The sequence below is a fragment of the Condylura cristata genome, unplaced genomic scaffold (genome assembly GCF_000260355.1).
Source record: "Condylura cristata isolate star-nosed mole 26May11 unplaced genomic scaffold, ConCri1.0 scaffold00003, whole genome shotgun sequence".
Lineage (NCBI taxonomy): Eukaryota > Metazoa > Chordata > Mammalia > Eulipotyphla > Talpidae > Condylura > Condylura cristata.
The window spans coordinates 22,974,512-23,035,228 of NW_004567104.1; the positions used below are offsets into that span (position 1 = coordinate 22,974,512).

General features: G+C 44.8%; 1 protein-coding gene across 3 annotated transcripts; it reads right to left on the bottom strand.

The window, feature by feature from the left end:
• Positions 1–8,593: 8,593 nt before the first annotated feature.
• BCL6 (B-cell CLL/lymphoma 6) lies at positions 8,594–31,911 on the bottom strand. Of its 3 annotated transcripts, none has more exons than XM_012732823.1 (10): positions 31,829–31,911; positions 21,553–21,591; positions 20,583–20,754; positions 18,355–18,576; positions 15,749–16,720; positions 14,975–15,159; positions 13,403–13,570; positions 12,324–12,454; positions 12,084–12,221; positions 8,594–9,498 (listed from the first exon to the last, which is right to left on the bottom strand). In XM_012732823.1, exons 3-10 carry the CDS (start codon positions 20,741–20,743, stop codon positions 9,355–9,357), a joined length of 2,121 nt encoding a protein of 706 aa, XP_012588277.1. In that variant the 5' UTR covers positions 20,744–20,754; positions 21,553–21,591; positions 31,829–31,911; the 3' UTR covers positions 8,594–9,354. The 3 variants fall into 3 exon arrangements, with proteins under 3 accessions (XP_012588277.1, XP_012588285.1, XP_004675142.1); XM_012732831.1 differs by lacking the exon at positions 31,829–31,911 and adding an exon at positions 24,318–24,388; XM_004675085.2 differs by lacking the exon at positions 31,829–31,911 and adding an exon at positions 22,739–23,795.
• Between the last annotated feature and the right edge of the window lie 28,806 nt (positions 31,912–60,717).

Consider the following 60,717-nt stretch of genomic DNA (forward strand, 5'->3'; position numbering starts at 1 on the left):
TCTGACCTTGAAGGGCTCTACGGAGAGGGGAGAATGAAAGTAAACATGCTAAACAGAAGGCATATATATAAACACCACACACAGCTTGGTACCTTTGGAAACGATGAGCTTCTCCAAGTGACTGAAAGAAAGGAATCAGCAGGAAGCAATGGCGGGAGGTGAGTCACATACTATGTGTGAAACTCCAAACTAAACTGGCAAAAAGAAGGATGGACTGACCCGTTGGGGCATGTAGCGCAGGTAAAGGGCATAGAACATGCTCAGCCTACATAGAACGGCCTCAGGATTGCTTGACCATGAGCTTCTCTTTCTCTGAGATTCCTAGACCTGCGCACCTCACCTCAGTATCAGTTTCTGCATGAATTCTTTCTTTCTTTCTTTCTTTTTTGTGAAGATTTATTTATATATATGGTACAGGCCAGAGGTACAGGGTCGGTGACAAGATTCACCAGAGACAGAGTAGGGAGCAGAACAGGCTGACTGACGAAGTACACTGCTGAGGGGAGCAGCGGGCCAGTCTGGAGAGGTCTGCTGTGCCATGTGGGGCACCTCTGGGGTGGGGAGCCAACTGGCACTGAAGTGGTTGCGGCCAGCTTGCAGTGCTGCGTCCTAACCAGTTGCGCCACCACGGAGGGCCCTGCAGTAATTCTAAGAGCTCTATAGACCTGTGTTCACTGTAGCATTGTTCACAATAGTTAAGACTGTAAATAACCTCAGTGCTTATGAATAGATAAGATGTCTTACATGTACATCCTGGAATTCTACTCAGATATAAGGTGAATTCTTATACGGAGGGTAGTACATTAAGTGATATAAGTCAGCCAGAAAACGACAAATATGATTTGTCGTTCTACTATGATTGTTTTAACTTTTACTTGCATTCATTTGATGCTGAATTTGTTCCTGAGTCATGAGCTTTGTTTCACCAATTTCTCCTGATATCTTTTTCTTCCATGCAGCCTCCTCTTCTGGTTTAGCACAGTCTGCTATCTCCGTCAGGATCATCGCCATGTGCCGGGGGAACCCACGTAGGGGTCAGTCAACCAGGAGCTCTGTACTTGCACTACACTTGGGGATTTATTCACCTGCATGAGCTCAAAGGCCAGAAATTTACAGCTAAGCCCTTAAGTTCATCACGACTGCATTTTGAAGCAGGTGCAGTAAAAATCCTGTACTATTTTGGGGCTGCCTGTCCTGCTTCCAGCCCCACATTGTGGCTCTGCATGCCTGCCCACTCCACATGGAGTTGGACTGGCACCCGTTGCTTCTCTGAAGCAACATCCTTCAGAGTTGGTGGCTTCTCACATACATGTACACTTGGTGGTCTAGGCAGTTTCATGAGTGTTTCATAGTGAACATGGAGGGCCTCCCTGGTGGTGCAAGGGTTAAAGTCTCACTGTTATCAAGCTATCACCAGCCACTACAGCTCCACTTCAGTCCCCAGTCAGGGAGCTGACCCACAGGGCTCAGCAGACCTCCCTTGTCTCACCCGCTGCTCCCCTCAGCAGTGTATTTCAGTCCATCTGCCTGTTCTGCTCCTCACTCTGTCTCTGGTGAATCTTCTCACCCCCTCCCCACACCTCTGGCCTACACCCCAGTTCTTGTATGCATAAATAAACCAAATAAATCTTAAGACAAACAAAAAAGCCAAAGTGAACCTGAAGAGGAACTGCCTGATTTGTATGGATTTGTTGGATTTTTCCGGGTCAGGTAAAAAGTGAACCATTTTCAAATGTCATCTAAGGTTATTTACAGGAAAAGCAAAGCCAATATGATTTTACTTATAGATAAAAGAAACAAAACTAATGAACAAACAAATCAAATAAAATAAACTCTGTAAGAACAAAATAGTAGTTACCAGAGGAAGGGGAAAGAGGCATGGCAAAGTCAAGAAAAGAGGTCAATGGTGATGGTGATAGAAACTAGACTTTTGGTGGTGGACATAATGGTGCCTATACTGATATTAATTTATAATGCTGTATACTTAAAATCCATATAATGTTACATCACAGTTGCCTCAATGAAAATAAAATTTTAAATCAGTTCCTAAATGGGAGCAGGCCATAGCATATCTCAAGCTTGAAAAGACCTAAGGTGATTTAGCCCAACCTACCCCCAATTCACAGCATGGCCAACTCCTCACATATCTTGTACTGCAGCCCCAAAGAGCACATGGGAGCAAAGTATTCAGTGAATACCCGGACTTCAGTTACACAGAAGGGGGAGAAAACTAGATTCAGGTTGATTTCGGTGAAATCATCAAGAACTTGTATATCACTCCATTATAGGTTTGTTAAAAAGCCTTCTTCTGTACTGCAGGAGGTGAGCACAGATGCCCTCCCAACCCACTCTGTGCTCAGGCATCTCCTAAGCATCAATTATTCTATCCAGCTGAGCTCTGTCCTTTCATAATTCCTACCTATTGGTGCAAATTTTCTCCCTACTGTTACACCAAAGAAGTGGTTTGCCAGATGAAGAATGCAATCCTTTAGGGCCTCTACTCGGTTCTCCAGAAATGGGAAATCATGGCAGTGGCAGGCTGTCCCCTTAGCAGAAAGAAACACTCGCTTAAATATTTAGAGAGGCCCTCCCTGATGGCGCAGCGGGTTAAAGCACAGCACTGAGAAACTAAAGCCACTTCCGCATGAGTTAGATTCCCGCCTGCCACGGAGGTGACCACATGGTGCGGCAGACCTCTCCTGACACGCCCGCTGCTCCCCTCAGCAGTGTACTTCGTCAATCTGCCTGTTCTGTTCCCCACTCTGTCTCTGGTGAAGCCTCTCACCACCCCTGAGCCTCTGGCCTGTACCCAGTTCTGTTATTAATAAATAAATAAATAAATAAATAAATATTTAGAGAATAGCTTCTTAGTCCTTGCAGAATGTCTTCACTTATTACCTCTTGGCTTCCTTTTATGTATGATGAAGAGTTTGGATTGGATTAGAGTCACCTCTGGCCACATCTCGGTGGAGCAGACAACTTATAGTGGGGAGCTGTGCAGATCCTCCACAACTTTTCAAAAGATGATTAACTATATCATAATAATAGTCTAACTATAATGTTATAGATCGACAATAATAGACTAACTATAATCATTGATTATAACACAATAATAATTATCTAGAATATAATAATAAAGTCTCCAGTTCTCGAAAAGAAGGCTTTTCAACAAACCTATAATGGAGTGATATACAAGTTCCTATGATTTCACTGAAATCAACTTGAATCTAGATTTTTCTCCCTTCTGTGTAACTGAAGTCCTGGTATTCACTGAACATGAATTTTGCCCCCATGTGCTCTTTGGGGGGAGGCCACCAGTAGTCAGAAGACACAACTTATCTGAGGAGAAAGACACATTGGTCTCCTTGTATCTTGTTCTCATTTGCAAGAGGTCAGCAAACCCCCTCACTGGGACATGGTGAAAGTAACTGAGACCATAGATGTAAGGCACAGGGCCTAGCAACAAGAAAACTCCAAACAGCAATTCCTTTGGCAGCAAGAAGAAGGTGAAAATGGCTAGTTTCTGTAAGCATGTCACCCTTTCTAGAAACAATGTCTGTTTGGGTTGAATCGTGTCTGTTCAAAATTCATGTGTTGAAAGCCTAGATCCCAGCACTTTAGGCTGTGACCTTACTTGGAAATCAGGCCCATATAGACATATTAGTAAGGACAAGGTCCTTGCGGTGGGTCCCACGGCTATGTGATTGGCATCTGCATAAAGTTAGGAGCAATGTGGGCGCAGACACACCCACACTGAAGAACACCCCGTGAGGGAGAGGATGGAGAATAAGCAGATACTTGTGTAAATGGAGATGCGCCAAAGCGAGGCAGCAAACCAGAGAGCCGGGAGAGGCTTGGAATAGGATGCTTTTTCTCAGCCTTCTGAAGAAACCCACCCTGCTGATGCTTGATCTCAGACTTCAGAACTGTGAGATAATACATTCCTGTTGTTTACATCACTGGCTTGTTCCGGTGCCAGCAGCAACCTTGGCCACTTCAGAAAGGGCTCCCGTCCATGGCCTCAAGAAGGACCATTCTGTCCGGACAGAAGGAGGCGCCGCAGTTCCACAGAAAGTAGTCCCGACAAGTCCTCGACGTTGCTTCCCCAGGGCCACCAGTTCAGCAGTTGGCCTGTGGGCTTTGGGCTGTTGATTTGTCAGCAAACCTGTGTTCAAAGCTGCGGAATCCCTAGGAATGACATTTATTAGCTATAACACGATACACGCTTTCATGTTTCTTTGTGATTTCACTTCCATATTTGCCCCGCCCTCCCATTATGAATACTTTATTCAAAGGCTGAACAGGTAGTCAAGAGGCCTTTCTGATAAAAATCCTATATGCGAGCTTAGGCCTGTTGCCCTCCCCTCTGGGCTTCCTTCTTCACCTGTACAATAGGATAGTGATCGCTGGAGCCCCTCTGATCATGCCTGATATTTAACCTTTCCACCTGCCTGGAGTGCAAAAGAGAGGGAGAGACCCAGCAAGCTCATCTTTTAAGTGTGCTGAGAAGTCAGTCATTCAGGCTGCAGTGAGTCAGATGCATTTAACAAGATGGCAAGTCCCAAAGGTTGGGGGTGGGGCAATAATTTAGTCTAGGAGGCTCCAAGTCCCCCCTGGTCCCCTTCCTACACGCCAAGGTCTTCCTATTTCAGTACCTGACTTTTTAAAAGTTCAAGTTCCTAGTGGTTGCTGAAAAGTTGTACCCCTTTAGTGCAAGGGCATAGCCCAGGAACCTGGATTGTGTGTTCAGACACCAAGGCCAGGGCAGGCCTGGCTGCTGTGTGCCATTTGGAAGCTTCCAGGGGCTGATTTCGGGATTGGAGGAGCAATGTCTTTCCAAGTGGTTACAGTGTTTTAGGTATACCAAGCCAGGTATCCTCCTTCTTTGGAGTGGTCACATGTCACAGCTCCCCTCTAAGATACCTGGACCCAATCAAAGAGTATTTAAGGGTCTTCCTAATGCCAGAAATCCCAGAGACCCAGGCAGCTGTGTGCATTTTGCTCTTTTAGTTCCAGGATACAGAATTTCACACAGATTGGTCCAAGTAATGGTGAGTGGTTGAAGAAACAGAGGCAGGAACTTTACTATGAGATGGTTATAATAGGAATAGAATCTTCTAGAAATCTAAGACCAGAACTCCCCAGTGACAAGCGGAAGGTCATTCCAGTTCTAACTTTCCTCCTGGGACCTCATTCTGGTGCTGTGGTATTTATGCAACCAAAATACTCTCAAAGGGTCTGAATCTTTCTGCTTCTCTTTCCCATTCCATTCTCTTAATGTCTTCTGAAGAATGCCTTTGCTAGAACAAACTACAATTTCTAGAAGGCATATGAGTGAATATTTTTATTTTGAATGATCGAGTGTTTATTTCATTTGTATTTAGGGCAACTATCTCAAAAGTTTATTGATTTAAAGAAAAATAGTACATAGGTTTTCTAGCTATGTTGCTATCATAAAATCCTGATAAAAAATGGTGGAGAGTGAGAAACACCGCACTGGCTGGGTTTCTCCATATTTCACTACAAATTCCCAGGACTCTTAGTAGCCCAACTCATAAACACCCTCTATTTAGGGTGCACTTTACCTGCAGGTTATAGGCCTGCCTGATTGACCTTGGACCCAGCATCCTTCCTAAACAAGTCAGAGATCAGAGAGGTAGATCACATGCCATGGAATAGGCCAAATTCCGATCTTTCAGCAGCAGGCTGGGAGGACAAAATAGTTCCTTCTGGAAAATTCTAGTCAGGTGCAGTTTGTTGTGCTATTCTGGGCCCCTGGTTCAACTGCAATCTTGGGGTTCCCAGAGATTCTGAGGTTAGTGTGTGGTTTCCATTTCTCTGTAGCCTCTACCCTGAGATTGGTTGTGTGATCTGAGTGTGCTCCCTGATATAAGAAATACCCTCTTGTATCAGCTGTTAAAAGAGGGCTTTGATAGTCATAAGCACACACACCCCCCTCCGCCTACCGTAGGCAAGATACTGTTACTGCTATTAATACAATTATAACTGAGTGACAGAGAATGGGAACTTGGATTCCAAAGGGAAAAGCTCATCTTTCCCAATAAAAAGAAAATGCTTAAAATTCTACCAGTGGGGACCCTCCCTGATGGCACAATGGGTTAAGGCACCACATTATGAAGCTCTCTAAAGCCACTGCAGCATGAGTTCAATCCCCAGCCAGAGAGCTGGCCCACATGGCACAGCAGACCTCCCCTGACCACGCCCACTGCTCCCCTCAGCAGTGTACTTCATTGATGTGCCCGTTCTGCTCCTGACTCTGTCTCTGGAGAATCTTCTCACCCACCACATCTCTGGCCTGTACGCCCGTTCTGTAAGCCCAAATAAATAAATTAAAAAAAAATAAATTCTACCAGTGGCCAGTTGTATGTATTCAGACAAGTCAGCCACTTCTTAGCTAAGTGAACTTGGACAAGTCCCTGCTTCAGTTTCCTTCTGAAATGGAAATGTTGTTGTTTGTTCTCCCTTCCCTCTAGGTTGGCATAAGGAGAAGTCATCTCTCCCTCTCCCTTCTCCGCCCTTACCCCCCCCCACACGTACACACACAGAGCGACAGTAAGCAAGCTTCATTTTGTCTTCTGCCTCTGCCCCTTTATAGGCCAAGGGCAAATTTAAGCTAGATGATTTTTACCAGCCCTTACCTCTTCTAGGTCCTAATTAGATCTATTTGATTCTAACCACCTCCTTCCTCCAGCTCCACCCCCAACTTTCACTCTGGTCCTCAGAAGGCTTTCCTCTAAAGTTCCCACCACAGAGAACATCGTACATGTTTTATGTTATTTATTGGTGAAAAGTTGAATTCACATTACATTTTTGGAATAAAATTCCATATTCCCTTTGCCCTAGCTTATCTGTTCAAAGCTGCCTGCTTTTACTTTATTGATCGCCAATTGGCTGGCAGTCACTCTTTGATCTTCCCTTTTGTTTGAACTTGGACGCCACCCACACTGTCTGCTCTGGGTCCCTAGTCTCTCTATTAAACAGTAATGATACATAAACAAACTCGGAGGCCCTCGGGGAGCAAAGGGGCCCTGGGCCCAGCTTTCTCGGACCTGTGAATTGTCATTCCTGAAGCCTTCTGTTCTTTAAGTTCTTCTGCCAAGTTTCTATGGGAGCAGAGGGATCATTTTCTCCCTTTTCAAAGAGCAGGGTGAGCTGAGGCCTCGAGCTGGCAAGTCCTTTAAAGTCATTTTCAAAGGAAACCTAAGCTGAAAGGCCATGTGGCTGGCAGAGGGTAGTGTCACTTTCTGAGGCTCTCTCTGGGACTTAGGGGGTCGGCTCCCTTACACTCTCCAGCACGTGCTCAGGGCCTGCCGCAAGGCCCTGCCTGTGGCCACCACTGTCCACCCGTGGCCTAAGGGCCTGGGAAATAGCTCTGCTTCATGTCTCCACCCCGCTGCCACCCAAGAACGGAGTGCTCGGACTTCCTCCTCTGGGCCAGTGGCCAGGACTGTGCTTGTCCTCACTGTTCTTAGGTCCTGTCAATCAAACTTGATCCTTGGGGTTCTTTGAGGTAAAATAAAACTGGGTGCCAAAGTCAGCTCGGGTGAATTATGTCTGAATCATGCAACCATAAACAATCTAGTTAACCCACTCTCTTCTTGGGTAGACTGGGAAGAAGAGTTGGGAATAAATGGCTGTCCCAAGTAATACAGGAAGAGGTGACTGACTTCTACCAGAGTCTTTGGGCAAAAAGCACTTCTACAAGGATAGGGGTTTGCTTGGCTAGCTGCTATCCATACAGCAACTGTCAGTCACCCAGCAGACAGCAGTCCAAAGGCAGAAAAGCTGACAAATGGATGGTGGGTCAGATGCTTTCACACTGCCTCCTGGCCCAGCAGGTGCTGATAAAGCTAAGAGGTGGGGTGAGCCTTCTCACTTCACAGAATGCCTCAGTTCTCCAAGGTCCAGAGGAAGAAAGGACTCACAACGGTATGTTTCAAAAGGGCTAGAACTAAAGTCATTCAAAGTTCAGACTACAGCTCTGAGTGACAAAACAGACAGAGGCGGGACCCAGCCAGAAATAGAAGTGAGAGGCTCATCCTGAACTCCTCATGACCAGGGCCTACAAGTCTATGATCCCTCTCCGGAGCAAACATGGGAGCAAATATGGGACAAGGCCAACTATCAGGAATTAGGCCTGGCTCTTCTCTCCAGGACTCCACCCACCAGAGCTCTTGCCTCTGTGAGCTTTTCTGACTGGGTTAAAGGTTGAGGAAACAGCCCCACTCAAGGGCCTGTTTTGTGCGAGGAAAGACCCCCAGAACGTGTCAACTTGACTTTTCAACATTTTATTGTTGTATTTGTACAGCTATATTTTACAATGCAGTAATGCAGTTTAGACACAGCCAAACCCTGTCTCCGGAGTAGTTATAACACAAGCATGACGCAGAATGTGATGAGACAAACATGGCCAAAGAGAGCTTAGTTAGTGACAACTTCAAGTCCCTGTGTCTGCCCACACTTCAAAAAGGGATGGCACACTTGTCCATCATTGAAAACTTGCATGAAAAAAGGCACCGTAGAACACGTTGTACAGGTATATACAAACCGAAAACTAGAACAAAACTACACATTTTTTCCTTCGGCTGCTTTTTTTGTTCTTTTTTTTTTAATACACACTTTGTAAATTGTAAACCTTCACTTGCAAAAAAATACAAATACACTGAGGCATTTTAGACAAAATATTTTCTTACTTATACAGATGCAATACTTAAAATATTCTCTTAAGTGCTCTTTCTCAATAAAGATTCTCAGATCCGTGTCTGCCTGCAGATACAAAATCGAGCCTTTAACGCGGTTTTATATTTTTAATATATCTTTTTTAGGTTTATATATATTTATTTTATATATATATATTTATATATTTACAACTCTGCCATATATTCCTTCACCTTTGGTTAAAAAAATTAAAGCCCTCTCTTTGATAACATACTGAAGTCTTTTCTTTAAAAGAATGCACATTTACATACAAAAGAAACATCTGTTCCCACAAAACATATACATTCCTCATTTTGCAGACTAAGTCAAGTCAGAACTTTTGCAAACTCCCCCACTTTGATGCTATAAAATGATTTTGCCTTTTGCTGACATGGTTTGCCTTACACATAGGAGAAGAAGCAATATTATTTTCTTAATGTTTTATGGCAGTGGGGGAAGGGAGCAGTCTTGGCTCCCAGTCCCCATGCCCCTCCCCCCACCCCCAGCCCAGCTATGATTTGCACTAGTGGATGAAAGAGGCACTACATCATGGGATGAACATCGTAAAGTGTTACAGTATCCTTTGGGTAGATTCTGAGAAGGGGCTCGAATGGAAAGCATCAACCACTCCATGCTTCAGCAGGCTTTGGGAAGCTCCGGCGGCAGGTCAGTGGCCGACACGCGGTACTGCACCTTGGTGTTGGTGATGGCGCCGTGCTTCTGGCGCAAGTGAAGACGCAGCTGGCTTTTGTGACGGAAATGCAGGTTACACTTCTCGCACTGAAAGGGAAAGAGAGGCACACAGTTAGGTGTCCTCAGCCCAACGCAACCTACAACCTACGTGCCACTGCTTGCTTAGAAACCTACAGAAAGAAGCCCTGTGGAGGCTGGGCAGCTCTTTCAGAGCTCCCTTGAAGAACGCACAGGAAGGCGGGTTTTTGCCATGGCACAAGTCAGCTTTGTGCAAATGCTCTTTCCCTTCTTTCCATAGGGTTTTGAGGCAAACTGCCCTGCTTTAACTTCACAAATTTAAATCTTATCCCAAAATGCATGCATTTGCAAACTCCCCTAATTATTAAGGGTTTCCTGAATCTCTCTAGGATGGACCCTCTGTAGGATTTCCAGCCTTGCCACATAGTTCTCCTGTGCAATAGCAGCCTTATCTGCTGGGGAATGCATGGAGGCCATGACCTCTTCTTACTAAATTTTATAATCTTCCTAGTACCTAGCAAAATATACCTCTAGGTATATTATGCAATAAACTGATTATGCAAAAAATCTGAACATGTTTGGACAGATGTTCTAGATCACATTGAATTCATGAAAACTCTGGAGCCTAGAATATGCTTTAAGAAGTGCAGTAATATTTTCTTCTTAGTGCATGCAGCTTGGATATGATAATAATGTATGAACAAGAACACCTGTTTCTTGCTATGATTCAATGAAAATACTTTTAGTGGAAAAGTAACTTAAAAGTAAAATGGATGACTAATATAATGGGGTAAACTGGGTAAGACACCAGAACAGAAAAAGGTCATTTTGGGTAAAAGAACATAAGAAAACCCAAAAACAAACTTTATAATAAAGTTTCAGTAGTTATAACCTATGCATATCACAATATAAGATGTCACTAAGGCAAGTTGGGTACCTGCCAAACTCTTTTACTATCTTTGCAATTTTTCTATAAAAATAAAACTATTCTCAAGTAAAACATATAATAATAACAAGTGATCATATAGAAACTATGCTTTAAAGTAAAAAATGGAAATATGCTTGGAAAAATAAAAAATAAAGTGTGCAGAACAATAAGTGGGAAGAACCCTGGTCTTGGAAGACTGAGGGTGCATCTTATTTTTGCTACCTGCTGCTGTGTGTCACAAACACGTCCCTTCTCTCTGGGCCTTGGCTTGCCCTGCTAGAGAGGACTGAGACAATACACCACATCACTCTTCCTTCTGACATCCAGTACATGCAAACTTCCAGCAAATAGCAAATACTCCTTTTATTCTTATGATGTGCCAAATCCTTACTAAATTCATCATGAATTTAGTGAAGTCATTTAGTTAATGTAAGAACTGTATGAGATCAGTTCTATTATCAGGTGCATTTTGTAGCTGAGAAATGAAAATACTGAGTGGATATCTAATGGGCCCCAAGTCAAAAGGTAATAAGTAATCACTCTGTGACTGATGGACAAGTAGGTGAAAACAACCACATTTTTCAGGTTAACATCTGTGCTATGGGTTAACCATTCCTTGATGAGTTCTACCACCACTAAAGCAATGCTGTAAATTCATCGGCATCAACATCATCTGTGATATGTGTTTATACACTGGTAGGGATGGGACTCTTTTACAAATGAAATGGAAACTCGAAAGGTAGAAGATGCTGAAGTGCCAACCCTGCCTGCAGGGTTGCAGATCTCAAGGATGGGCAGAACACAGTTTGAAATGTGTTCTACTGCACCCCCATCATTTTATAGAGAACACCATCACCCAGCAAAAGGCCCAGGGCTTGACCAACGCCTTAAAAAGGGTAAGAACGGAAGCCAGAATCAAAACCCAGCTGCCTGGCCAACATCTTTCCCCTTTCCAACAGTGATTAGCAAACTATTGTGATAAAGCATCAGTGAGGAGTTTAGGCTTCGTGGACACAGTGTCTGACATAATCACTCAGCTCTGCCACTGTTGTGTGAAAGCAGCCACAGGCAACATGTAAACAAGTGAGTATGGCTGGGTCCCACCAAACTTCACTGATGGACATGAAAATGTATATGATGTATGTCATAATATAGTATTCTTTTGGTTTTTGGTAACCATTTAAAAATCTTAAAACCATTCTTAGCTCAGAATGTTCAAAAATGTCTACACAAGCTGCCTCTGATCAAGACCCTGGACTGGAACACTATGAATCCAGGGGTCTGTTCATGCCTGGTATGACCCAACAGGCCACCAGTACCTTCCTGAAGTGAACTTTTCTCTCTGAATCATAATCATGTTCCTTCTCAAATACCTTAGCTCCTTGTAAGTAGAGAGCTAGCACAGTAGGTGAGCGCATGGTTAGTGCTCAGTAAGTATTTGTGGAATGAGGGAATGACTCCAAAACCTATGTATCCATAGGTCAGTCCTCTTTCCTAAGGCTCATAGCATCTAGCCCAATAGACCCACTTAACGATGAGCAAAATGAGACACAGACTGGTCCGGCAGGGATCCTTGATAGTGACACCCAACTCTAGCTCCTACAACCATGAGCTTGGTGGTCATCTCACTGAGTGCTTGCAATCAGAGCAGAGAGTTCAGCCTCCCCAGCCTCCACGTCCTCTTGTCCCTCCCAGACCAGCCCGTGGCCACAAGAGGTACACATACATGGTAAGGTTTCTCTCCCGTGTGGATTCGCAGGTGGCTCTTTAGAGTCTGAAGGTGCCGGAAACGGGTGCCACAGATTTCACAGGGATAGGGCTTCTCGCCAGTGTGGATGAGCACATGGGCGCGGAGATGAGCCACCTAAAGGGAAGAGTGAGTGTGAGAGGCTCTGTAAGGGTGGCCTGCTGCCCCCACGCAGCATGCAGAAGTTGAGGGGTCCTTTCCTCACCCCTCTCTGCTCACCTGTACAAATCTGGCTCCGCAGGTTTCGCATTTGTAGGGCTTCTCTCCAGAGTGAATTCGAGTATGGGTTTTCAGGTTAGCTGGCCGGTTGAACTGGGCGCCACAGATGTTGCAACGATAGGGTTTCTCACCTGTTACCAAGAGAAAGGGACTATATTCAATGGAAAAGGTCTTCAGAGTCCCAGTCACTGGATTTCCTAGAAAACTGCCCTTCCCGGGTGCCACTTCAGTTTCCTTTCCCTTGGAAGGCATCAGGGATTCCATAAGCGTCTCTGTCACACACAAGAGAAAGACTTGGCGGAGTGGCCAGGAGGGCAGGACAACACAGGGACAGGACAGGAGGGAGAGAGATATCAGGAACGCCCGGGCCCAGCTTGATCACAGGATCATCTGAGGGCCGTGGCCAAGTCGCTGTCCTTCTCCGGGACTCAGTTTCTCTTTCTGAGTAGCAAATTTAGATGACCTGGAAAGGCTTTTCTAGGTCTTGATTTTGATAAGACTGTTCAATAATCAACTCACTCACTCAGGAGACTCTAGTTTCTCTTTTTTTAGAGAAACATGTTTTTCCCATGTGGAAAAGAGATTCCATTTGCAGGAGGGGTGGGGCCTGCGTTTTAGTAGATGCATAATCAGAGCAAATCAGTGAAAGGGCTGAGACCGCCTTCACGGAAAGTCTCTGGGGTAACAGACCCATTTAAAGTACCAAGACAACAATCAGGTTATTAAAAGTTACCTTATAAAGGAATGAGCTGATAAGGAACAAGCCCTTAGAGGAAATCAAAAGACCTTTAATTTTTTCTGGCTTTACAAAAATCCAATCTACTTTGTCTCTGTCAGCCTTAGTTTCTTACCCTGTACAGTGGAACATTTCTGGCCCTAGCAAAGAAAAAAAGCAGGCCAAAGTGTCTCAGAAGCTAAGAATATAGGGGGTGACTAGTTGCTACGCAAAGACAGGACAGGGTCCCTGCTCTGGCCAAGATGCAGCCTATTCCCTGCCTTACCCCTGGGTAGCACGGTCCCACACTGTCCTGCCCCCAGTCACAGTTAAGAGCTCCTGGCAGGGTGGGGCAGGGCCATACCCGTATGGACGGTCTTGTGGCTGGCGAGGTTGCCCTTGTAGCGGAAGGAGGCCTGGCAGCGGTCACACTTGTAGGGTTTGTCACTGTGGGTCTGCAGCGTGTGCCTCTTGAGTGAGGCCTCCTCAGAGAAGCGGCAGTCACACTCATTGCAGAAGAAGGCCCCATTCTCTGTTGGAGGGTGGGAGGGGAACACCATCATCAGCATGAGGAAGGGAGAAGGGTTTGCGAGGGCTGCCCCTCTGTGGTAATTCCCAGCACCAAACTGAATCCCAGCCCTGCCCACCCAATAGCCATGGGTGCCCAGAGCAAAGGCCCCGTGGGGACTTGATGTTTCTGAACACTTAGGTTCAGTCCCCGAGGAGAAAGGAGACATATTTGAATGTTAAGGTACAAAAGGAAAGCGCAAGCCAGCTGCTACCCGTACGGCCTGCATCAGCTTGAGAAATGCTCCGTAGGCTCTTTCTTCTCTTGAGCTTTGAGAAGGGACTTTCCTTATCAGGTTAAGAGTTTTATTTACATGGATGCACAAAAGAAGTCCTCCGGCAAGACCCTTCACCTCTCTGAGCCTCTCTCTTCTCTCAATCTCCAAAATCAGGATAAAAAAATCCCTGCCCTGCCTACCTACAGGAGCATGTTGTATAACACAAAGCATTGTAGGAATGTAAGATACAAATCAAGCTCCATACTCTGAGGTCACTGAAGGAGGAATTGATGATAGACACGGTCACCGTGGGCACCGATTGGGATTTCATTCTACCAAATCATTCTGAGACAAGGAGATCAAAGATGACGCAAGAAATAGAAACAGAGGCCCAGCGAGAATGAAATGGAGTGCAGAGCAAAGGCAAATGGCCAGGGGGACAAGGGGGCAGTCCCTGTTCTCCAACTGTAGGTCCACAACCCTGTGCCTAACCTCTCAGGATGTGAAACTGATTTTTCCTTCTGTTGTAACCAGGGGAAAAGGACACGTGTCGTGGTGGCTTAACTCTGATTAGGCACAATGAGGCTATGTTTCTGCAGCTGGAGCTGGGGCAAGGGGTAGGCTTTTTTACCTGGTAAAAACGGGGGTTGCCACGCACAGACTACCCAGAAACCTCAATTAATAATTCAGTACGACTAACCTAGTGCAGGTAACATTAACAGAGCACCTACTGCATGCAAAGGACTCACTAGGACCTATGGGAGGCTCCGGAGTGGATGAGGTCGGAGTGGATGAGCCGTGCAGGCGTGGCAAACACGGGTCAGTGTTTGCAGCTTGGGTCCAGGGGGCTGAGAAAGTTTTGGGAAGTAGGTCCACAAGCGACCGTTGCTGGAACAAAGCCGAAGGCTGTTCGTTGCCCTGCTCCAGATTAACTCTGCACCCCACACCCTGCCTTAAGGTTCATACCCTGCCATACTCGGCCCAAAGAGGCCATGACGGGGACAACAGCTGGTGATTTTGAGTGTCAGTGGACTGCCAACAGGGGTTTCCCTCCAATCGGAGACAGGGCAGAAATGAAAAGGAAACACAAAACCCAGGGCCAGAGGCCGGGAACCCCCGTCTTCCTGGAGGGGAGTTGGAAAGGGACTCACCACAGCTAGAATCCGAGTACTCAGACTGGGTCTCCCCCATCTCCTCGGGGAAGGTGGGGCCCGCGGTGTGGAGACACATCTCCGCGTGCTGCGGGGACTGGGAGCCGCAGGATGTGCACTTGGGAGGGTGCAGGTAGAGAGGCGAGTGGCTCTCGCTGCTGCTTCGGGGGGAGCCTGTCAGGGACCTGTGGGCAAAAGCAAAGAGCCTCAGAAGCTGGAGCAGAGTGGAGCATCCTGCCTCGCCTCAGGGTCCTCCCCTCTTCCCTCTGCTCAGGCTAGTCAAGGCCAGAACTGGCTGTCTTAGCATGCTCCCCTCCCCCCTCTGCTCAGGCCAGCCAAGGCCAGAACTGGCTGTCCCACTCTGGACCTGGGGTTACAGGGTCACCCCAAACAGCACACACACACAAAGATACTGAGGGGTTCAGAACTCCACTCCTGGGCCCAGTTTCTTGCCCTCAGTACCACAGTCCACTGCCTTCTCAGTTTAGGCATGAGTGAGGACTAGCACACCACATGAGACCACGGGGGTGCCTTGGGGATTCAGAAAATGTTCGGCTACCATCTAGGGGAGATACTTCTCTTGCTATGAAAAAATACAGGCAAGCCTGATATCCCTCCTTACTTAGATTCATTCAACTAATGGACCCTTCGTTCACTCCTTACTATGCTGTGCACTGCTGGAAAGGAAAGAACACAGCCACTCGAACTCTTAGAAGAAGACCCAGAATGCTGCCCAGGTACCCTGACTCCAGGTCAGACAGTCCCTGAAATCACCTGTTGACAATGTTATTGAGCCTGCTGGCCTGTGGGATGGTAGAGTCCTCCCCGCTGACGCTGAGCTTGGTTGGGGACTGGAGGTCAAGGTTTTCGGGCTCCATGGGCGGCTGGCAGGCTGGTGGGGCAGTGTAGGCGCGAGGGGAAAGGCGGCCGAGCTCGGCCTGCTCAGGTCCCTCGGGTTTGGCATTCTGGTTGAGGCTGTTGAGCACGATGAACTTATATTTCTTCCAGTTGCAGGCTTTGGGGTCAGTGGGGCTCTTGGCCGGAGGGGAGCCCGAGGTCTGCAGGATGCAGGCGTTCTTGCTGCTGCAGGACTCCGTAGGTGAATTGGGCTGGCAGTCGGACTTCTGGGGGCTCTGTGGACTAACCAGACCCTTCCGGTTCAGGGGTGCATTGGGAGGCTCGAAATGCAGGGCAATCTCATCCTCTGAGGAGGGCCTCTCCTCCTCCTTGCCGGTCTTATCACAAGGGAAGTAAGGGACATTCCGGACTGAGGGGGCGGCAGGCTTGGGGCCCTCAGCCACGCTGTAGTGCATGTCACTCCGTGCCTCCTCTGGGGCCACCTCCTTGGGCGAGTAGATGGTGCTGTGGCACACGCTGGGGGATATCTCCATGGCTGGCCGGCTGTACTCACCAGGGACAGACCTGGCGCTATCACAGGGGAGGGCCCGCTCCTTGGGAAAGGGGTTGGCCACAGGCATCCGGGCATCCCGAAGCTCCTCATCAGAAAAGAGGAAGCTACTGACAGGGAGGTGGCTGTACACGGGATAAGAGGCTGGTGGTGTGGACAGGCTGCTGTAGAGGCCAGGGGCAAAGGCTCTGCTCTCACACCCTGGGGCATTCCTGGGTGGCAGGTTGTTCTCCACCATCTCACGACCCCGATAGGCCATGATGTCCTGGGGCATCAGCATCCGACTGTTCAGGAATTCTTCACGGGGAGGTTTGATGGCAGGAACCATCTCTGCTTCACTGCAGAGAAAAGGAGAGAGGAGACATCGGCCTCCAAATCAGAACTGACACCAAGATGACCTAACACATGACACTGACATATGTAGCCACATTTGTGCCTGGTTCAGCCCACACAGGGAATGTGGCTTGGGAGTAAGGGAATACTTATAGATATGAGGATTTCATGCGCGAAGCCTGTTGATGTAGCCCACAGTTGGGGAAAGTAGGCCCAGAGAAGGAAAGTGAGTTATCCACACATGTGTGCCTGCTTAGAAATGATCTTGCATGTTAAGTAACACATGTGAGTGAACCTGTCATTCTTTCGATTATAGAGCCTGTCAAAGTTTATACAAAGTTTTCAGAGCCCTTCTCTCCTCTTCCTCATGCCAACTCCCACAAAGACGAAAAAAGCAGGTATTACTGTCCATCTGACATAGAGAAAGAGGCTCAGGGGTGAAAAATGTCTGCAGTGCTGGTGCCACAGTTCCAGAAGGTCATAGGCTGACCAGTGCCCAGTCACAGGGAAGTTTACCTTGCAAAACGATCAGCAGACCACAGGGTAAAAAGCCCCAACTAGGGAGCAGCTAGACCTGATTTCCAATCCCAGCAGTGCTACTTGGCAGTTATGGGACCTGAAGCAAGTTATTTAACTGTTCTAAGTACAAGGCCTGATCCACACAAAGTACTCGTAAATGATGGCAATGATGAGCTTGCTACCACTATCACCCACTGGAGACGAAAAGCTGCATATATCTGAAGGGACATTAGGTGGGCAAAAAACAGGCCAGCTCGACATCCTCACAGTTAACAGAGCTAGAGCCGATGAGAAGGTTAAGGGGAGGCAGATTTCAACTTGTCATAAAGAGGAGCTTCCTGATTGTCCCAGGGAAGCTGCACAGCTGTGGAACACTGAGTTCCTGGCTTCTGGCGGTGTTCAGGGGTTCGATGCAACCATCCTAGAGCAGCTGAAGCAAATGGTACTAAAGAAGGAAAGCCCTGAGTCTCTGTTCCTTTGCCAAGCTCTTCGCTTTGATTCTCAGGTTGCTTACTTTTAAATGATGGGTGTGTCTTTACTAGCCTTCAGGTAGGATTAGCCACAGCTAAGTGAACTTAACTAACTCAAAAAATGCCTCTCTGATAAGAGTAATGTAAGAGTGACATAAAAGGTCTGGTGACATACCAGCCTGCAGTCTGGCAGGGCTACTAAGACACACGTGTAAATATTTATGATAGAAGTCCAAAGGAAAACTAAAGCATACATTCAAATAGTTAAACTGGAAGGACAGTGTGGAGGTTAGAAAGAGGCCTTGGAACACAGAGGAAAAGCTGAGGGAGGAGAATGAGAAGCCTAAGAATGTCCATGAAGGAGCTGGCATCCACACTTGGCCTTTAAGGATGAGTGGAAGGAAGGGCAGATCAAGTGGATGGAAGGCAGCAAAGGGTGGGAATGCACAGGACTGGTTTGAAGAGCAGCAAAGTGTCCAATCTGCCTGGAGCGTAACAGCCAAGAAGGGCCAAAGTGTACAAAATTCGTGGAAATGTAGCACTTCCACTAGTCCCTCTGGCCTATACCAGAAGAGTTGTTCAGCACACATGAGTTATCAAGGCTTTCTGATCCCCTGAAATGCCAAGGTTTCCTTCCAGATGTCACTCACCTGGCTTTGATAAACTTCCGGCAAGTGTCCACAACATGCTCCATCTGCAGGTACATGGCTGTGGCCATCACAGCCATGATGTTGCCCTCTCGCAGGTTGAGCCGGGATGTATACATGAAGTCCAGAAGGATGCAGAACCCCTCCGGGTTGATCTCGGGATCGAGATTGATCACGCTGAGGTTGCATTTCAACTGGTCTGTGAAGATGCTGTAGAAGAGGCCACTATAAAAAAAAAAAAAATCCCTCACTATAACAGACATGTAGAGTCTGGATCAATTACTGTTAAGGCGGGACAGAGCTCAGCCCCTCTCCCGTGGGCCAAACTCCAGAGCTTGGCAATTAACAACTCTCACTAAATACCAGGGAGTCATGTACATACATCCTGTTTCCTCACAAACTACACGGTAGATAGTATCATCCTCCCTCTTTACAAAGAGGAGGAAGATCAGAGAGGTGAAGTGATTTTCTCAAAAGTCACAAGACCTTGTTTTCCCATTAGTGCTAATTGTGTGGATCACCAGAGTTAAATTTAGCACTCATTTGCAGTAACCATTTTCAGTCTCTAGCTTTGAATTAAGCATTCCCCTCCTAGTTCTATACATTATCCTATTTTTTAAATGCAGTTGTATTTTTTTTAAAGATTTATTTATTTATTCATACAGAACTGGGGTACAGGCCAGAGATGTGGAGGGTGAGAGGATTCACCAGGGACAGAGTGGGGAGCAGATCGATGAAGTACACTGCTGAGGGGAGCAGCGGGTGGGTCAGGAGAGGTCTGCCACGCCATGTGGTCACCTCCAGGGCAGGTGGGGATCGAACTCATGCGGAAGTGGCTTTAGCTTCTTAGTGCTGTGCTTTAGCCTTCTGCGCCACCAGGGAGGGCCGCAGTTGTATTTTTTTTATTTTTATTTTATTTTTTAAAGATATATTTATTGATGCATACAGAACTGGGGTACAGTCCAGAGGTGTGGGCGGTGAGAGGATTCACCAGACACAGAGTGGGGAGCAGAACAGGCAGATGGACGAAGTACACTGCTGAGGGGAGCAGCGGGCGGGTCAGGAGAGGTCTGCCACGCCATGTGGTCACCTCCGGGGCAGGCGGGAATCAAACTCATGCGGAAGCGGCTTTAGCTTCTCAGTGCAGTGCTTTAACCCGCTGCGCCACCAGGGAGGGCCCCGCAGTTGTATTTTTTTTAAGAAGTCAATTAGATATTGATGACAAATCGGTAAAATGATGCCTACATCTATAGTCAACTGATTTTCTAAGTCAGTAGACGATAGGTCAATATTCTAGATGATTCAAGTGAAATTGCTGGTCATGCCTCCCCGACCCAGGTGCCTACAGAAGCATGTATCCTGTTACAAGCCAGGAATCTGGGTGTCATGTCAGTGCTACTCTGAGAGAATTGCCAGCTATGAGCCAGACTTCAGGCAGTAAAGAGTTACACAACCTTAGGGAATATACTTAACTCTCTATGTGCAAAGCAGGATGAACTGTGCCTATCTCATTGGATTGAGGCAAGAATGAAAACACAGAAGGTATAGACTGATACCGAGCACTCAATTAGCATTCACTATTATTTTCACAATCCTATAAGCCTTTCTCACTTCAACTGAAATGCAGGTGCTTGTTGTAGATGTTGAGTGAGGTCTCACAAGCCACAGAGATCCCTAACTTTGCATCATTTTTGCTGTCTACATCTCCATCTCGAAAATAGAGGTAACCATGTCACCCATAACAGAGGGGGCTACTGTGCAGACCCAGGCGGTATGATATAAAATTGTCCTAAACATGTGAAGTTCTTGATACATATGAAGAATCAGCTGGCTCACACTCACCAACTTACATGTGCTCTGAAAACATGTATGAAAATAGTTCTAACACAAAATACATATGGAAAATAAAAGAGCAATACATTTCAAAATAACTTGCCTAAAATGTTTCAGGACTCTCTGCATGCTTCACTTTTAGATTGGCTAATGAAGTTATTCTCTATCTCTGTCCCCAAACACACCCCTTCTTGAGATAGTATATGATTTCTTCTCTTTTGATTCCCACAAAACACAAACTCTTTAATAAAAGTAGGTGTGCTCTTCCTGGGACCGATGCTGATAAGCCACACACCGAGATCTGGAGATCAGTGAGACGCAACCCCAACAGCAAAAGGCCTACAGATTTCCCTCCTACGTCCTTTTAGTCATCTACTTTTCCCTTCCGGACCCCTCACCTGCAGGCCATGAGGACTGTCTTATGGGCTCTAAACTGCTCTCGGCTCACGACTATGACAACATCCGTCAAGATGTCACGGCTCCGGAGGCGATTAAGGTTGAGGAGTACATCACTGGCATGGCGGGTGAACTGAATACAGCTGTCCGCCGGTGATGCCATTTTGTCTTTATCTAAAAAGAAAAAAAAAAAAAAGATGAAAACTCTGTTAATCCTCCAAGCCTGCTTCCGCTTGTCTGAAAACAGGTGATTCAGCCTGCTAACACGTCAGATGCAAACTGAGGTCCCCTGTGATAAGCTTTGAACAATTCAAGGTCCATTATTCTTTACATCTATAAGAATAGAAATCTATGGGAATAGAAAGTCCTTCAGGGAGGAGACTGAGTATTTTGTTGAGTGTTTTCTCATGCACCAAATACCCTGCCAGCTTTGAGAGGGAGTATGTGCATCACAGGGGGAGAACCACACTTCCACACTTTGAAGGTGGGCAAGCTAACTTTACCTTTTGTTAGCTGAGTAACCTGGGGCAACCTGCTTCTGAGCTTTGCTTTCCCAAAATGGGAGTAGTAATACCTATGAGGATGTAAAAATTAAAACTGTGTGCCAGGTCCATAGTAGGTCAGGTATTCTCACGTCATCCTTAACAGCTCATGCCATGGCCCCATTCACCATTTGTCAGTATCCTCTACTGGGCTTTAGAGTGGTTTCAATGTACCTGACATGTTATTTGTGTATCGTAGGTGACTAAATTAACTGGAACTAAGAAATGAGTAAACAACAAATGGTCACACACATGTTAAGAGAATCTAATGCACGGGTGAATGGGTGAGGCCTGGGAGAGACAGAGCGGGAATCAGCTTTTATCTCATTTAATGAAAAGTGGCCAAGTTCACAGAAACTCATGCACTGGCAAATTCAAAAGAAAAACGTTTGCCTGCAACATTTGAAAGCATATAATTCGATCTGCTTACCCAATGCCTTGATTCAGAGTCCCAAATTTTGCTTAAAATCTGCAGGGAAGAGAAGAAAGCAAACAGAAATTGATTTAATGAATGTAAGATTGTCCACTGTCATCTTATTTTAGGATACATGTACTTATCGTTACTTTGATAGCTGCAGTCTACCAGCTGGTGTGGTTTTACCCACAAGCTAGCAAACATTTTCCCAGATCTGCTTTTACAGAAACAACAGCTACCCGAAGCTCTGCGATAATGTTTTTACCCTGAGTACTGGGACTACAACTGTATACATTGACAACATATAAATATACACATATATTTCCTTTCTCAAAGCAAAATGTTAGAACATACAAAGGGCACTTGAGTCTTTGTGAAAGAAAAAATAAGAAAAGTGGTTCTTTCAGTATTAATGAGGATGGTCATCCAGGGGCCCTAGTTGTTTTTCAGAACCTACTAAACAGTATCTTTCAAGTCTTAGAATGATTCTGCAAGGCTGACAGGGTCAATGTCTTTATCCCTCGTTCACAAGTGACAAGACTGACTGAGAGTTGGGGGCTTCAAGGGGTTTGTTCAGGAACAACAGCCAGGTAGGGTTTCCTGACTATCCAAAGCACATGAGACTGAGTATGGGTTCTGCAGAATACAGCCTGAGATGGCAAAGCCATGCTTTTCTTGAGAATCCTTGTCTTCTTCAAAGTTTCCTCTCCCTTCCCTTCTTGGTCTAAGACCACATACAGTGCTACCAACTTCCAAGTTTGTATTTCTCCCGCCTGGTGAAAGATTTAACTGTGTGGTGAGCTGAGAACTGGCCAGAGAGCACACACAAAAATGTACCCTCTCCAGGGGATTTCTCCAAAACTAAATAATGTAAAGCACAGGTGTAAGGCTCTTATTTAGGTCCATATGTGAGCTGCAAAACAAAATATTTGAACCCTTCCCCTCTCTCCTTTTTAAAGAGTCTAGTCTTTTAGAACTGTTTTCTGAGTAAAGGGGCCTGAGGCCAAGGAGGTCATATTAGGCCACATGGATGGAGGGTGGCCTGGCCCCTAGTCTTCTGGCTCAAATTCCTGTCCCCTTTCCAAATCAGCCTACGTGCTGTACAACATGCAGGACAGCACCCTGATGTGGGTGAATCTCATTTTTAAGTTCCTTCCCCCACACAAACACTTTGCCCCCATTCCAGGCTGCTGAGTCTTACCAAATGAGCACTCTAAAATGGGAGGTTTCCTTGAGTCTGTAACCAAACACTCTGACATTTCTCTGTGGTCCCAAGTGCCAGTCACTCAATCTCATCGGCTTCAAGGTTAGTGTGTGCATGTGAGTGAGTCGGGACGGGGGAAGAAGATGGGGGAAGGGAGAGGACAGAAAAAGACAAAAGAACCTATTTCCTCCTCTCCCCATTCTACCTTAGGATGGGTGAAGAGAGCCACTAAATTGGTCCTCATCAAACTATTCGATGATTGTCTCCTTTGAAAAATAATGCTGAAGACACAGGTGAGGTTTCTAAACCTCTCCTTTCCCCTCATGGAGAATCCCTGAACACTTCTGGAATACCTACTGCTGCCCTTTAACCAGTTTCAACCACTAGCTTGCTTGTGGATTTCCAGTCACAGACTTTCGGAACCACAGGAAGCCCAGATTTGCCATTTCACCTTGACAAGTGGCAATGACTCACTCCAGATCGAATTGAAACAAACAAACAATTCCCCTGAGTCCACTGTCAGCCAGCCCCTGGGCTGGGCGCTTTTCCCCCTACACCTCTGTCTCACCAAAGACAAGGGTATGGACATTGAGATTCAAATCCTCTGGAAGTCCACTCCTTCCTAAACTAACTCTGCAGCAACTAGTGAGTGTGTGGGTTTGGGTGGGCAAGGATACCTCCCTTTTAGATGCTGCAGGTGTGGAAATACCACGAACTCTCGAGAGTTTTTCTTTCTTTCTTTCTTTTTTTTAATAGACCACCTAGCTCTTCCCATTACTGCATCAGAGCTCTTCATATTCCAGAATCCTAATGTTCTAGGGATAGCCTTGCTCCAGATCTCAAAGCTCGTTCCCAGCAAAGTCATGGAAAAACCCTGTCAGCTAGCTCTACTCATCCCACGAAGGCTACACAGAGGACTCGGTGCACAAACACCAGAGCCCGGAGAGCAGGGCAGTTAGGGAGAAACTGAGAAGCGACGGCTCCAACCCTGGACTTCCCCCAGCCTGCCCCAGCCACAGCAGCAACCACTAAGTGAGAGTTTAAGGATGCCTGCCCCACCGTCCCCCCCCCCCCCCCCCGCTGCCCTTCTCTCCCTTGGAGTTTCAATTAGACACCTGAAGGAGAGAGAGTAGGTCCTTTAGAGAAGTTAGAGAGAGAGAGAAAAAAAAAGGCACCTCCCTTACCCTCTTTAAAATAAAAAATGGCAAACAGAAGGGGGGGAAAAAGAAAAGCTTTCTGGCGAGGGAGACAAAACAGAAGAGCGAAGGGCGAGTGGAGGTTACGAGCAAGAGCGAGAGCCAATCCGAAAGACCCCTCCTTGCCCGGCCTTTCCCACGAGGTAGCCTCAAAGTCTCGCTCACTGCCGGGCACACACCTGAGCCCCGCGCCAGCGCGAGCCCGCGCTCCCGCGCCCCCGCGCCGCACCGTACCTGTCCGCAGGCGCCGCCCCCCGCGGGCGTTGTGCGGGCGTCCCGGCCCGGCCACCTCCACACCCCCCGCAGGCGCGGCGCCGGTCCCGCGATAGGACCGAGGCGGCCCTTAATTTGGTTACATTCAAATAAAAGTTTTCGCGCACCTCGGGAGCGAACATTGTGTGTGCCTTTTTTTTCCTGTTACGCCGCCAGGACTGGGGGCAGTGAGGGGAATGGTACAGCCCTCTCATTCCCGGAACGCCGTCGATCTCAGCTCAGCGGATTTCACAGAACACTCTCTGCCTATCATCGGCTCCAACGAGAAGTAACTTTCCAGGAAGCTGCCGGCCCCAGACGGCCGCCAGGATCGCTGCCTGCCCCGTGCGGGACGCTGGGGATTCACCCGGGACGGAGGAGGAGCAGGCTCGCGGAGAACGGGGCACACTGTCCCCGAAATACCTCGTCTGCGCCTCATCCCCGACGCTTCCAGTTTCCCTCGCCCAGCCCTTCTCTCGCGCCCTCTATCCCCCCACCCCACCTCGGGCGGCCCCTATTCTGTTTTTAAAGGGGTGTCTCTAGGAAGCTTCGAGGTGGGAAAGATGGACTCCCTAGGCCCGGAGGTCTCCATCTCGGGTGCCCCAGCAAAGTTAGAGGAAAACTAAACCGAAAGTTCCTTCCGCCTACGTTGGCAAGAAGGGAAACCCAACTCAGCTCGGTTTCCGCCCCACGTCTTCAGAATAGGAGCCGCCAGGCCCAGGCGGGCCAGCTTTCCGGATTTTCCAATCCGATTTCTCCGAACCCACATAGACTCGGTTAGGCTTAGGCAGAGGCGCGCACGGGTGCGCTCAGCGGTTGCCTCGCCTCCGCGTGACTTTCCCGGGAGTCCTCACCCCCCAGGCGCCTTCGCTTAATACGTTTCAGTACAGGAGTGAGAGAGGCGCTCTGGGGACCTGGGGGGTGGGGTGGGGGTCTCGAACGACGCAACTTCTAAGGCCACAGTCAGGTCCTAAAACTGGCCGTGGCGTCACTCCGCGCCGCGCAACTAAGTGGCGAGGCGGAATCCGGGTCCGTCTTTATAAAGACCAGGCTTCTTAGGACTCATAAAATCCTACTTTGAGGCTTTCTCATCCTTTCGCTGATGGGATAAAGGTGACAACGAGGCTTGAAATCTAGTAGGGAGTGGGTTGCGAATCTAGAAAGGGAGGTTAAAATGAAATAAATGCACTTATTGGAAATTAGGAATCCGTGGTTTCTGAAACTCAAACTCAAACCTTCTCTCTCTTTATCGCTGCTGACCACTAGAGGGAGCCCCACACCAATGCTTGAAACAGACACCCGCCCAGTCGCCCCGCCTCTCCTTCCCATTGACCTAGTTTAGACAGTTTCCAGATTTGGAAAACGCCCTGCGCCCTTCGTTCCGCCCCCTTTTCTATCCCGGTCGGTTTTCGGATTATTGGTAATCTAATAACGCCAATAATTCGCTGAAAAAAATCCAGAGCTGAGTCAGGAGGTGCAAAGCATGGTGTAGACCAGGTCCGAAGCATTTTAGTAAGGCTGGAGCTGCTGCAGTGCAACCTGCCTCAAGGCTCTGGTCGTAGCCCTCTCTCCGAAACCACTCAAGCTCGAGAGCTGCCGGGGTCTAGCCACAGTGGTGTGGCGGCAGGGGGTGGGGTCAGCCACCGAGTTGTTTTTGCTCTAGGAGGTAACACTTCGCGCTCTTGACTTGGGGGGGTGGTAAGGTGGGGAGACCACAGTAGATGAAAGCGAATTTGATAATGTGGTGGCCTCGGTAGTCGCTTGGGGTGACCGAGGTGTTTGGGGACAATATGTCCTAACTTTCATTTCTATCGCGTTTCCTGCCAACAGCGGTCTTGCAAGCCTGCAAGCTTCTAGGAAATGCAATAAAATAAAGGGATGTGTTTTATCATCAAGATCTGAAGGGGAGATGCAGACTGCAAAAGGGACGCTCTCCATGCTCCCGGCTCGCGACAGCCTTCCAGAAGGAGCCGGCAGACAATGCTAGCAAACCAAGTATCCAGCACAGATATCTCAGTCATCCTGACAGGACCCGGCTCAGCCTTTTGCAAAAAAAAAAAAAAAGTGGCGAGGGAGGAGGGAGGAGAGCGGAATGATCTCCCCAAACTAACAATGGCTTTAAAAATACAATCTGGACAAAAGTCAGCCAAGGTCTTTATTCACGTTAATGAAGATGGAAGGCACTAACTGTCCTTGGAAAGCGATGAGTCAAACTTCACCGCTCTTCAAACACGTTTCCAAGCCAGATACGTTTCCAGCACGAACAGAGGCGCGTTTCTCCGACGCCGCCTCCAACAGCTTCCGCAGTAGGAAAAGCTGAATTCGATCCCGCCGGACTAGAGCGGCTGAGACCTCGGAGTCTACCGCGCGTGAGCACCGCTGCCGCCGCTAGGGGCCGCCAACACGCGTGTGCGCAATTACCATTTAAGTCTGGAGCTCAAGAAAGAGAACTTTGCTAAGAAGCTGTTGTGGCACAAATTCTACGAGAATTACACTCTGCCGTCCATATGACACCCCCCACCCCCCAACACACACATACACACAAATGATTTCTTGCCAAGCCACTAAGCAAAGTTTGGAAGGGAGGGGAACTGAGTGATTTCAGAATTCAAATGTGAGTGTCTGGCACAGCAAGTCACATATCTGCAAGTCTAGAGACTGGGTCTTAACACCCCTAACACACGGACCAGACCCCCAGCCCCAAGATCGGAGACCCCCAGTCGTCAGCAATACAGTAGGCTTTTTCTGTTACTGAAAATTTTAGGGTGTACTTCCTAAACTCCTCCAAGACAACTGAAGAACAGTTTCCAACTATGGAAACCTAAGAGGTTAAGATAAGGATCAGACAGCTGCTCCTTTCTCTTACATGCCTCAAAGGGGCCGAGATAAATTCACCTTTGACTTTAAGTCACTGACCTGGAATCCAGAAGCTTAAAATCTGGTCCTGGTTAGGTCACTAATTCACTACTAAAAGGCCCCTCACCAACTGTGTTTCTCACTCTTAAAGAGCCTCATAACATGCCTTACAATTGACATCCCCTGAAGAGGCCACAGCGACAGAGACATGGAGAGTTTGTGTTCGCTGCGGGTTATTTCATGGGTCTTAGTGAAAACAGAAGCTTTCTGCTGAGCGACCATGAAAAATGCGGTCATCAGGGGGCTTCTAATTTTCGTGCACCCTACCAGAACTCTGGATGGAAGTCAGATAACATCCTCTCTGGAAGGTGCCGCCCCGCACCCCCAACAGTTCTAGCACCAATTCAGGATAATGTGGCACCCTAAGGTGACACCGTCAGCCCATTGCCCAAAGCGGGGAGCTTGACCAGGACCTACCACTAGGTGGCAGACTCTGCCCGTCCAAAAACAATCACCTCTAGGCCACAGTTTACATACCCGACTGCCCCCACCTTTTTTTTTTTTTTTTTATCTTCTAGGGGAAGGGGGGGTTCACCTCCAGAGCCAACGCATAAAAACACTTAATTCACTGAGTATGACTCCGTTCTTCCTGACGCTTATGCCTCTAACGACCATAGCTGCGTTCAGGTGTTTTATGTCGCCCTTTTTTTTTTCTTGTCCGAAAGGCTGATGAATGCATTGGGAAGAAGAAGGGGTACACTTGTCTTCAAAAAGTGGAATGTCACTAGATGCTATCGGCACAGATTCCAGCAAAGAAAAGTCCGGAATAAACTCTGTTGACCAACGGAGAAAAAAAGGGCCCTGGAGGCCAAGGGCAGGATCCCACCCAGGCTCACAGCTTTCGGCAAAGCCGGATTGGGGTGGAGAGATGGGTCTAGTCTCTAGGTGGGGCTGCTGGTCTCCGACTGGGAGGTGGGTAAGGTTGGGAGGAGCCGTTCCCGGCTTTCTTTGGGGGCGAACAGCAAGGGGTTAGCTTTGGCACAACACGGCACCCTCGCTCTGATCACTGAGGCAACATTCCCACTTGTTGCGCAGTGCAGGAAATCGGCACACGCCACGCTGCCTGAACTCCCAGGGGATCCAGACCCAACTAAAGATCACCTTACCATGGCCCGACACCGCCCACAAACTTCCCTCCCCAGACCACCCCCACAAACGAGACCATCACTACCAGTAAAACTGCAGTCACTGGTGTTCTATATCAAAGCATTCCTCCATATCTCAACGTCAGACAAGGGAGCACAATTCAGATGCCCTAGGAAGTCAAATCCTAAGGGGGACCTTCTCCACAAAAGCTCGTCACTTAAAACCAGCTAGGTAACCCTCCCCACTCCTGCCTCCGTCCCTTCTCCGCGTGCCCGCGCTCAGAAACACACACAAACGCGCGCGCACACGAACACACAACTACTTTGCCTATGACAACAGCCTAACTGAAAAAGTTTTTCCTCCCTATTTGAAAGATCAGCTGCAAAGTATTTTTAAGTTACTTTTATCTTTTTCCTAAAGAAAAAAAAAACAACTAAGTCTCATAATGTCATTTCACAGTATTTTTCAAATATTTGACTTTTACAAATAGTTTCACCCACCGAGGGGTGGCGCTGCCGCACTGCGTCCTAGGAATCTTTAAGTTTTTCACAACAAAGTGGGTTGTGAGTGTAGCTACTTGGCAGGGGAGAGAGGGAAGGAAGGATTTTGACATCTTGTCATGGCTACCATTTACTCAACCAATAACTGGAACTCTTCAAGGTTCAGCAAACGACAGCTTAAGTAAGAGTTTGGAGTTCCCTCCCTGTCCACCAAACCCAGAATAAATTGGACAGTCTTTTCAAGAAAGCACGGGATAAAATCCTTCAAAACTGAGCACAGAGAAAAAGGTCAACTGGAGAATTCTTGCTTCTGGCATCTTTCTCTTTTTGGGGAAGCCCAAAAGTGGGTTGCCCACTTTCTACAAACAGCTTCTAGCTGTATTATCAATATCAATAGATCCTTAAATTCAGCCAATTCTTGGGCCTACACTATTGGAAAATCTTCCAAGTAGCATATTGGAAACTTCTATTTATAAGTTGAAGTTGGGGGAGGGAGGAATATTTCCCATCTACAGGTTTCTATTTTGGCCTGAAGACTCAACAACAGTCTTTTTAGCAAGGGAATGCCCATCTCCTGGCATTCACTTTTCCACTTCCTCCTCCAGAGACAAATATCTTTCTTCCAAAAAAAAAAAAAGTATATATTTTAAAGCGAGAATATGATTTCACCTCGTTCCTTTGCGCTCATGTTTGCTACCTCCAGGAATAGCGTGTGGACTAGGGCCAGATGAACTTCAACTTGGGCTGCAGATTTACGAGGTTCTGTTCCAGAGCCAAAGGCTCTTGGTAGTAAATAGTGAGCAAAACAGATACCTGTCTCCTGACGGATCTTGCTGGGCCCCCTTTGATTTTTTTAAGTTATTTATTAAAACCACACACACCTTGCAATGAAAAAGGGAAACTGGCAGTCTCTGTAGAGGAAGCCAGTGGCATCGCTCAGCCACAAACTGTATTTCTAAACAGCCCTTTCCCTGGTTCCCTCTCTCCTGCCCCACTTTCTCTCCCCCCACCTCCAAGTAAAAAAATACTTCTATTGATAACTCATTTTACTTAAAAAAGAGAGAGTAGTGCATAACAAGATTTTCCTCCTCGCAACTATAAGCTGATTGAAAAATCCATAAAAAAAATTAAGTCTGTTTTCTGGGGAGATGACCAGCTTTCTGAGGTGGTCAGGGACCCAGGAACAGGACTTTTCAGCACCCCATTTGGGCTCGTCCACATCTCCTTCAGCTGTCAGGGCTCCCACTACCAATTCTTAATAACTGCGAGAAGGTGCACAACATAGAAGGGGTCTTTTTCTTTTCTTTTTTAATCTGTTGGGCTGTGTTTGTTTTCCATGGGGAGAAACTCATTGCAACACTAGTTCCATTTTCCACCAGAGTTCCAATAACATGGCATCATAAAGGCAATGCAATCCACAGTTTTCAAGACATTTACTCTGGTCACTACATCAGGCAGCAGGGTGGCCCTTCGCTCCCGCTGCCCCCAGCACTGCCGATTTCCGAGCCTCCAACTCCCTACCCGCTCCCGCTCCCGCCCCGGGCCGCCGCCGCCGCTGCCGCCTTCCCCCATTCCTACTCCCTCGAGGAGCCACAGGTTGCAAATCCAACCAACCTCGCCATCCGTTTTTGCAAAATCACTCACAAAGATCTCCCTTTCCCGCCCGCGTGCCCTCCTCGAGCCCGGCCCCCCATAACCAGACCCACAAAGTGCCCTTTCCTCCTCCCGGGTCTAGCACGCAGGAACCCGGGCTGGGCTGTTTGTTTTTCGCCTTGCCCTGTGCAAGGACCTCAAGAATCCGAAGCCTGACGTTAGCTACTCTCAGGCTCGCAGCTCTCTTTTTACAAAGCTTGCGCCACCGGTGGGGGTGGGGGGGGTAAAAATTAGGAAAAGAGGGGAACAGCCATTGGGAGTTAACAAGGAGTCACGCAGCGCCCTAAATCCAAACACCGCGACCGCCAGAAATCCCGCCACCTTCCCGCTTGTCTGGGCGGTCCTGTGAGGTTCCCTAAGCCCCTGCGAGCTCAACCGCACCGCAGGTGCAAACGCGCACCCCTTTCCCACCTCACCCCCACCAAAAAAAAATCTCTGTCCCGCCATCAGCTTCACTCCTTCGGATGCGGAGAAGGAGCGCGCGGGCTCCCGACTCCCTCGACTGTAACCAAGAAAGAATAATTTTCAAAGTATTCAACATCCCCGCCCCCAGGCAAGCTAAAGCTCCCCAAAACACAGGGAAAGGAGACACCAAAACACTCGGCTCTCGTTAGGAAGATCACGACTCTGAAAGGAAATAGTAGAAACGACACTTCATCTAGGTTTATGGGGGGGGGGGGGAACCCGAGGAGTCCGGGTTGCATTTTTCTTCCCAAATCTCGGCAGGGAATCTGGAGGACCGAGGCCGGTGGAAGGGAGCCAGCGAGGCGAGCGAGCGGGCAGCCTCCCTCCTCGCCTCCCGGAGTTACCAAGAAGGACGGGAGAGGGGTAGAGAGGAGAGGCGAGGCAGAGGTGGAGGGAGAAGGGACGGGGTGGCTGGAGTGAAGGAGCAAAGAAGGCAGTTTGCAAGCGAGAAAGAGGGAAAAAACACAGCCGCACGAATCCAGCGAGATCACAAGCCGAACGCAAGCAGCAGCAGAAAGAGCGAGAGCGCGAGCGCGCGTCCTCTCCGCTGTCTGCGGCCAGACAGCCCCCAGACTTGCCCGAATCACCCCCCAAACACTGTCTCGTCCTTTCTGCTCCGGCCGCCCCTAACTCCCCTCCTTCCTCTCTTCCACCTCCTTTTCAAAAACCAAAACAACACCAGGGAGGGTGGCAAAAGCCTCCCCAAACCGGCCGATTCACTCAAAGACAACAAGAATAAAATAATAAATATATAAAAATCTATATCCTAAAGTGGGAGAGACGTGGGACTAATCTTCGGTATTTATTTTAACACCTGACAGCTAGAATAAATAAATATATACATTTATATCAATAGATACACATAGGAAACTTGGAGCCAAAGCATTTGGCAAGAGCGGAAAAAAAAAGAATTAAAAGGTAAAATAATGATCATGAGCAGCGGCGGCGGCAGCGGCACCAGCGGCAACAGCGGCGGCGGCGGCAGCAGCAGCAGCGGCGGCAGCAACAGCAATAATCACCTGGTGTCCGGCCTTTCCTAGAAACTTCTTGCATCACCACTTCTAAGAACCCCAGTTCTAAGAATCAACAGAGCTCAATTCTCGGAATTTGAGCTGCGGACTTTACCACTGCTACGTGGAAGGGGAGGACTCGTTGTCAGCTCCGCGGGACTTTTGCCTCCTCTGACGCCTAAAAAGCCATCACACTCTCAATATTTTCCCACTTTCCGGCATATTTCGGGGCGCTGACGGGCCGGGTGTCTCGGATTTGGAGGTTCTCGGTTCTAGGCTCGAGGGGTCAGGCGGCGTCCCTCCCTCCTTGTGCCCGGGGCGATGGTACGGCCTGCTCCGCCACAGTCACGTGGGCTGGCCTGTGTGACGTCGGCGCCTTCGCTGTAGCAAACTCGGCCTCTGGAATTCTGAGAACTAATTTGCTATTCGGTGACATAAGAGGGGGAGTGCGCTTTGCTTTCCCGGGGTCTGGGGCTAATTCCTCCTCTCTTACCCATAAACGCAGCTCCTTGAGCTAAGTACACAAAAGGGAGTGAGAGGCTCGAACCGTTGGAAAAAGTCTGTTATATATTGTAGGTTTAGAGGCGAGTAAGAGAAAAAACAGTAAACACCAACAGCTCTTTCCAGCCAGAATCTTAGGCACCACGAGAAAAATATTTGTCAAGCAGTTGTCGGTGGGTTCATTATTTTTATTTGGGACAGGTTTTTTGGTAGTTTTTTTTTTTTTTTTTTTTTTTTTTTTATTTATGCTTCTGAATATAGCCTTTTGCCAGTTTGGGGGCTTACGGAAATCGTAGGATCCCGCATCGGTTGGATTTTGTTTTGTGGTGTGTGGTGTTTTTGTTTTTCCCTATCTAATCTTTCAAGAGCTTTAAAGAAGATGTGTTATTTTAATACTGATACTGATGAAAGAAGCTTAATTTTTGGTCATGTGTAACAATCCCAGCCCCCACTTAACTCCTTTCTTCTTCTTCTTCTTCTTTTTTTTTGATTCACTTTTCTCTCCCCCCTTGGATTTTTACCGAGAGGAAGCTCTCCTGCACTGAGAGACATGGTCAAAGGATTTGTTTTGTTTTGGTTTGTTTCTTTCCAGGACAGCAATTGGTGGGTTTATTCTTTCTGTTGCTGTTGACTCTTAGGAAATTTCCTGCTGCTAGCAACGTGTGTGTGTTCGGGTATGTGTATGCGTGTGTTCTACAAAATTCTGTAAACCAAATACATGTTTGTGTTTTGCTTTTTCTTAAGGTCTCCATTCTCCCTCCTCCCCCGTCAAGGTCGTTGTAAAAATCTCTTCTGTGTGTTTAAGAGATCAGCCGGAGGGAATTGTAAAGGCCTGCCGTGCCAGTATCACAGATACTGCGTGTATTTAGAACAGACTGTGCTACAACTACACCTCGCTGCACGCGGCACAGTCCTCTCCGCTTTCGGGCTGAGTTGAGAGCCGGAGAAGGGGGAAATCTTTCTTTTTCTTCCTTTCTTTTAAAGGCAAATGCAGTGCAGAATCATTTCGCTGTGGGCCTGGGTTTGTTTATTCAGAACTGCCAGTTTCCCTATTTAAATGTTGGTTGGGGTTTTTTCCCCTCCTACTCATCCCTGAATGAGGGAGACTCTTGTTTCTTTTATGTCTCTCTCTTAAAAGAAGGGTGTGAGGGGAAAATAATATTTCAGATTCCTCAAGAATTAACCCAAACTGTTTGGACCAGAAGCCGCTTTCAAAGGTCAGGCTGTTCTGAGCCTTGGCTCTGTGAGTCCTTCAGGCAACTCATTAAATCACAGATGAGTTCTTAAAGGTTCCACAAAATTTCTACACATGTTAATTTCCGATAAAGATATCTCCCCAAATAATCTACCTCTCCCAACCCCAAATTTGATTTTATAGTGGAGCAGACCTATGGAAGATTGTTTGCGAGGCATTTGGAGAGTCTTACACTAGAAGTTCAGATCTGTTACTGAAACTGTTGTTGTTCATACAGGCCCTTTTTAAAAGCCTGTGTTGGTGAATTTACAGCCACAAGGGGTCCAAAGGAGTTGATTAGTTTCCACAAGGTTTGGAGTTTAGGAAATATGCATAAGTATCTGTCCCTGTGAAATTTGAATATTTTAATACTTATTGACAGATGGATTACTGCAGCCTCTGCAGAAAAGCCTGTCTTGTGAAGGATTTTTGAAAAATATACATAGGCCTAATCCTGTCACTGTTATTGAAATGAACATTTTACCCCCAAAGACACATGATATTGTCAAGTGCAGATTTATTCTGACAGAAGGCAGGCTATCTTTTTTTTTTTTTTTTTTTTGGTCTCCTCTGCTGTTTTCAGAGTTTTAACTGAATGCCACTGGATTAAAAATGACACCCTAATTTTACTTAAGTAGTTTTCTTTGCATATTTGTGTGTGTGTGATTAGGGGGGCCTTTTACCATCTGTAAGAACTTTTAAGTTTTCTCAGATGTATCTATAAGGCTTAGAATGTGATTGTATGGATATGGACTATTGTTGGTTCTATAATGAAGTGACTTGTGATTTTTGGTCACTTTTCTTGTCAAATTTGTCACCTTGCTTTTTTGTAGCCCTCCACACCCCCACTTTAAAGATAACAGCTTGACCCTCCTAAATTCTTTGCCACTCCAATTTTAGCCCCATGGGGGCGCTGCAGAGCAAAGGGAAATCGGTTCCCTCTGGCAGTAGAATTTACCAGAGTGGGGGCTGGAAAGGAATTCTTAAGTACTTCAACCCTCTTTAATTGTCTGTTGGGAGCTCTTGGAGAGAGAACCCACCTGGCTTTGTTTACAAATAAGTAACCCCGCCACCAGGGACTTATACCCTCACACAGTATTTCTGGAACCAAGTGCTGGTGTCCCACATTTATTTCTACTACTCATGGATTTTGTTTTTGCCAATCAAAGTATTTACATTGAAAGAATTGATCAGAACAGAGGAGACCATTAGAGGAAAAGAAAAGCACTTTTTTTAAGTTAGTGGAAGATTTGCTGCCACTTCCCAACCTCTTTTTCAGTTCCTCGGAAATTAACTTCATCAAATGTTCTATGGTTGAATTCTTCAGAGTGGCCTTCTGTCTGTGATCCCTGAAATCCTCCATGAGCGGCCATTTGGGGTGTCCCTGCTTGGGTCTTCCCCAGGCTAAAGTGGCCATCTTCCAATTCTTTTAAATCCTTTTATGAAGCTCTAATGAGAGATTCCATGCCTACCTAGGGTCTTGTGAGTGATTCCTGTGGACTTGGAGGGACTAACTATCAAGCAGTCCTATAGTTTAATGGTTGCTGTTACTATTATTACTCAGAAGAAAGGACCAGGCTGGCCCCTTTGCATGGTGGACTGGGCGTGCTAATAGGTTCCTAATCACAGCTGCTGGGTAAATATAAGCTTTGCTACAAAACAAAACAACCTGGTCCAAATACTACATCTATTTAAGGAAAGAAATAGATTTCGCATCCAGCTCCCCTTACAAACCCTTCCCGGAAAATTCAGTCACAGTGGGGGAATAAAAAAACCTACCCTTTGAATAAGCACCATCTTCTCTTTTTTTCTAAGGGGACTCCAAACGCAATTGGTTTCACCTCCCAGGAACTTCTGGTACCTGTTTGGTCTTTCAGTTATCACATCACAGAATGATAGATTTTAGAACTAAAAGGAAACTTGCAGACCAATCACTCAGCTTCTCCAGACTTCCTGCTTAAAAGACAACAGACTGGCCCAGACCAGCAGTATATGAACCCCAGGAACATAACTGCATGGTTTGTGTACCTTGATGGTCCTGTGTCATTTTAGACAATGAGGTGACTACCTGGGTTTGGAAGTGGGTGTCTTGTTTTCTGGCAGGACTTCAAGGCTGCTTTGCGTTCTGTATAAGCTGTAAACTGGTTCTAGGAACAACTCCAGGTCTCCCTGAGTGCTGAGTTTTGATGGTCACTTACGCTGGTTATGCTTGTCACCTGTAGTCAGTGCTCACTCTACTTTCCATCGGTCTGGGAGATGTTATCTACCTGACATGTAGAATTATACCTATTCATTTTACTGCACATCCTTCACTTTGTGCTATTGTAAACAAGCGGCTTGGAAAAAGAAAGGAAGTCTCTTGGTACGTTTTAGAGAAATTGAGCAGAAAATTTTGAGATGTTAAAAAAATGGAAGATGATTTCCTACCACTACCTTCTGAAAAAGAAGTGTCAACGTTTAATTTTGATCCATATGCTGCCTGCTTTCAGCCTGCATTATTCTGAGACTTTTTTCCTTTAGAATTCTTTTCAGACTTGCTCAGAGATTCCCCCCCCCAACACACACTGATTTTCCACACTTTTCTCACTTATTTAAAAGGGAAATAAATATCAGGAGCTTAAAATAGAGAAGTGATGGGGGGGGCGGCGAGTAATCATTTGTTTATTGCATTCGATCACTGTTTTGAATAGTAGGGTTCTCACTTCCTATGAAACCTTAGCATGAGGGAAAGCAGCAGCTGGACTATGAGGAAGACAAGGAGAAAAGCCCGTGAGTGTTCGTAAAGGCAGCGGTGGTGACTGGCCCACCCTCCACCAGGCTGCGGCACTTAGTTGTCTTTACTACCTCAGGCTGGAAGTGGAAAAACTTGATTTGCGTGTTGTGCCTGCGTGTTTTGTTTTTTTTTTTCTTTCTTTCTTCTCCACACCCCCCTCTGCACACCTGACCATGCACAAGCCTATCTGAAGCCGGCTGGATGGCAGGGAGAGCTGGGGAGCGGAAGAATGTGTGGAGGGAGGGAGTGCTCGGTACTTTTCCATTCACATCTCCACAGTGGCTTTTCTTGTTTATTTCAACCTCCACCCGCAGAATCCTTTCAGCTGCCTGAAATGGGAGTCATTCCACTGCTCCCTCAGGTCAGACTACAGATGAATGTTGCATGTTTCCTACATGTTGGTGTCTCTGTGACATGTACACATACACACACACAGAGTTACGTGTAACTCTACAGGGTGAGAGGTAGGAAAAAAAAAAAAATCTTATGTTACCCAGAAAAACCTTGATTTCTAATTACCATTCTGCCTGAACTTCTTTCTGGAAGCTGGCACAAAAATTGGTAATAAGACTCAGTTTCCTCAAATGTGTGAAGGAAAACCCCAGGTGATTTGCATGCTGTCAGCGCTATATCTTTTTATGTACACATTTACATAACTAAGGTAGGGGTCAGATTGCAAGGAACTGTGTATATGTGTACCTCGGGTGGCAGAAGGGGTTAAAATTTAAACTTTTAAGTAAAGAAGGCAGTCCCAGAATCCTCACCTCTATCAATTTTTAACCAATTGTAGACCAAAGTCTGGGATTATACTGCATGGGTTCAAAAGCCATTGAAGATTTTCAATGTTCAGAACTGGAGGAGGCAGTTTCTAAGACCTTGTACCTTTGATCTGTAATATTCATGATCAGATGTGACAGTCTCCAAGTGTCTTTGCTTCACTGTATTTCCTTTTACTTGTTTGTTTTTGGAAACTGTCCCAGTCACTGGTAGGAAGGACATGACACTTGGAAATTGGGCATCTCTAAGCCACCAGGGCCCCATGTGGATGTGAGAAATATGTCATGACACACACACACATGCGAGAAAGGAAAAGGAGAAAAAACAAAAACCTAGAGAGAGATTCCTGGTAAGAAAATTAAAGGTAACTCAGCCATAACTGTACTAAAGGTAATTATTTGAAGTTAGAGGAAATAACACAAGGAGATTACCCTACCAAAAGAAAAACCAAAAAAAAAGGTCTGGCCCTCCCTGGTGGTGCAGGGGGTTGAAGCACAGCACTAAGAAGCTAAAGCCACTTCAGCATGAGTTCGATTCCCGCCTGCTCCGGAGGTGACCACATGGTGTGGCAGACCTCTCCTGACCCGCCCGCTGCTCCCCTCAGCAGTGTACTTCATCAATATGCCTGTTCTGTTCCCCACTCTGTCTCTGGTGAAGTCTCTCACCGCCCCTGAGCCTCTGGCCTGTACCCCAGTTCTGTATGAACAAATAAATAGATCTTTAAAACAAAAAAAAAGTCTTTTACAGACCTTGACACCCTCAGGAAATAAAAAAGTAGCTCTTCTTTATTAGATGATTGTCCCATCTCTCTAGTCATCTGCTGGCTTAAACTTTTTGAAATATTGACGCTCAGGTACAGGGAGAGGTGAGGCCAGTTACAAAAGCTCATATGACATTATTGAGAGCTATAATATACTAGAACTGAGGGTCCTTAGCAGTTATCCAGCCCAACACCATAAAAGTGGAAGCTGATACCCAGACAGAATGCAATGATTTATTCACTTTGCACACTGAATCAGTGATGGAACAGGCATGCCTGCTTCTAAGCCCCCTGGCTTTTTTTTCGTGGCTAATCATAGATGGAGAATATGGGTGGGCAGTGCTGCCAGAGAGCCCTTTATTGTGACCTCGCCTTTAATGAAGGCCTCAAATTTGGACTTTTGACTTAGTCTTACTGAGATTCCACATTGGTCCTAAACCAGTATCCTAACAGGGGTAAAAAAAGAGAAGGCCACTGAGCACAAGTTTCGCGGAGTCCCATGTAGGAAATGGTGTAGGAAACCCCTTAGGTTCCTTTGGTACTGTGATTTAAAATCCTTAGTGAAATTATCACTTATTTGGAATAAGTGCCCAGTTTATCTGAGTGAAACTGAGTCCTATCATACCATAGTGTCAGTTAACATGACTTCCAGGGATCTCTTTGGTTGCATGCTTCAAAAATCATAAATGTTATTGTGTCCTTTGACCCAGCAATTCTACTTCTAGGAATCTATCTTCAAGGGCAATTCAACATACTGGGAAAGAATCTTTGAATGACATTCTCAGTATCAAAGAATTCTATCCAATAACAGAAACATTAGGGATTTGCCTATTCCATTATGACTAGGGTAGTGAAGGGTGTTGGATAGAGAATGCTCAAGTAACTTATAATGCTATCAGTTTCTAAAAATTAGACTTGAAAATGCTTATTGAAACATAAAATGAAAAGAATTAGGACACACACAAATATATCCTTTGTCTTATATAGTATATGTATTATGTATATTTATACTTAAACGTACTCTTCATATAAAATAGAGTAGATATAAAAACAAACATTTCTAATGGCTCTCTTAGTGTAGTAGGATTATGAAAAATGCTTTCTTGCTTCTTTAGTTTTTTTCTTTATCTTCTAAATTCTGTTGTGTTTATATGTTGTCTCCTCCTCTTTCTTTTCCTTCTCTCTCTCCCTTTCTCTGTCTCTTTGTGTCTCTCTCTGTCCATTATCTAGCTAATCTATCTGGTAAGCAAACATCCAAGATACTGAAAAGCCCTAGGTGATACCTTTTAAATGCAAATAATAACTCCCCTAATTCACAGTTTTCAAAGTTTGACCTAAAGCTGAAGCCACCCACATGCTTAGGGCTGACTGCAAATGTGAGAACTGCCCACTCACTCTTAGAGAAGACCTGTCACTCTGGGAGACACACCACACCAACAAAACATCACCCTTCCTGGGTACATTGGCCATAATGAGATTAGGTCGATCATGTAAATCTTTGATCTGTCTCCACCTCCTTAGTGTTCTTATCTGTTTGTTGGTGTTTGACAGCATTTGCAAATGTCAGAGGGTTTCCTGGTTACTTTACTGTCTTTGTGAGGCTACCAAAGAACTTTCTAGGTAGCTAGACCTTTTGGGAACCTTTGGGTCTATAGGAGATGTGTTATTAAATCTTATTACACTCCTGGCTAATGAATGCTAAGGGGAAAAAAACCTGTAAATTAACTATGTATTTTTTTTCATCAGAGAAAACTGTTGGGCGATTTACCATTAGATTTTAATCCTTGGTCCTCAGAAAAAGTCATGGTGGAATCCTCAGAATCAAAAAGTATATAAGGACTGTGGTTCTTATAAGCCTCTCTTCTCTTAAACTACTGTTATAATTCCTCATGCTCAGCTCTTTTTTTTTTTTTTTCACTCATTCAAATGACTCATTCATCAGCAGTCTTTTGTGGGGCAGACAGTGTGCTAGATGCTGGGGAAACAAATATTAATATAACATGAGACCCCGACTATGAAACAAAGGCCCAGAATGTGTTAAAATGTTTTTTAGGTCATGCATGAATTACTCTGAGCCAGAACTGGGTCCCAAACATACTGAATCTCAGCCCAGTAAAACTATGGTATCTTTTCAACTGCTGTGTCCACCCCCAAATCCACATCAGTATAAAGCACTGACTCCCTTCCTGGAGAGGCTCAATCTCTGAGTTTTAGATGAAAAGTTAGTATTGAGTAGAACAGAATAAAAAGCAGCCACCTCACTCTTCCATCCAGTAGTGCCCAAAACCCTAAGTGGAAAGTCCATAAGAACTTGAAGTTTTAGCATTCTTTACCACCATCATCACCTGATTGACTCATTCTGTAAGCCAGACTTGCTGCTACAAACACCTACCTGCCCCTCACTGCCACCACCTGCCATGAGACTGGAACACTTTCATGGAGTCTACGCTAAGGTCTCTGCTTAACTCTTGCTCTGTCTCTTCAGAGATCCTGAACTCTAATGTTTATGTCTTCTGGTATCTAGGTGACTTCAACCATGAACTCACAGATGGTCCAGCATCATGTCACTCATTCCAATGTACACAGCCTTAAGTCCTATCCAAGGCCCGCACGCCAAAACAGTGACATCTCCTCCAGGAACTGGACACCTAATAGATCCTGATGCCTTTTCAATCCAAGTTCACCCAACCCTTTGGGCATTTCACACCTTTGGGTAATGAACTACCCACTGGTGATATCTCCAGATGCCAGCCTTATATCCAGACCAGTTTCCACAACTGCCAAGTCGCCAAGGTCCAGCCTGCCCCAGGGTTGGGCATATCTGCCAGGCAATGTAACCATTTCTGCAGCCACATGCAATGAATTGGACACAATGGCACATGCACAAACACAGCTCTACCAGTAAGGTTTCAGCCATCTCATAGTTACTTGGAAGTTCTGTAAGCTTTTAGTGTCTAAACATCAGGTGGCTAAGAATAACTTTACCCTTTGCAATTGCTGGCACTAAAATGCCAGCAAAAGGCTCAAAGAAAACAGGGCAGATAAAGATTCATAATGGCATTAGTAAAGGCAATAATTGGGGGAAGCATATTGAGTAGCCTTGCTGATGGTGATAGGGAATCAATGAATTAAGCCCGTGGGTCCTCAAACTTCTTTCCAGCCTCCTCTCCTACCAGTCTTCTGTACGAGCCTTCTCAGCCTTCTTCCAGGACCCAAACACTTACATCCACACCACACCCACGCCTGATCTTTGCCTTTCATTGATAAGCTGGAAGCTTCTTAAAGATCAGAGTACTTTATTTTTGTTTTCTTAGAGTTGTACCCAATACATGCTGCTCACTCATAAAAATGTTAATTAAATTAAACTAGGTAGAACTGAAAGCAGATTTTATATGAAATCTGATCACCTGGGTTCCAGTTAAAGTTCCACAACTGACTAACTTCTGTGGGTCTCAGTTTCTTGTTCTCTAAATGGCAATTTCTGTTAAGAGACTACATCATAGGCTTCTCATGAGAATCAAGTACAATGAGGGGAAAGTTCTGTGAAAATTATAAGGCACAGTTCAAAGTGGTTGTTCAGTATGGAATGAATGAATGGACAAACTAATGAGTGAACTATCATAGTTAAATAAAACCATCTGGTTATTGGGTAACAGGTTCTGTGACTCAGACTACATCTGAGGAACAGTGTATTTGAAGTGCCCTGTCTTGACTTTGTAGCCACCCTTAAATATGGTTATTTCACCCAAAATATTTTAACTCTTTAAATACAGAAAGTCATAAATTATTGCTAAGGATTTTACTGACCCAAAGAATAAAAAAGATCATCAGAAAGTCTTTTTTTGTACTTGAAATACAGAATTGGAAATGAACCATTTCCCAGTAGTGGGAACCGAAATCCAGAGCTAGATCCTCCTTTTTGGTACCTTCTTCCTCTTTCTTCCTCCTCTTTCTACCTTAGCCTCTCCCCACCCCTTCCTTATACCCCAATGGGGAAAAAAATCATTTGTTCTGAGCAAACCAATCTTACAGTAAAGTATAAACAAGGTCCAAATTTAGAAGGACTGATTTCTAGAGTCATATATTTTTAAGCAGTTGATTTGTTGGATGAGTTACTAAAACAAGGAGTCAGGTTAACTTTCTTTCAATGGGCTGAAGATAGGGTCATCACTAACAGTCACGGACTCTGTCCCTCCCTGTCTGCAACAGATGCAGGATGGATCCCACAAGTGGTGAGGCGAACATAAAAAGAGATTAAGAGAAAACTGGTCTTGACAGAGTGGAGGACAGGAAAGATGAGCATGAATGCTGGAGAGAAGTAAGGACTTCACTGTGGCAGTGGAGTAAGGCAACCATTCATCGATGAAGCAGCAGATCTTTGCTTAACTTGAAAAGAGAGCTAGACCAATGTCCAGACCCAGCTTGCTGCAATCTATAACTACAGGTATCTAAATGGAACGAAACACCTAGGGCAGCAGCAGAAGGAGGACATAACAATTCCCCACTGGGCCAGGGACAGTAGGTGGAACCCACAATTATGGAAGCTTGTCTGGCCATACTTGCCAATTTTGCCAGCGCCAAGCCCGTGTTTAACAATTCATTTGGTTTTGGATTCTAGAGGTGAGAAGAAGCGAATACTAGGTATACAAGACTTTAAAAAATCCTCCCAGGCCCTCCCTGGTGGCGCAGCGGGTTAAAGCACAGCACTGAGAAGCTAAAGCCACTTCTGCATGAGTTTGATTCCCGCCTGCCCTGGAGGTGATCTACATGGCACAGCAGACCTCTCCTGACCCGCCCGCTGCTCCCCTCAGCAGTGTACTTCATGGATCTGCCTGTTCTGCTCCCCACTCTGTCTCTGGTAAAGCCTCTCACTGCCCCTGTACCTCTGGCCTGTACCCCAGCTCTGTATGCACAGATGAGTAAATCTTTAAAAATAAAATCCTCCCAAATGGGTGAACAGGGAACACATCCAAGCTGCTAAAAGGCAGTTCCCATCCCACCACACTATTTCCTCCTATTCCCAGCACCTTTCATCCAGCCATACTTAGGGAATCCACATTCCAGGGGAAGCAAAGCAAAACAACATAATACCAAGACAATTTCCTTCTCAACTCTGAAAACTGAGAAGTTCCCACAAGAAAATGAAGGAGTGCTGTCATGTGCAGGTATTGGGAACTGAAATAGGACATGTTCAACTATATGTCCTAATGTTGTTGCCCATTTGCTTAGGTTTTCCAGCATGAATAAATACATGTCATTTTTACATCTGACCAATATGTAGTTAAAGGTTATGAACCAATCCCTACTATGTGAATGTGAAGGCTTGAAAGTCAGAGGTTACTTTCCTTCTCCACAGTATCTTAATCCCACTCTGACACTGAAGATTAAGTAACTTGCCCATCTATCATGTATTTTGAATGAGGGAGCCAATGAACTCAAAACTTTCACTGAACTTTATGCACCTTTAATTATCTTTCCAAGTCAATGCATTTAGTGAGTCCTTACTGTGTGTCAGGTGTGGGGCTAAAATGGCAGTCGTGTCCAGCATTTAAAATACAGTAATCAGGGCCCTCCCTGGTGGCGCAATGGGTTAAAGCACAGCACAAAGAAGCTTAAGCCACTTTTTCATGAGTTCGATCTCTGCCTGCCCGGGAGGTGACCACATGGCGCAGCAGACCTCTCCTGACCCGCCCGCTGCTCCCCTCAACAGTGTACTTCGTCAATCTGCCTGTTCTGCTCCCCACTCTGTCTCTGGTGAATCCTCTCACCCTCCGCATCTCTGGCTTGTACTCCAGTTCTGTATGAATAAATAAATAAATCTATATAAAAAAAATACAGTAATCAGACCCTCCCCGGTGGCGAGCGGGTTAAAGCACAGCACTAAGAAGCTTAAGCCACTTCCCCATGAGTTCAATCCCTGCCTGCCCGGGAGGTGACCACATGGCGCGGCAGACCTCTCCTGACCCGCCCGCTGCTACCCTCAGCAGTGTACTTCGTGGATCTGCCTGTTCTGCTCCCCACTCTTTCTCTGGTGAATCCTATCACCCTCTGCATCTCTTGTTCTGTACCCCAGTTGTATATGAATAAATAAATAAATCTTAAAAAATATAAAATACAGTAACCAGGTAGAGGTTGTTATTAGCTATTGTCCAATATATTTAGATTTATTCACATATATACATTTTCATAGCTTCCATCCAACTAAACAAATATTTAACGTGCATTGGCTAGTGTACAGAAGTAAAAAGGGAAGACTTTGTCACTCAGTACTCTAAGACCAGTGCAGGAGAGAAATAACAAACACAAAAGCAGCGAGGAAATCTATTATTGAGCTACAACCAATATACTGTGATTGACTATGAGAACCTGATACTTCAGGTTCTAGAAAAGAGTTCTAGAAAAGATCTCAGACAAATGGCGTTAGAGCAAAATAATGAATTAATGTAAAATAATGAGTGTATTCTTGAACTAAACCTATCAAAATAATAAGCATAACCTTGAACTAACAAGAGCTCACATTTATATGGTATTTAGTAGGTACTGTGCACCTATAACTTACATCATCCTAATAAAATGGATGATATGTTTATCCTCATTTTACAGACAGGGAGATAAGTAACTTACCTAAGTAGGGTCAAATAGCTAATGAACAACAGAGAGGGGTTTGAACTGTAGTGACTTAAGTCTTTGCTCTTTGCCATTCAGCTATACTATTTTCCAAATAAAGGACAAAACTTCAAAGTTAATGAGAAGGGCTGTGGGGAAAGAGGGTATGTTGCACGAAGAGCCAAAACAATGGCACAGATGGGGCATATACTTAATCTTGCTTAATTTTGTCTAGAAAGTTGTCAAGTTTGCAAAGAACGTTCTCAGCCCTACTTTAATTTGCTTCTCATCATGACCCTGTGAAGTATGCTGTGATTTTTTATTCCAATTAGAAAGATGAGGAAATTGTTACCCAGAAAGGGGAAGGGAGCTAGTTAGGTACAGTGTGAAGTTCAAAACCCTGACATTGAACTTCAACTTACTGCTTTTACGCATGTTGTAGTATTAACAACTACATACAATCCTGGTTCAGGAGCAAGGCCCTGTGGTAGGCTTCTCATATGTTCTAATTTCATCTCCACTGTAGCTCTGAGAAGTAGTGCTGTTGCATTTCAAAAGAGGAAACAATTCAATTCAATCTCCAGTTAACTGTTTTACCTAGTTTTTTTTTTTTTTTTTTTTTTTTTTTAATAACAGTGATTCCCTATCAGCCCTATCAGGTACGTTTGTTTTCAGTTTCATGCTTTGTCCACTCTTTGGTTGCTGGAACCTCCGAGGACAGAGTATTACCTGTACAAGTGAGTTTCTCTGAGGATGGAAAATCCCAGTTCCTATCTTTGCCAAATTTTCCCAGTCCCTCCTGCATTTGGCCAAACTTTCCTGTGTGGTGAAAGTCAATGTTTAAATGTGAAACCCAGCTTCAGTTTCCAAAAATTTAATTGCATTATTAGGAATTAGTTGAAACTGGGCTTGGTGTATCGGTGTGGGGAAGGCTGGGGATCAGGCTGACCAAACACTCAAGACGGATCAGCAATTCTGGGCAATCACGAAACACTTGATGGTTCTGGCCCTGCCCTGCCTGGCAACATGGTCTCCAGCTCAGGGACTACCCACTGTGTGGGGCAGAGTTCTCGGTCTTCTGAGGACAATATAAATCAGACGCTAGAAGGAGAGACTGGCCCGACATGGATCCAGTGACAAGTGTGTCAAATGCCAAAAAGACAACTGGGCAGAGCCAGGAAATATTCCCAGCCAGCCCACAGCCTTGAGCAGCAGGGCCGGATTCTCAAGCATCAGCTTTGTTTGTGCTTGTTCGTCCAGGGAACCAGGTAGGGAAGGCTCTGTGTTCAGTCCTGCTGTTTTCCAGATTTGATTAAGGTTCTTGGGAGAGTTGTGACCTCAACTGGGAACAGCAACATTTAAAGGAGACAGCAAGAAAAGAGAGATAAGATGACTAAAGCATTTAGTGCAAGAGAGGGGAGAATGGATGGTATGAAAGGGGGATGCTTCCACTTGCTTTTCAAGGTCAGGGGTTTAAGGAAGGGCCTCATTTTTTAATGCTGTTGCCAGTGCTTTCTAAAGAGCCTTCCCTGTGTGTGGATACCCCATGAGAGGCTTAAGGTGATTTCTCTCTATGCTTCTTGCCTTAGTTTGCTCATTCTTAGAAGGGAAAAGCATCTGCTACCTCACAATTATTCTTCTGAAGATTAAGTGCAGCAAAATGCAGTAAATAGCTTGTTACCATAAATGTAGAGCAAGTCAACTGTTTGATATACCGTGCAGCTCTCCCAGGATTAGACATTCAGGCTCATTTTATAGCACCCCAGAGATCAGCTGTTCCATTGCCTGACTGTGCTAGATGAACAGAAGGAAGAAGGAAGGAGCAGTTCCCAGACAGCCCAAGGGTCAGCGTCCCAGGAAATATTTGCAGATGTGGGGGAGTGAGTTTCTGAGGAGCACCATGAGACAGTGCCAAGACCTTCAAGACTTAATCTTATTTCATTCCAGCAGCAGACAGACGCAGGTGTGTTCATTTCATAAGCGCAAGAGCTAGAGGTTCCAAATGGAAATAGCCTCACAGGGATCAAAGAGCTAGGAGAAGATGAGGAGGATTCAAGCCCTGGTGGACTTACATCCCAAACTGGTGCTCTTGATCTTACGCCATCTCTCCAAGTTTTCTGCTACCTTGAGAGACCCATTTTTTACACCTGCAGAAAAATGCAAGGACTGTGGAGGGGGTTGTTTTATTATTTTCGTAACTTTAACAAAAAAAAAAACTCAATGAATCACTGTAATCTTCTCTTCTACAATTCAGCAGTACTATCTAAGACAACTAAGTGCTCCACAGACTCAGGCCCTAGTCTCTCTGTGATTGGTGGTTAACATCAAAGGGAAAATGGTTCCCCTTTACCTCTGAATCCAACTGGCTCTAGCCTATAAGAAGTGCTTATTTACAATCTTCTGTATACGTTTCTAGTAGTTATCTAAGGCTAATACAAAGAGCTACTGTCCTTTCCACGCTGGACACTTTATTTCTTTCTGTTGGCTCTCATAGGTGTTCAAAAATGGTCTCTCTCATAAGCATTTAATGCAAGTATTCTGTCAGCATCCTTTATATTGTCAGAGGCATTTTTTGTCTCTGCATTTTTCCAAACTCGGAGCCCATTATCCATCAATCTCTACATCCACCACCCATTTGGGTAACCTTGGACTTATAAGTGCCAAAACCCATACCCTTTACCATTCTTCTTACTATACACACACATAAAAATACCTGAATATATTCCATGAATATTGATTGAATCCCTGTGCTTAGCAGTAGCAAGCCAGTTGCTACAAAATGTCACCAGTTAAAATCTTGACTGAGATTGTTAATCTCCCAAAAAGTCATGTCATTTCTTATATCACTGCATTAAAAACAAAATTCTAATATTTTGAAAGACCAGTGGGCTTTGCTCCCAGCAATGTTATTCTTATGTTGTTACTGAAAATGGAGCTAACAATCCTGGTTTCTTTTAAACTATTACCATGTGTTGCTGAGAAAAACCATTCATAACATAAGGTTATAGACCAGAGGTTTAAATTCACAGGTAGTGGACCGACCTTCCTTTTCAGTTTTAGAATGACTCAGAACATTTTAATTACTCAGAGTCTGGTATCTGCCTGGGTTTCTGATGTTAGCATCTTGCATTATCCATTTACCCAAATTCAGGTGACTGAGGTAGCCATGTCAATGCTGAATTATTTGCATCAGGGTTTCTGAAGGGACAGTCTGTGAGAAGAACATCAACATCTTCTGACACACAAAATACTTGTGTGACCCTGAGCAAATTACTTAACCTCTCTGACTCTTGGTTTTCCTATTTGTAAAGAATGGTATAATAATACCTAACTCACAAACATATTGAAGGAAGAAAGGAGAAGTAATCTCCAGAGCCTGGTGCATAGGGAATAAACAGCACTTTATTTGAACAACAGCCACGTCCTTAGGAAGGTGCGATCCTTGTGCCCTTTCTTCCATGCCCCTCCTGTCTTTGAAAACCCAAACGAAGGATTTCTGAATTAGCTGTCGATTTTGAACCCCCTCTGTTTTCCTTGCTACTGCCGTAGATAAACTACATGTGAGTCTGAGTAATTATTTTAGCAACACACTCATGCATTCACTAATCCCCACTATAAATGTCCCACTTTTCAGAGTTTGAAGCTCTTTCCCATCCGTTACCTCTTCTGATCTACACAACAGCCCCATGAAAACACAAGCTGGGGGTTATTATCCTTTTTTTGACAGATGAACAAGCAAAGGGTTAGAGAGGCTAAGTGGCTAGTCTGGGTCACACTTCTAGATTCAGGTCTGTGACTCTGAATTCCATCCATGAATTTTCTAGTATGCTAAGCAGCTTCAGGATTATTGCTACACACTAAAAGATAGGCAGAAGGTTTTCTGGGGGAAAAAAAAATGAAACCGGGGGGTAAAGGCCAATGGAGAATAGGCCAGCTAGTATGGGACTTCACATTCTTACTGGCCCCAGATAGTATCAAGTCTCTGAACTTGCCAGGGTCCCTGTCTCCCAAGCACTCCTCTCTCAGCCTCTCGTCCCTTGGCCCCACCCCATGGTTCAGCACATCAGGATCTGGTGCAAAGCATCATGGTTCACAGCACCCTAGGCTTCTGCACAGATTTTGATCAGCCACCCCATCCATTTCTTCAACTAATATTTACTGAATGCCAGGCACAGTGTCCCACTGACTTCGAGAGTCTCCTTCAAGCGAGAGAAACAATGAAACAGACAGTAAGTGTGTGCAGTATCTTTGTGGTGATAAATGCTAAAATGGCGTGAAAACAGGGAAAGAGAACCAGGGCAGGTGTGAAGGAGAAGGGTGCAACATGATGTGGGGTGCTAGGGAAACTGGCTCTGAGCCACCCACACTACAGACTGAGCAGAGGTGACTGAGCAGAGGTGAGGAGAGAACCATTTGGGTTTGGGGGATGAGCACCAGGCAGGCAGATCTGCAAGCACGGAGGTGCTGAGCCAGCAGGAACTGGAGAGTTAGAGGAACAGCAGGGAAGCTGGTGTAGCTAGAACAGAGTGAGGGAGGGTAGGCAGTGAAAAGGAGACAATGAATTGGGGTGCACAGGGCACTGGAATAACTTTCTGTTACTCTGGATGAGATGAAACGCCATTAAACATTTGGACAGATCTGACATTTTCTTTTCACAGAATCCCTCTGGCTGCTTTGTTGAGGTGGGCAAGGTGGGACATAGAGGCCTCTGAGGAAGTTATTACAGTAATCCTGGAGCGAAACAGCAGTAGTTTGGATTAGAACATGGGGAGGAGTGTTTGAACTCTGTAGATACATTTAAGGCAGAACCAATCGCATTACTGATAGTTCAGATACGGGTTACAGAGAAACCAGCATCAAACACAGTTCCAAGTTCTCTGACCTGAGCAACTGTAAAAAATGGAATTGCTCTTTACCAAAAGAGGGAAGGCTGCAGGTGCAGCATACTGGAGAGAGTTTGGGGGCACGTCAGGAATTCTAATTTGGATGTGTTCAGTGAGAGAAGCCAAATAGTCAAAGGCTGATGGCTGAGCCGGCCGCTGGATTTCTGAGTCTGGAGTTCAGACAGAAATCTAAGCTAGAGACTGAAGTGTTACTTTGTCAGTGTGTAAGTTTTATTAACTATGTGAAACTGAGTAAGGTTCCCAGGGAAGTGGATACTAAACAAGAAGATGCCCACTGGCTGGACCTTGGGACACTCCCTGGCTAGAAATTTGGGAGATGAGGATACCTCAGGAAAGGTGGAAGAAGAGTAGGTAGTGGGGGGGGGGGGAGGAGATAACCTTGGCTATCCCTAGGGTCGGGAATGGAGGTGTAACACTTAGAGGCTTTCCAACAATGAAGGAAAATAATTCCTTGAAAATAATGGAAAAATAATGCCAGAGAATACAGTTGGGAAATCACAAAACCAGATGATTTTTTGGGTCCTTATACTTGTTCTTTGGTGGTTCAGCTGTAAGACAGGTTGAGCTTCATCCGAAGGCCTCTAGATGTTTTCCATCTAGAGAGGACAGCACTGTTGGAGAGTGGAGGTGAGAAGATGCTCACACTAAAGGCCTGGCCAGCCTCCATCAAGGAACGTCAAACTGAACACAGAAGGTGCCAGGGAAGACCAGTTAGGATTTTGCAGGTGCCGTACTCTCTAGCTGGACGGCATCTAGAAGCCCTCAGGGTGAAGCTCAACTTGTCTTACAGCTGAATCACAGAAAAACAAGTATAGGGACCCAGAAAATCATCTGGTTTTGTGATTTCCCAACTGTATTCTTTGGCGTAAGTCAAGGAATTATTTTCCTTCATTATTGGGAAACCTATAAAATTGTTACTCCTTCATCCCTCACATGGCTTCACGTAAACCACAGCATCCTAGCAGTCAAAGGCCTCACCCTTCCTTCTAAGAAATATTTGTGATTTTCATCAGACCTCAGACATTTCAGCGAGCTCCAAGTACTAGTCAAGAACGTCCGCAGGGTATGGGGTCACGGGAGGAACACTCTGCTCTCAGAAGTTTGGCTTCAATTCTGACTGGCTTTGAGAAGGGAAGGCATCATCTGCATTTTTCTTCCTCTAAGGAAGGAATCAGAGGCCCAGAATCTCAGACAAGATCAGAGAGATCATCTAGTCCAACCTTCTTAGAAAGATAAGGAACTTGGGCAGAGAAAGTTTCTAGTATCTTGTTCAGCATCATATACCAAATGTGTTTGATCCAGGGCCAAAAACCAGATTTCAATCTGAAACTTTCTCCTCAGATTCAGATTCAAATAATCTCTGTTAGTATTTACTACGTGCCTGGAAACATGTCATGTAGTTTCCAATGTTATCACTCGTAATCACCACAACCACTAAGATTAATAGTATTACTTTTCTTTTACAGATGACAGCACTGATACTCAGACTGGAAAGTGATGTACCCACATGGCTGCCATGTTGAAAGAGTAAGCCATGTCTGTTTGACTCTATGTTCTGGGAGCATCCTTCATAGCTGCTGCCTTCTTGAGCAGCACCATCTCATCGATTTCTGCAGCGCAAGCCACTGTCTTCCTTCCTTTCCATCGAGATGTGTGGGTGAGTGACTTAACTCTGAGTCCTGTGTGTGGCCTCCAGAACCAAACTGCCTGGCTTTCAGCCATGGTTCTGCCCTTTCTTAGTATTGCACTGGGGGCTAAAGAACTTCCCAAAGCTTCCGTTTCTTCACCATAAAATGAATCAATGATCTACCTGTCCCCCATAGAGTTAGGAATTAGCAGTATCAAGTACAAAGTCACTTAGCAAAATGTCTGGTATGTATAGTAGATGCTTAATAAATGTTAAATGTAATAGGCAATGGCGGAACTATTTGGGAAAATACTATCAATGCTTCAAAATTCTTTTCTGGGCCATGTGCAGGTAGAAAAACCAGTGCTAAGTCCTAGACATGATACTCAGAAGTTTCAGCAATATGCTCTGTGACAATCAGGAATCAATTAGGAAAGAGAACCACCATGGGTAATAAGAAAATAAGGGATTTATTATGGGAATGAGATCTTACACAGCAATAGAAGATCAAAGGTACACAGTGATGACTAAGTCCTAAAACCCCCTTTGAAATCCCAATGAGAAAGTGTTAATAGTAAATATACACATAATGGTAGACAAAGACACTGAAAGGAAACTCACTCAAATGTTCACATTTGATTTTTCTGAGTGATAGGATAATGAGAAGTTTTATTTTTACTTCTCATTTACTGGATTTCTAATTATGTATAATGAACAGGTATTCAAAGCAGAAGTTATTTGTTAACAGTACTTATTCATTTGTTTTTTTTATTTACCCTACACCTAATTTTAACCCTAATGCTTTTTTTTTTATCATTAGAAAACACTTAATATATTGGAAGTACTTAAAATTACAAAGCTAATTATGGGGAAGAGACCTGGTGGAAGAAGGGGATGGAATGGGCATAGAACAGGAAAACAAGGAAAATGATTACTTTATATAAGTTAATCAATTTAATTCTCTGGATTCTGAGGGGCATGGCCAGGAGATATTATCTTGCCTGAGTGTTTAAAAAGGAAGACCGAGTATGGCCATGCCATGTGGCACACTCCACAGGGGTGCAAGGATGTCAGAGCCCAGGCCCATCTCTGGAACAGTCTGGGTCTTTCCTTCTCTATGTGTCTGAGCCCTTCACAGAGGGGCCCCTCCTGCATCTTTTTATTTTATGTGCCAGAGCCTAAAGTCATTGACAGAGGAGAGGACTGTGTTGAGGAGTGAGCTGGGTGAACACAGCAAGACCCTGAACTATCAAGAGTAAAAAGTATCACTACTCTTCTCACCCACTGTCATCCTGGCAACAGTGGCGAGAGAGAAGCAAACCAAAGATAAGAAGCTTGGGGATTTTTTGGTTTTCCTGGGTAAACATGTTTAGATCAGAGTTTGATATTATAGACAGAATCTGAGAACATGTGTCAAAGGTGTAAAAGACCTTGAAAGTCAAACTGCTCACTTGATACGTGAAACCCAGAAAGTTCAGTCACTGGCCTGAGACTATATAGAGTCTGCAGCCAAGCAGGTAGTTGGCCCTCCTAGCTGCTGCTCTCCATGCTATCTCCACCTACCCCAGCCATGGTTGATTTTCTCATGTTGACATTGATCCACACTGAGGAAGGAAAGGGGGGGAAGCTCAGGCCCTTTGATAGCTTGTTGTGGTAAGAACAGGACAGTTTCTCCCACAGATCAACACACTAAATTTGCTAGTTTTCTTCAAGATCCCGGACAGCCCACATCAGAGACCAACTTCCGGTCAGCAGTCCTCATTTCTCTTCTCATTGGCCCAGAAGGGACCCAGCTGGTGACTCAACAGTCTACACAAGACCAGACAAAAGCCCCCAAGCAATGACAAAGAGCTTAATGTATACTCTCTATCCCGACTCTCTCCTGATAACAGATATAGAATGGATACGTGTCCCTAGGTCTCCCCAGAAACCTCATCACGAGTCTGTTCCCAGAAAACCTTCCAACCAGTTAAATTGCACCTAGCTGGCCACTCAGCTAAGACCAATAATGTGACCAACAAAACCAAGAAGTGTGTGGTTTTGATAGAAAGGATTTTATTACTAACATTAGTCAAGAAATTGTGGGCCAGCAAATTTTAAAAGCAGGTTTAAAAAATAATCCTTTTCCTTGATACTGAGATACTGTGCAGAAAAAGAAGGGTAAGAATATAACCTTTTAAAAGCTCAATTTTCCTTAGTTCTTTTAGTAACTCCATGCACCCAACCCTAGAGTTTAAAGACTTCATCTTAAAAGATTATTGTGTGGGAAGAGGCAGCAAGGTATAGAAAAAACATGCTGAGCCTCAAGTCAGAAAAGTGACCGCTTTAATGCTTGATGCTTTTGTTGGGTGTTTGGCACTGGATGAGGTATTTCACTCATGACCCTGGTTTCTTTCATAAAAAAGTGGCATAATATTCTTACTTTTCATTTCAAGCCCTGCTTTTGGTTTAGAGGATCAACAAGAGCAGGTGTGAAAACATTTGGCTATTATTGCTTTCATTAATTATAGTATTAGTGTAAGTTCTCAATCACATTAGTGCTCTCCCACAAAATGCAACTGGGACTCCAGGTATCAATGCTTGCATTTCTGAATGAATGGGGGTGGGGGCGGGAAAACAAACAAAACAAAACAGGTCATTCTTTTTCCTGGAAAGCTCTGTTGTTTAATCCTCTTCTTGGAGCAAAAGATCCCAGCCACACCATAGAGAACAGAATATTAGCTTCTCTTTGGTGTCCCCAGTCTCCCAGAGCCCTTCTCCAGTTCCCCTTTTCACCAACAGATTCAGAATCCTGATGGGGGGCTTCTTTGGTGAATGAGTTAAACGTTTAACCTCCCTCCTGCTTGAACATGTACCATAAGGAAGACAGAGACCAGGGAAGAGGAGAGACGCAGAGGAGAGGCAAATGTGTTCTTTGAAGGAAGAATGTTAATGAGACTTACATTTTGGTTTAGAGCCAAATAATTTTCTTCAAACAGAGGAGGTCACAGCAGTCCAGACAGGAGCAGGCAGGAGCAGAAACATGAATACTGTTCTCCAGCTAGTGGTGTTACCTCCCATTTGTGGTTCCTAAGAGAGAACACTGAGGCAGGCCAGGCCTTGACATCCTGCTCTGCATTAACAAGCATGGGCCTGGCCTTTTAGGCACAATCCTTCTAGGGAAGGGCCTCTTTCCCTTGACTTGGGTTCTGCCTGAAGCCAGGGTGAGTCTTACAAAGATTCCAAACTCTTCCTGATTCACACAGACCAATCTGTCATGCCTACCAGTGTTGGGTCATCCTTCTCCCTTAATCCTTAGTCTGAAAATCAACACATACCCAAGGTGAGAAGGGGTATCAGAAAGATGAGGGGATCTAAGTCCATCTAAAGGACTCAAGAAGAGAGTTAGGCAGGAAACCTCTTTGGTATCTGCTTTCCCAGGCCATTCTTTAACTCCTGAGTCACCCTCCACACCCCACAATTCAAACTGAGGCTCAACCACCTTACCAGATTTGGATAGATGCTGCCTCTCCTGTGGCAGTCTGATCTGGTGCTTTCCCTGCTCCATTTCAGGTCTTCAGCACATCTTCTCTCAGTGGTCAGTGTTCAGCTGGATAGAGGAAAGACCAGCCTGGTATAAGACAAAGTCAGCAATCATTAGCCAGCACAGAGCCTTGAACGTGCATGTGCAATTATGCTAATCGCTTGATTGATGCAGATTTGGTTGGGAAATACTACATTTTAAGGAAGTGCAACCTTTTCACTTCTGAGTTGGAACAGGCAGCATGCCAAGAGGAGGAGTAGATTAACTATAGAATAATCTTCTGGGCCAATTGCACCAAACTGTGCACAAACCAAGCCAGGTAGGTCCAAGATTCTCAGAAGTTCCAGGGAGAAGTAGACAGGCCAGATAATTGTCAGGTACCTCAACAAATAAGCTTGCCCCCTCCCATTTGCCAAGGCCAGGTTTGGGCAAGTCAGTTAACTTCACTCTATTTTTCACAAAGCTGCCATCCATATTTAATCAGTATTAATACCCAAACTCCATGGCTCAGAATCCTAGAATATTGGTGTCTTTAATTTTAAAAAGTTGCCCATGTACAGAGTTGGCTTCTCTCTCTTCCCGAATAGCTTTGAACAACTCATGACGTTTTTTTAAAATATAAAGCTAAATTTCATCTCCCATATTTCTGGAATTAGTCTGGTAAGTTTGGGTAGAACCAGATTGGGTTCAGAATGACTTTTGAAATTCTATGTGTGAATCTTCAATATAACAAAATGTCTTCTTCAGATTCTTTAGCTATCTCTAGGCTGAGAACTCTGCCCCCACCCCAGAAAACTGGCCCCTTTCACAGGTGGTTAGATTCAGAATTTGGACAGTTCATACCTGGACTTATTTATTTGTTTACTTACAGGAAGGGAACCATCACCAGCAAGGTAACATCAAAGGTATTTGGAATTGTGTGAGCTAAGTGATCTCAATGGCTATAAATGGGGTTCGTGATCACAGGCTATCTGTACCCCAGCCCCAACCCATATGTAAGTGCTCAGTCAACAGAGTGCACAGACCAAAATATACACTGCCAGAGGACATATCTATGGCCAGAACTGCAGAAATATTTACACATGAGTCTTAGGTATTGATGATAAGGCTTATTTGGAAATTCTTTTTTACAGAAAAGACATTTGAACTTACTTATTTTGGTTTTAACTTTTAGAAGATCATGTGAAAATTAGATCATTATATCTTTTTGGACACGAGCGGGTCAGTGCCTTCTAACTACCTCAGTCCTATCTATAGATTTCTCCCTTTCTCTTGTCTTAAACCTATGCCTAAGTCAGAAAAATAATAGATTTGGGTTCATAAATGGTCTCAAAACTGAAAAACCCGGCTCTCCTTGGTGGCACAATGGGTTAGAACACAGCACTGAGAAGCTAGCCACAGCCACTTTAATGTGTGTTCGATCCCCAGCCAAGGAGGCAACCCACGTGGCACAGCAGACCTCTCCTGTCTCACCTACTGCTCCCCTCAGCAGCAGGTTTCAGTAAATCCATCTGTTCTGCTCCCTACTCTGACTCTGGTGAATCCTTTCACCGCCCCTGTGCCTCTGGCCGGTACCTCAGTTCTGTGTGAATAAAAAGATAAAGCTCAAAAAAGAAAAGCAACAACAACAAAAACTGAAGAACTCCTGGAATAAATCTTACCAGATTTCCTCATCTTAATACTAGGGGGTGGGGGCCTAGAGAGAAGAGGCAGCTGACCCAAGGTCCCAGAGCCCTTCTGAGATACTGGAACTAAGTCAGACCCCTCCAACTCCTAGGAAAGTACTGCTTTACTCTGGATTATCAGTGACATGCTAAGTCTGTAAAGACTGATGCTGTTGCCAGTGAGCTTTGGAAAAGGAGATAAAGTTTTATGGAACAGAGGAATGGGCTGGCTGCTCCAGTCTTCCTGTGTGCCAACCTCATGGAGTAGGGGCTGCTAACCCCTTTTAAAACAACTAAATACACAGCACACATCTTCTCGTTGTATCTGTGTGTAAATCTATCAAAATTAGATTCATCATAAGAACTGCTAGTTATTGAGCCTTTGTGTTCCAGGCAATTTATAAACATTAACTCTAATCCTCCCTCTGGGTCTCTGAAATTGGTGTTTCTATGATTGCTTTTTAGATGAATAAGCTAAGACTGAAGACACGTAACCAGTGTAACAGAGTCAGGATTTGGTGCCCAATCTTCTTGACTCTAAAACTGGTACTATTTTCACTATAGCTACCACCTTCTCTAGAGGATCTCAAACCCACTTCTGTGCCCCACCCACCAGCAAAACCCCAAACATGTTATATGTCTGTGGCTGATAGGAGGAATATTTGTGGTATTTCCTTGACTACTCAAAATAGTTATCTCATAGTCAATTTGGAAAATATTTTCTGCATTTATTGGCGTGTTTTGCATATTTAATCCATCTTATAGAAAACAGGGCAAAGCATGACCCTAGCATCTGGTGTTAAGTTGCAATATTAAGCATGTAAACATAAATAAATAAATACAAATAATAGCAGTCTGAAAATATTTATTCTTTAGTCATGATTTTTAAAGCTGTTATTTGTACTAAAACATGTTTATATTAAAAGACTCCCAGCAAAACTTAAAATCAGAACATTTTGCAGTAGAGCCTGGTCCAGCATCTGGTAATACATTTTTTTTTTGTTATAAATCTTTGCATATTTTTCTTTAATGTACACATTTTAAAATATATAATTTGATCTTTTAAATAGAAAAGAAGTATATGGATTAAATCAGGATTTGCTTCTTAATGATGAAATATGGGCTGCCGAGGCTAGAGTAACACTTACATGCCAAAAACAGGATGTTAATAGGTGTAATGTGTGGTGAAGTAAAAGAAAGCCAATGATGTGATTCATTCCATGCTGCACTTTGGTGACAGTCCACAAGCATGGAGCATCATCATGATCCACTGGGCATTCTACTACTGAGCACATTTGCATGGCAATTCGAAAACCCTGGTCCTGGGCCAATGGAAGAAATATCTTTCTACGAAGAAGTTGTTATAAGATGCATGTGGTGTGATATATACTTCTATTTCACACCCAAGTGAAATGTAAGGATTCTCTTTTCCTTCTAAATTTCACTGAAGATTTTTTCAGTTCAAGCATACAAACATTTGGAGTCATTGATAGAAACATATAGAAACAACTAACCTTTAGAGAGTGCTTTCGATAGGCCAGACATTGTTCTATGCACTTAAAAGGTATTAACTTTTTGGTCTTCATAACAATTCAGTGTTGTTATCTCCACTTTCATATATATGCCCAAGTTAGAGCTGCTCCTTAAGGGAGTCTTTGTTCAGAGAGAGGCAGTGATGCCCAGAGCCTGGAATCCTACTACAGCACTCTGTGGCCTCTGTGGTGTCTGGCCAGTAAGCAGCAGTCCACTCCACTGTCCCAAGCAGCAAGGGTGAAGGGCATGGGGGTAAGTGTTTTAGCAGGATCTTGGTGGTTTCTACCACCCAATGCCACCATCTTCTTTACAAGACAGAGCTTCCTATTTTGATGGGTGAGTCATCTAGTTATTCTTCATTATCTTCAACTGAATTCCTCTTTTAGAGAGCTTCTTCCTATTCAGAATGAGGCTTACCTTACCGGTCACCTGTGCAAGTTTTGCTGGTCATTCTCCGAGCTTGCATTATGTCTATTCTTCAGTGTGTGCTCTTTCATAGACCTGAAAAACACAAGCCAGTTCTCATCTTGCAAAAATGTAAGCATCCAAAGACCAGGATGTAGTCTAGTTTAGTCATTTTTCTTACACCATCTGCTCAGCACATAACAGCTTTTAAATAAATGTTGAAAGAATGAGTGAATAATGAATAAATGTTGAAAGAATGAGTGACTCCTCTTTAAGGGCTTTCTAGACTCAGCGGGCCCCAACATCTGTTTTTGTACTGATTCCTTTAGTCATTAGCTCAGTAAATATTTGTTAAATGACCACTACCTGAAAGGGAATGTAAAGTCCTAGACATGGAATGGGAATATTCATGCTTGAAGACGTGTGTTCTTTATTCATCCATCTGTTCATTCACTCAATTAATAAGCTTAGTGAATATTTCCCATGCTAAGATCATGCAGTAAGTGGAGGCATGGATATTAAAAACCATGGATTTAGACTGGAAATTCCTGGTTTCCAACTTGACTTCATCACACAACAGCTGTGTAATTGAGCAACTTACTTAACCTCTTTGACCTTGTGTTTCCTCATTTCAAAAATGAAGAAAATACCATTATCAACACCCTCAGTTAGCTATGAGGATTAAAGATGATCAGACATACCACAAGCTCAATAGACCTTAGCCAGTAGCTATTATTATTTCTATGGTGAGTGAAACAAAGAGGAATTAGCCATAATTCTTCTTTTTCAAAGAACTTATAAACTCAAAGAAATAGAAATTATATAGTGAGATACAAATGAAAATGCCAGAGGTGCTCAGATTAATAAAACTGATACCAGGAGAAATCAGAAAAGTCATCCTTCCTGGAGAAGGCTACATTTTAGCTTTTTGGATATGTAGATATATAGAGAAAAGGCATTGTAGGGGATGGAAATCACCCAACATGGAAATGGAGGTATTAAGGAAAAGCCTATGGCCTGGGCTTCTGAGTCACTGGACAATTAATTTGCAAGAGTACAAGAGGTATAAAAGACATAGAATGTGACAATACTAGAGAAATGGATGGGAAATATCTTGGGCAGATCTTGAAGGCCAGTCAAGGAGTTTGGGTTCCATTCTTTATAGACTGGACGTGTCTGTGCACGCTCATGCACTGTTTTCTGTTTTCAACTGTGGATGGGTAGAGATATATTTTCAGACCTTTGAGATGTTAAGTTGTTTGTTCCTCATATTTGGAAAATTTGATCATCTCCCAATGTGTTTTAACATCCATTGGAAAGATCCAGTAACTCTATGAAGTAGGCCACAGTGGGAAATACAGAAACTTACATGGGCAGGTAAAATAACCTGTTTGTGGCAAGAACTAGTAGTTGGATGGAATAAGATGTGAATTTCATGGCTCATTGTTCCAGGAATTTCTGTTTTCCGAGGCAGGGGAATTCAAAGATTTCCTTCAAAGGATACCTCAAGTGTGAAGCCAAAGTCATGTTGCCTGAGTGGCAGTAGTGAACAAGTGATGACAGAGGACTTTGGGGGGTGGGGATGGTTTGCTTCTGAGACCACAGACCACTTTTTTTTGCTCTGATTTGCAGCACTGAGGTCTATGCAAAATAAAATCAGCTGTAGATACTTTCTCCGCTATCCTGGCTTGATCTATTGTGTACCTTTCCTCTGGCCTCACCCCAGGTTTCTTAAAGGGCTTCAAAAGAAATTATTATTGACTGACCTCTGGGGTTATTTATAATGGAAATCCAGTCTCTCATTCCTCCTACCCTCCACAGAAGACTTGGGCTCTTAATCTGAACCTTGGGGAATCAGAGGCCCAATTTGCTTTATATAGATTTCAGGACATTGGATTTTTTTGCAAAGAGCTCAAAGTTCTACTGAAGATAAAAGTATCCTATGTCCCAATGTCTTCACCAATTTAAGTAACTCACCTTCTTCTTCAAGTCTTATTCTCATATTTCCCAAATTTGGATATTCTCTCTATTCTGTTCCTTAAGCATTTGTATAAAAGGGAAGTTTGGATAAGAACCAGTTTTTGAGCATACCCCAGACGCAATTTACTTAAGTTGTACAAACACACAAATTTAAATACATTTACATGACATTTATCCAGGAGTTCTGAAGTCCCAGGAGGAGGTTCTGTGATTGTATGTTCCATATTCTCTAGACCTGAACCCTTATCCTTGACCACACATAATAAGTGTTTAATCATTTGTTGGTTAGTGAATCTGTTAGTAAGCATGCAGCATCTCTCTATATAAAGTAGTACAGATCTGCAATCTACGGTCAATTGTAGTTTTCTTTAAATTTTATTATGCTTTTCTGCTTGTTTCCTATTCTTTCTCAAACATACATATTGACTAATTAGTTGTTAACATTTTACCTTTGTGTGTGTGTGTGTGTGTGTGAAATCTTGATTGTAAGCTACTCAGCACTTTTTTTTTTTTGATCATTTTTTTTTATTAAAAAGTTTATTTTTACATCATTTTTCACATTTTTTTTTTCATCTCAATTGTAATCCCCACGGGTTTCCCATCACCAAATC

Bases quoted from the DNA above. Each gene is read 5' to 3' on its own strand.
- BCL6 (XM_012732823.1), bottom strand. From the start codon at position 20,743: ATGGCATCACCGGCGGACAGCTGTATTCAGTTCACCCGCCATGCCAGT. The intron at 16,721-18,354 runs GTGAGTGACATC...TTTTCTCTGCAG, and splicing joins CGGAAGTTTATCAAAGCCAG to TGAAGCAGAGATGGTTCCTG. The intron at 13,571-14,974 runs GTGAGTCCCTTT...ACCCTCCAACAG, and splicing joins GTACTCGGATTCTAGCTGTG to AGAATGGGGCCTTCTTCTGC.